General features: G+C 35.7%; 3 protein-coding genes across 3 annotated transcripts; 2 read left to right on the plus strand and 1 right to left on the minus strand.

Annotated features, from left to right (window-relative positions):
* Window positions 1–14179: 14179 nt before the first annotated feature.
* Window positions 14180–25328, minus strand: LOC143622644 (protein HESO1-like). Its single transcript, XM_077093736.1, has 13 exons — window positions 25310–25328; window positions 20828–20849; window positions 20696–20728; window positions 20227–20256; window positions 19654–19842; window positions 19387–19563; window positions 18612–18796; window positions 18429–18524; window positions 18279–18324; window positions 17273–17379; window positions 17092–17193; window positions 14591–15158; window positions 14180–14478 (listed from the first exon to the last, which is right to left on the minus strand). Exons 3-13 carry the CDS (start codon window positions 20712–20714, stop codon window positions 14441–14443), a joined length of 1557 nt encoding a protein of 518 aa, XP_076949851.1. The 5' UTR covers window positions 20715–20728; window positions 20828–20849; window positions 25310–25328; the 3' UTR covers window positions 14180–14440.
* Window positions 25329–42717: 17389 nt separating this feature from the next.
* On the plus strand, window positions 42718–43311 carry LOC143622629 (uncharacterized). Its single transcript, XM_077093719.1, has one exon. The coding sequence runs from the start codon at window positions 42718–42720 to the stop codon at window positions 43309–43311; it is 594 nt and encodes a 197-aa protein (XP_076949834.1).
* A 1549-nt stretch (window positions 43312–44860) lies between these two features.
* LOC143622630 (uncharacterized) lies at window positions 44861–45289 on the plus strand. The gene has a single exon (XM_077093720.1). It carries the CDS (start codon window positions 44861–44863, stop codon window positions 45287–45289), a length of 429 nt encoding a protein of 142 aa, XP_076949835.1.
* Window positions 45290–72089: the final 26800 nt, after the last annotated feature.

Raw genomic sequence — 72089 nt, forward strand, 5'->3', positions numbered from 1 at the left:
GTGCTTGCGCGACTCGTGGCCGAACGTTTTAGTATGGCGCGTAGCCATATGGGTTTATGAGTATTCCACCCTTGGCGCGAGGCCTGTGGGTTTATGAGTATTCCACCCTTGGCGCGAGGCCTGTGGGTCTGAGTATTCCACCCTTGGCGCGAGGCCTGTGGGTTTATGAGTATTCCACCCTTGGCGCGAGGCCTGTGGGTCTGAGTATTCCAAACTTTTAAGTTTGAGCTAAGGCTCATATTTTTGGGCTAAGGCCCTGACGTTTTAGAGTTAAGACTCGTCAACGCGTTTGAGCTTGAAGCTCGCGCATGTATGTTTTACTTCGTTTTATTTTTAGTTTGATGTCAATATAATGTTGTCATATTGCTCAAATTAATAAAAGGAAGTGTGAAACATGTATGCGGTGGCGCGAATGCAAACCGCTGTGGCGAAGAGTGATCGCCGGGAGCGCGCATACGGAATCCGAAGTTGATCCGCGGTAGCGCGCATGATCTAGAGATTTTGAATGCGTGAGCATCTGTGATGTGTGAGCATGCGTGATGCGTGAGCATGCTTGATGTTTGAGCATGCTTGATGTTTGAGCATGCTTGATGCTTGAGCATCGATGCGTGAGGATGCTTGATGCTTGAGCATGCTTGATGCGTGAGCATCGATGCGTGAGCATGCAAATGTTTGAGCATGCTTGATGCTTGAGCATGCTTGAGCATGTGCTATGCGCCATGAGCATGCTTGATGTTTGAGCATCGATGCGAGAGCATGCTTGATGCTTGAGCATCGATGCGTGAGCATCGATGCGTGAGCATGCAAATGTTTGAGCATGCTTGATGCTTGAGCATGCTTGATGCGTGAGCGAACCCAGATCTGATTCAGCACAGATATGAGGGTTTTCCCCAAAATATCGGGTATTTCTTCCTGTGTATTTCCAGATCATTGTTCAGATCCGATAGTATTTCTTCCTGTGTATTTCTTCCAACAGATCTGATAGCATTTCCAGATCTGGAAATATTTTTTAGATCTACGGAAGAACATATCTGAGAGAAGAAATCGTAGATCTGAGATATCGATGAACAGATCTGGAATATTGATGAACAGATCTAAGATATTGATGAACATATCTGGAATATTGATCCGTATATCTGAGATCTTGATGAACAGATCTGTAGATCTTGATGAACAGATCCGTAGATCTGATGAACAGATCCGTAGATCTGAGATGCTGATGGACAGATCGGAGGGCCGAAACGAGAAGCGAAGTGTGGTTCCTTGCCGTCCCACGGATGGCGCCAAATGTAGAAACGTGAAATGAATCTGACCTGACCCATGACGATGTTTCCACGGACTTCGAGATGAACGAACCACGACTTGCTTGCTTCTCCTCCGACCGCTGCTGTGATCTGCCGTGACTTTTGGGGGTGTGGAGGTGACCGCTAAGAAATCCAGGGATCTCTTGTTCACAGACACAAAAATATGGTGGTGGCTCTTATTGAGCTATTTGCCCACCCTTGATAAGGAGGTGGAGACCTCCTTATATAGGGAGCCTCATGGCCACCATCATGGTACCCTAATGGGCCTAGCCCAATTAGGGTTACCTCCACAAAACCCCCTCAGCCCAAAAACAAATGTATTAGCCCATATAATAAAATAAGCCCAAAACACAATAAATTAGGGTTCTTAGTACCATACCCCGACAATCTTGACCCAAAACAATTCATTTGGGTTGGGTTTGCCACCCTTAGGTTGTTTATTTACTTATTGATGAATATGAATCTATTTGGTAAAAATTAAATATTTTAGTAAATTGTAGTTTGCGTCCATGTGGTTTATGACAAGAACCACTTGTGGCCTGTTTCCAAAAATGAGCTTGTTGAGCCCATATGGTTGTCGGACGGGATCAGTTTGCATACATCTGTCATCTTTCCATCTTTGAAAAGAGGGTCATTTTGAAAAGGGGCTCAACGCCTCAACATGCTCAATTTTTGAAAAGTGGGTTGCCAGTGGTTCTCACTTGTAAACCACATCGACGAAAACTGCGATTAATTCTAAATATTTTTGCAATTTATTCTAAATAGTTTTTGGATATTGGTTTTATTGACGTACACTTTTGTCCAAAGAATAATTATTCACGACATATGTGAAACCTCGAATACAAAGTTAATTAATTAATATATTGTTTGAAAAAATAAATAAATGATTCGATTAGCTTGAATAAGTTAACGGCCACGTTACGTTAATATGTTATAATCAATTACGTGGTAGATAAACATTACAAACACCAACTCTATTCACATGACAAGTTGCCCTTTCATTAGACTTTTCATATTGTTATTTTAATAACGCATGGCTTAATTTCTACATTGTTAATTGTGTATATATGACAAATAAAAAAATACACGTGTATATAAATATTTTTTTAACAAAGAAAATCGTAATATTATTGTTTTACCTGTGATATATATGACGTTATATAACCATATAATCTTCTCATTTTTCCTCCTGCTAAATCTAGACAACACTGAATACAAAAGTTTACGTTTTCTTCTGCTTATAGGATGTCCTCAACAAAATAGCACATAAACACTTGTGCGTGTTGTTCGGATTTAGTTAAAAAAAACTATATAGTTACATAACCTTCTTATATATCGTAGTTAAAAATATAAAAATAATATATTTGTGTGGATAATTATTTAAAATTAATAGGAAATTTTGTTCTTTCGACTTATATTCTAAACTAATATTTTAATAGCAATATAACTATTTCATTTACAATTTGTTGTTTTGATTTTGGTTTCTCAAATGAACGAAAGTAATACGTTCATAATAACAAATACAAAGGATTCTTTTGATTTTGTCCAAATTTTATATTAATTTTAAATGTTTTTTTTTGTTGATGATTAAAAGAAGACAAATAGATAAAAATAAAATAACGGAAATTAAGTATGAAGATGAAGATTCAAGAATGAGGTGGATATTTAAATAGCAATAAAACTATTTTATTTTCAATGTGTTGTTTGGTTTCTCAAATAAACTAAAAAGTAGTAAGTTAAAAACAAATACAAATGATTTCTTTTGTTTTTGTCCAAATTTTATATTAATTTCCAAATATGATTTTGTTGATGTCTAAAACGAAGACAAAGAGGAAAATATAAAATAAAGGAAATTAAGTGATGAACATATAAAACGTGTTTAATATAAAATTATTTCCAAACATATAAAAGTAAGAAAAAAACTTATCGTACGCGCACCTTCTATAGCGATACTAAACACGTGGTAGTTCAAACGTCGTGCCATCTATAGTAAAACTAAAAGTGGGGTAGTTATGGCGTCGTGTAACCATATTTATTTATGGGTAAAGTTTAAACATAAATGAACACAAAAATATAAGTCTGAGAAGAATTTGTGTTCACATAAAAACCACAATAAAAAAACAATAAAAAATTATAACTCAAAATATAAATAAAAAACGAAAAAAAAATTAAAAGACCAAAATGTTCCCCCGTCATTCTCGTGAAAAAAACCTGACGAAAATACACAATGTCGAGAAAAAAGACACAATACCCAAAATGAACAAACAACACAATGATATATAAAAAAAGACACAATAGGTCACAAAATTTAACACAATGCCGAACAAAATATAACACAATGTTAAGTAATATTACACAATATCAAGAAAAAATACACAATATCAAGAAAAAAATACACAAGTGACGAAAATAAATTTCACACCCCGACCAAAGGCGGCGAACATGCCGAGGTGTAACGATTGCCCATAAGCACATGACACTATTTAAAGCGACAATATTTAATAAACTCATTTCATTTCACAACATCTAAAATGTCACATAACGAATATTCATAAGACAAATACAACAAAACATAGCAAATAATATATTGTTCATTTTGCTAATATCCTAAAGGTATTTGTGACGTTTTCTCCACAATCTCCAAAATCAACCAAGATGTAAACCTGTAACATTTTATAAAATAAAATTTATCAACACAAAGATTGGTGAGCAATTCATAAGTTTTGAACAATATGTATATAATAAGAAAATCCACAATCTTGTATACAAAACAACAAATAAATAGCAATAATTTGGATAATATGAGTTCACTAATAAGAATACATTAGCGGCACCGTCTATAAGAGAATACCAAATAGATTCGGATTTCATGAGGTCGTTAATAAGAATACATTAACGGCACCGTGCTATAAGAGAATACCAGATAGTTCACGAATTTATGATTCAACCTTCCAAAAGCGATAAAACACATAAGCATATAGACATATAAGCATAGTACACCAAATCGAGCATTTATTTAAGTAAAGTATACAATAACGTTTGTGGTTTAAGACTCAAGTATAAAGCATTTAATTTGAATAAGTATGAAATGTCACCCCCAAAACAAAATATGAAAATGGGGTATGAAAATACTCACGTTCAAGTAATAAACTTGAAAAGTTGATAATTTGAAGATTTGCCGGAACGACGGGTTTAACGTATGAAGCCTAAATAAAAGAAAGTTTTGGATTTAGAAGGGTTGTCTTGAAGATCTTTCAATAAAATAATTGTTGCAAAAAGTAAACAATTAAAATTCAAGGTTTAAAATGTAACTATTTAAGAATTTGTAATAATAACCCTTTAAAAATGTAAGTTTGCTCGAAACCGGGTTAAAGTATCTAACCTTAATATTTACTTAGCCTATGTTAAGTAATAATGTGGGAAAAATGCTAAAGTGCAAGTTCCTTTGGGATAAAGATACTAAAACGGGTCTTTAACGAGTGTTCGGGTTGTTGGTTCGGGTCTTGACAAATGGTCAAACCCAAAGTCAACTTTCCAAAATATCAATTGTTATGAGATAACTCATTAAAATATAATAATACTTAACCAAGTATGTATGTCTATTGTTTTAGAACTAACAACGTACGTTAAGCGAGTGTTCGGTTTTTTCGGTCCAAACTTTGTTATGAGATCAAGTTGGATCCAACATTTCCAAGTACTTAAGAAAATAATTAAAATCAGTTTGTAAACTATTTTTAAAGAAATTAAGTCTTGATAGCTAAAAACACACTTGTGTGTCTTAAGCGAGTAAAAATCGGATCGGATCGGTTCGGTTTCCATCTCACAACAAGTTCATTGATGGATTCCGCATACCCATATATCATAGATCTTGTATAATAATGTACAAATGAAAATATTTAAGTTCTACAACTAAAAAGTCAAAAACAAGTCTTTTTAACAAAAGTTCGGTTTGGTTCGGTTTCCATCTTACAATGAGTTCATAGATGGTCTCCACATACCCAAGACTTGTAAATGTGACTAACAAACTAAAATGAGCAGAAGTTAAGCATAAATAATATGTGCAAACAAGTTATGTGAGTGTATATATATCAAGAACACGAAGTCCTCCATGAAGCATTGCCTTACGAGGTCCAAAACTTAACCAACCGGAGTCGGAGAAGTAACTACCAAAGGTAACAAGGGGTGTGTATTATATATATGTGTTACCACCATAAACAATTATTAAGAAGATTATATAAGCTAATTAGAATGAAAGATTAAACTCGGTTTGACATTTGGAAGTCAAACCTTCAAGAACACATAAATGAACAACCTTTTATCTATGGAGAATTTAGAGAGAATTTGGAGATGTGGCAAGAGTAAAATGAAGAAGATGGGTGTGTGTATATAGGGTAAGGGTCAAAGCTTATTTGCAAGGTTCTCTTTTATGTTTACATGTAAATAGGTTGGTTAAACAAACAAGCATAACACAAAACAACAAGAAAAAACAAAATTATGCACAGACAACCCTAGGCGCCACGCAACCAGCCCTAGCCCTCATGGCCGCGCGGCGCGGCGCCCATGGGGGTGGGTTTTAGTCCAGCTCGTCTAGCATGGTTCGTTACGCGTCTAGAAGTTCGTTTTTGATGTATTTTGATCGTTTTAAAGCCGTTTTCGAATCCATAAAAGGGGTTTTTCAAAATTGAACAAATGAGATTGATTTGGTAACATAAAAATCCAATATTTTATATATCATGAGTTTCGGTTTACAAAACGGGTCGGTTTACAACATAAAACAATACAAATACGAATACAATCGAGACCCAAATTTGACAAATGTCACAATAAGCACAAAACACAATGATAAATAAAAAGACAAAATGGTGTTTTTTCCTCAACATTGTGTCTTTTTCAAGTTTTTTTTTATAGAACGAGGAAGGCGGTGGAAATATTATTGCGTTTTTACATTCTTCATTTTTTTATTAAATTTTAAGTTATGATTTTTTTAATTAATTTTTCATTATTTTTTTAAAGTTTTTTTTTCTAAAAATCATTTCCATCATTCTCATTTCAGTTTCTCTTTATAAAATAACTTGACCATTTATTTATAATACCATGTATATTTATTTTGATTGAACCGCTTAAATTACACAATACTTTAGTTCACTAGAGGATTTGAACCATTTAATTTTATCATGTATGTTTATTTTCTTTGAACTGTTAAATTACACACTGTTTTAGTTAATCAGAGAATTTGAACCATCAGCATAGGGGTGTTCTTTAGGTTTCGGGTCGAGTTTTTCGGTTTCAAAGTTTTAAATTCAGACCCAAAACCCAACTAAAATCTCTCACGTTTTTTTCAGGATCGGGCTTTTCGGGTTTGGTCAACCGAGTTTCGAATATCCTAGAAAAAAAACTACATTGCTAAATTTAAATGAAACATATTCTTCTTTACTAGTAATGTAAATAAATAAACCAATAACAAAACAAAAATAAACCGATAAAACATCACAAAAAGAGTAAAATTTAACAAAGTTCAACCATAATAAATAAGACCGACATAATCTATAACAACACGAATTTTTGTTATTTATATTATATTCATTTACTCGACCCATTTCGATGTTCGGGTTATTTTAACAAATAACAAAAACGCATTTATCAAGTTAAATATTATAATGATTATTATACTTATTTATTAATATTTTTGAAACATATTCAAAAATAACCTTAAATTTATGTTTTAATTAATTATGTGTCCACACTCATAAAATAGGGACCAATATGCAAATAATTTAAAAGATTATAACCATCTTTCAACCCATGACCCAAACCTGTATTTGAACCCAAACTTGTATTTGAACCCAAACCCGTTTACCGGATAATTTTCTTGAGCCATAATCTTCGTCTTAAACTTGTAATTGATTTGTGTTTTATGATTATCTTACCTATTACGGCTTCACCGACGCTAAAAATTTGGAAACCAAGATCAAAGATTATACGGACCATCAATATTAACGAACCCGTCTTATAATAATTATGAATATTCGATCTGTGGATAATAATAACTCAATTTATCTCGTGTATATCTTCTTCTATACCTCGTGAGCAAAACCCGTAGAGAAATTGGTGTAAAACTCTCGCAGTCCATCAAATCGGATCGTTGTTAAGCCGTCATATGCAACTCATTGTTCACCCTCATCACAGATTTCTAACTGGTAACTCATACATGCATCTGGATCGTTTTTATTCGTACTATCAAAGCCCTAACATCAATTAAGCAAATAATGAACGGATTAATCAATTGTTGAATTAGGGTTTTATAATCAATTTGGGGATATTACAGTTTCCATATTTAATGTTTGTTCGGCGACTATAATCACCTGAACGCACCAGCCCCATGGATGCTGGTGTGCGTGTATTTGTTTACGTGAGCCGGCCTCTACCCGGGTTCGAATCCGGGCAGAGGCTGTTTTATTTTATTTTCTTGCTTTTCTTTTTTAATTGTTTTAAATGATTTTAAATTAGTATTGTTAATATTGATAAATGATAAATTACATTTTTAGCTATTAAATATATAGAATTTTATTAAACGACATACTAAAGTTTACGTGTTTGTCATTAAATTTCGTTAAGTTTTTGTGTATATGTATGTATATGTATGTATATCTCTATAGAAAAGGGTTCAAATAAGAATAAAGAGTTTTCTAGGAATGGTAAGAACCAACAAAATTTTGACATTTGGCATTACAAATTATAGTGAAAGAACAATTCTAGGAAACTATGTCGGTTATAAAGATGAAATAGTAATTCTAGGAAACTATGTCGGTTATTGGTAATTTTAGATCTCAACCATTGATTAACATGATCCAATGGTTATGATTTATTCCTAGTCTTCCTAGAAAACTTCTTATTTTTAGGATAACCCTCCCCTATCTCTATAATTGTATGTATGAATATATATTAATAATAAAACACACATTATCTTTATTAAAAATCCGAACATCATTAGTGATGTTTCTTATCATTATTCGTCTTTATAAATTTGTTTATATTAATTATATATATATAAAAATATATATTATATGTATGTAACATTCTTTAAAAATTGTAACAATCGTATTTTAAATGTATTAATTATATTTATAAAATAGATTTTTGTTAAATATTCAAAGATACATATTGTGTAATAAATTTATATAATTTAACATTGGCATTAAGTTATTTAATATACTACAAGTTATGTTTTTATGTACGCATTTATAATTGCTTTATATTTAATTAAATATCATTTAGTTAATTGTAAAATGGCATTATATTCAAAACTAATAATAATTTCACGATAACACTAACTGTAGAGTTCAATCAATCAATCAACATTCTAATCTCAAACCTAACTTAATCACATCGAAATCTTAAATCATTAAATTATGCTATATCATTTATAATTAATTTATATTATTATATTTAACTAGGAATCCTTGTCGGTGTATCCCGAAGGGTTCATCTTTCTCACATTATCCTCACTTATCTTTCGTTCATCTGATCAGGTGAGTAATCACTCCCCCTTTTACTTATTTTTAACCTTTTTGGGGACATATGCGTATCGTATCATATTTATCTCTTATCCAGTATTCAAAATCGCAACTGTTTAATCCTTGTGTGTATATCAGTTTATGCCTAACTTGCTATTTGCTTACTTGCTTTATATGCTTCCGCATTTGGAGAGGTCCAACGTATTCTCAGTCTAGTATGATCATACGACCATCGTAGTGGCCGGCGTCCGACACATTGACAATGGTTTCACCGACACCACATTTTTGGTAACCAATGCTCATTCGCATGGCAACGGTTTAGCCCTTTCTTTATGTTTGATTGTTTGTGTATGTGTTATGGTTTAACTATCTATTTCACATGAACAGTTTGCATCTTTCTTTATATATTATATATACTATCTATTTTGTGTTTTATACTGGTGTTTTACTCACTCAACATGTGTTGTTGACAAAAATATATTTTATACGCATTTGCAGGTTATCAGCTTGGTTGTTTAGCAAGATGAAGATCACGTAGAGATGCTTTTTAGGATGCAAACTTAATTAATCATTGTTGTAACTCCGTTATACTTGATGTACTTAACTGTAATTGTTTTATTTGAAATTATTTAATAGATATTGACACTTTTAATGTTGCATATAGTAACCTTAGAAAAGCTGGGAGCAATCGGTTCGCCCTGGCATTTCCGCCAGTGGTTGGGGGTGTTACATAATCGTCTTCAGTATATCGTGATTAGGTTGTTGGATTAAAGTTGTTTTTAGTCATAAAATAAAACATTAATAACCAATAAACAATCAATTCATGATAGGTGCAATAGGAACAATCGATTTGGAGTTTTGGACTAAATTTTGATAGTTAACGGTTAAGACTTAGCCTATAATACCTAAAAATATATATGGTTTTAAAACTGAAAGTTTATTCGGTTTTTTTGGGTTGACGTGAAAACCTAGAATTCGGATCCAAGAACCAACCCGAATTACTTCAGTTCAGGTTAGCCTTTTCTCAGGTTCGGATATTCTCGTGTTGGTTTCGAGTTTCGAGTAATAGTGACAGACCTATATAAACACATGAACATGAACATGAAAATGAAAATGAAAATGAAAATGAAAATGTAATGTCACCCAACATTTATGCACATACAAAGGCTTTTGGTGTGTGTACTTATTTAATAAGATTCTTATAAGCCTATGTCAAAAGCTATCATGCATTAAATTATGATCATAATTTAATCAATTAGTTTTACATCACCAAATGAGAAAGCGTTGAAATTAGTGTTGGGTTACTATTTTCTTAATTAGGGAAGACATAACATAAAACTTCATCCCATATTTTCTTTTTCTTTTTTTGAACGGCAAATTATTATAAAAATACTTGCGAGGAAACTAGCAAAAAAAATCCCAAGACAAAAACCAAAACGAACAAACAAGACAAACTAAACATCAAATCACCTTTAAGAAACTAATAAGAGTCTACTCGAGACAACCATCAAAGCAAATTGGCCTTGTAAACATAACCTCAACCTAGAGATCTAAACTCTTCTTCTTCTATTCATTCAGAGCTAAAAAATATAAATTCATTTAAACAACTTTTATTTTTCCAAAATCATGAAGAAAAACTTTATTTTCACGTTTGAATTACCTACTTCGACATTATTATTTTAACTACCTTTTTCTTATGAAAAATTGGTTTTAAATAATCTCAACTATGTTTTATTGGCAAATAACAGTCCCAATTTAACATTTGGCTGATGACGGTCCCAACTCAACGACTAACGGATGACTAACTCCGTTAGTCTGTTACTGAGTTGGCACGCCTAGTTGTCAAACTATTGCTTATATGGCAACTTACGTGACATAGTTTTTTTTCTCTCTCTCTCTCTATCTCTTTCTCTCATGGACTAACTTTGTTCATAAAGGCCGACCACCACCATTCCCTGCCACTATTGTTGCCGCTAATCTGTCATCAGTATCACCATGTCTTCATGATGAAGTTCAGGTCAATTTTAGTTCTAGGTTTCCAAAGATGTGGCTTTCCATTAGAACTCTAGAAACAGACTCCAATTCGAAACCAAAATTCGCGTTAGTTGATAGCTTGCAAAGCCTTGTTGGAGTTCAAACAACCAACCGGAGAAACGATTATGATTTGTTGGATTCAAACAGTGGTGGTGATTCGTTTTTTTCTGGAAAATTGTAGGTGCGGGTAGGGATACGCGGTGGAAGGGAGGAGGCGGAACACCTACAAACCCGCAACACCACCACAACCACATCCACCATGTTATCATACTCCAACTTCAAAAACCTACCCCAAACCTTAATTTCTCCACCGGTGAGAAAACTCTAATGCTAGCCACCGGAAAATCGAACAAGCCGGAAACTCGCTATCACCACCCATAATCTTTTCCACAAGTGATCCATTGTTGTCCTAGAGATCAATTTCATTTTCCAATGTTTTCGGTGATGGTTGCAGGTGATGACGATGGCAGTGGCTGCGGTTGTGGCTCTTAAAAAATAAATATGGAGGAGGAAGACAAAACAAATGTACACATACATGCATACATATTATATATTACTTTGATTGCCACATAAACAATATTTTGACAACTAGGTGTGCAAACTCAGCAACAAACTAACGGAGTTAGTCATTCGTTAATCATGGACCGTTAAAAACAAATACATTTTTAGTTGGGATCGCAGCTAAGTGATAAGTTATGAGTTATTGTCAATAGGACACGATTATGATTATTTAAAACCATTTTCCTTTTTCTAAGACCAAGCGTACTCGAGCGTTTTGGGGGCGTTTTGGCTTTAAAAAGTCTCCAGGGTTGTGTGAAAACACCGGTTGAAAGAAATGGTGAGGCCAAGGGAATAAATCATCTAATGAGATGGGAGGTGGTGGCGTTTCCTACTTTATGACTATGGTTGGTCTAAGTATGAATCAAATCACACTTTATGACTACGGTTGGTGTAAGTATGAATCAGATCACACTTTATGATTTGTTATAGAAAAGGTAAATTATTAACAAATAATTCAATGTAAATCCAGTAGACCAAATTTAAATTCCTCTCCACGAGGAGGCAAACAAACATTATATAGTGATTCATGTGAACATAAAGCCGATTTAATTGTTTTTTTTAACGACCAACTAAGTAACGTCGGGTACTCCGTATGCGGCCCCCATAAGCCGATTTAATTGTTTTTTTTTGAACGACCAACTAAGTAACGCCGGGTACTCCGTACGCGGCCCCCATTGGCTAAAGGTAGGCCGAGCCGGCCACTAGTCCGGACGGACGGAGCCCCTAGCGGTCCACCTATTGAGGGATTCACCGATAAAACACGACCCAACGCCCGCCAAATGGCACGACATCGAGGAGCCGGTAAAATCGGGTGAGATCAGGACTCGAACCCTGGCAAACCATGGTCATCCTTCATATAAATTGGTGATAGTGGGGTTTGAACCCCCTACCTCTCACTTATAAAGTGAGTGCTCTACCATTGAGACACATCCAACTTATGATTTAAATTTTTATTAATGGTCATTACTCACCTGATCATCTTCATTTCATTTTAAAAAAAAAAAAAACCATCATTAATGAATTTTTTTTTAGCTAACTTGAAACACCCGGTTTTTTCATTTTCTTTTTTAGAACTTAAAACCAAGATCTTTATATTTTTAAATTGAAGTATTGAGGGTATAAACCCGAGTAAATAATTTACTAATTTTCCTTTATTTTTATCTTTTTGAACTTTCAAAAGTTTTTCATCTTCACGTTGAAAATTGAACTCACAATCTCATATTTATTCCTAATTAGTTTACCTACTCTAAAATGGTATTAATGCTTACAAAAACGTTTAGCTGGATTCTTACAGATATTTTAAAAACAAATAATGCAATCTTTCCTTTTCCTTTTTACAAAATATTGTTGCAACTTTTGTAAACTGGAAGTAGCAGCATACAAACAATTACATTTTATAGTTTTTCTTTTCAACACAACAATTTTACAAATCACAAAACACTAATCACGTAAATCGGACTCTCTTCGATTAAACGATATCTCTCTGATCGTAGCTAAAAGCGGCTTCCACGACAACCCTCTAGTCGATTTTCTCATATTATTTCTCTGCTCACGGTTAAACCCATTATTTGAACCCTCGCTTGACTCGTTGTCTTGTGAAGTAGCCGGTTCAGGGGCTGGCTTAGCCTTAGCCCGAGGGGGCTTGGCTATGTTGCTAAGACTCTTTTTAAGAGTCTTTTTCGTTGACTTATTAACTTGTGGGCTAGCCATAGGGGCTGCCTGGTCCTTGGCTATGTTGGTGTTTGGAACTGAGACCTTGGTCAACACTTTGCCTTGTAGGTGAGCCGAAGGGTTTTGTGTGGGTTTAAGTTGCCGAGTCTTGGCTATGTTGGTGAGCTTCTTTGAAAGACAGGTTAAATCACTCACAGACTCGTTAAACCGGATAAAAGAACATGGTAGTAAAAAGTATATTTTGCCCGCTTCAAGAAGCGTGTCGAGCTTGAGTGGTACCAACCCGATTTGCATAAGTCGGATTGGAGTCGTCATGAAGTGTTTCGGGTAAAAAGTGAGTACCTGGTTAACCGTGGATGGACTTTCGTAGTCTTCTATATAGCCATCAAAGTGAACCACTCTTATGGTACTCAAAGTTGGTCTAGGTGGTCTAGTTGACCTTTGGTTAAAGCAACACACACCCATCGGTTAAACACGCGTGCACCCTCAACACACACACAACCGGATCATGTAATGCTCGGATAGCACTCGACAGTTCACTTTCGTTGGACCGGTGTCCTCCTTAGCTTCTGTCTCTCACTCTCTCTTTCTAAACTTCTTGTTTAGAATATCATTGATCACCTAGGCTAGGTTACTAGGAATCTGAAACCTTTGTACTTACAAATATATATTAACATATAGGCCAACTACTCCTAATATAAATAATGAAACATGGTTACTGATTATAACCTTAATGCTATTTTATTGTTACCTAAAGTATATTACAGTATAAAGATATTATTCTTTTAGAGGGAATTTAACAGCTGTTAGAAATTTAGAATTATTGACCTAGTGGGCCTCTTGGTGTTGCCGCTAAAAGACGGCAAGTTGACCCAAGTCAATTCAAAAATCCAAATCTACAACATTTTTTATATAAACCCTACAACCTTCTAATATTATTTTATTTTAAAAAAAAACGTGTATTGTGGTTTTTAAGTATTATTTAGACCTTTTTTTATTAGGCGAGTATATTCAACTATTAACAAAAAATTAAAACCATTCTCTATGTTAATAATAACTTCAATATAAGGTTATATAATATATAGCACCAATTTCGTACAGAGTTATAAAAACCGCATAAACACTAGCCAGATACAGTGAGAGAAAAAGAGGATAGGTGATACAGTTACATAAATAAAAATATGCACAAAAATTTATATATGATTGACACAATTCTTTACTTTAAATTAGTCCAAGTCAAACAATACGATATTAAACCGGCAAAACAAAACAAAACAGATCGTTTCAACACCAGAGATGTAAACTACATTTATAAACAATCAAACACACGGTAAAAAGAACAAACCTTACCGTGTCTCAGCGAAATGGTGGATTATACGTGTCGGAGAAATTCCCTGTAAACAAAAGATTTGATGTCACATGGGTTAAATTTCGATATGTTTAATTTCAAATGAGTCAAAATAATTAAAACATTAGACATTTGCTGATTTTAAAATAAACAATTACCATAAGGAAACTGTTGCTGCCTTCTTCCCTGAGGGTCAGTTGCAGGCTGCGTCCATCGTATCGAACCATCAAAGTAACCGGTTCCATTGACCGCACCCCCACCACCACTAGATGAACCACCACCCCAGCTTTGTGTCCACACAGGTCCAGCCCAAGAGCTTGCTGACCCACTCTCTGCAAGCCTCATTCCCTGATTGTAAACCGCCTGCTGCGCCCATGGTGTCTCCAACCCTGCATTCACAGGCCTCACGGCTCGATGTTGTGGTGCACCCCGGTTCAAAATAGCTCTCAGATCCATCACACCTTTAGGATTGCTGACCTTGTTCGTGGTCATGTTGGTCTTTATTTCATGATTTTCTTTCGGTACATATAACTTTGGCTCAACGCGAGGATGATAAAAACTATCATTACCAAAAAGTGATTCTTTTAACTTTAATGCGTCATATTTAACGTTCATAAAACGACTGATGTTTTGAATTGTAAAATGAATGCTGTTATGGATTCTATTCACTTCTGCTTTTCCAACTGCTCGTGCTGCATTTTGGGCCCGGTCGAAAAAATCCTCAACCTAGCCAAAAAAACATAGTTCAAGATGTGACAAAAGTGATATACATATATATATAGGAGGAAGTTAACGTGCAAATGAAATTAACGTGCTAAATGTGAGAATCAAGTAGAGTAATTATGTAATCATAGAGTAATTACATAATTACTCTATGATGTGATTACATAGTTACTCTACTTGTGTATATAATTACTCTACTTGATTCAAACGTTTAGCATGTTAATTTCATTTGTATTTGATCCAAACCATTAAATTACGCTCTAGGTCCCTGTAGTTTGGCTTGTTTAACAAAAACTAATATTTAACATATCAGGCCTCAAGTTCAAATTCTATAACCATTCGTTTTTTGTTATTAAATAAAAAGGCAATATAGTCTTCTTTAAACCTAAGAACTATTTATGTAATTTATGAAAACCATTTGATAATTGGACTATGTGTGTAATTTACTTGGCATAGCACATGGTCTTACACTTAATCTTTTACTATCTCTCTTTAATTATTAGATTGTAACCCTTATTTTTTGTTATTATTATTATTAGTAGTAGTATACGATTATTTATTTATATTGTTAATAATATTATTATTCTTACGAATATACTATCAATAATAATAAAAGGATTATAACTTTACTTATACACATATAGCTAAATCCCATGTTAAAAAAGAGCGAGCTTTCCTTTTCTCGTGCTTGTATACAAACTGGACCGAACCGCTTGCTCGTTTACAGCCGAGGCAAAATCGAACCAACCATTCGCTCATATTTCTTTGTATAGACTTATTTTTTACTACTACTACTACTACTATTATTATTATTATTCAAATATTTTAAAACTCATCCAATATTTTTGAATAGTTGTTTTAATTACTTAGCTGAAATTGTTTGGTTTAGTTCCTTTGAAATAAAACTTAGTTTCTTTTTTTATATTAAATTGTTTGTATCTTTGTTTATATTAACTTATTTGTTTCTTTGTTTATATTAAATTGTTTTTTATTTTTTTCTTTTTACCACTTTATTTTCTTTAGCTAATTTCATTTATTTTTTTATATTAAGGTTTATAAAGAAAAATACATAAATAAATTTAAAATCCATCCAATAAAAAAACCAACAATTTGGTATGAATATAAAAAACTTGAATAATAATACTGATTTTAAAGAATAAATCCATATATAAAAAAATGACCGAGTGGTTCGGTTGTAAACAAGCAAGCGGCTCAGTTCGGGTTTGATATGAGCCAAGCACGAGCATTAGAATGCTCACCCAGTTTTTTTAATATTTATAGTTATATATGTTTAATTAAAGTCGTAATGTTTATATTGTTAGTAACAGTGAATAAAATAATAATAATATTAATAACAAAAAATAATTATTATACTACTAATAATAATATAATAACATTAATTACACTAATAATATCAGTAATAAGAATAACAGCAACAATAATAATAATAGTCCTTCAACTACTAAAAGGTCTGCATAAATATGTGATTTGACCTATTTAACCGAAAATTGGATGGTGGGTGGGGTTAGCAACAGGAACTAAAAGCAGTGACTGATCCAGGTTTTTTTTCCAGAGGGTTTACTGTTTTTAGACGCTCCAATTTCATAGGGCCTGGCATAAAAAGTTTCAGGTTGGTTCGATGGTTCGAGTCTGGTAAGACTTTTGTGATTAAACAAACTAAACCATACTTAAAAGTTAAAAACTTTATTTAAAAAAGGTTCTAAAATAATGTGAAGGAAGAGGTTCACTACTGTTTTTTTATATAGCCGTCCTATTAAAATTTCGAAACTCAAGGGTCGGTGAACTTCCACCCTTCTACCTAAATCCGCCCCAGAGGGTTATAAAACTTATAACCTAGGCATGATATGTTAAAAGATTCTTTTTTGGAAAGAAAGGGTCAAATGGGTCAAACCAAAAATTGAGGTGGAATGCTTACACTCATTACGGCTATTTTATCCTCCCATGTTTTAGATGTCCAATGCCCTAGATAAGGACTGGCACACAGACCTTTTTCCCAAAGCTCTTCAACAGATGCTAACTGCAACAACCATTAACAGTATAAACTAAGAAAAATTCCAAAAATTAAATATGTGTAAACTAAAAAATTGGTTGTCTACCTTGAGTAAAAATGACACGAACAATTCAGTTAATGTTTCTGTATTTCTTCTACCATAGTTCAGGAAGCTTCTAACCGAATTCTCCACAGATGCGGGATCTTCTCCATCTACAAAAGTTTCATGGAAAGAAATGAAAAAAAAACAGCTATTTTGGGAATGATCGATTCATATTATACTTTTATCTAGGGATGGAAATGAGCTGAGCCGAGCCCGAGATCGCCTAAGCTTAAGCTTGGCTCGTTTACCTTACTAAACGAGCCGAGCTCAGCTCGTTTCAATCTTTATTTTTAAAGCTCGAGCTCGGCCTGTGAGTAGCTTTATCACGATCGAGCTTGGCTCGTTTAACTTACAATAGCTAAGCTCAACTCGTTTCAAGCTTTATTTCTAAAGCTCGAGCTCACGTCGTGAGTAGCCTCTCAAGTTCAAACTCGTTCATTATTTATTAACCACTTTATATACATTTTTAACTATTTATATATATTTAGAATAAATAATTTTTTATAACATAATATATATACTATTTAGTTATTTTTATTTAAACTTTATAAATAATAATAACTATCATACAGATATATATTAAATATGACAAACTAAAATTATATAAATAATAGGCTCATTTAAGCTCGTGAGCTAACTTAAGTCAGGCAAGTGAAGCTTAGCTCGTTAAAGCTCGGCTTGACTCGTTATCTCACAAGCGGCTTAGCTCGTTATCTCTAGAATGCAAAATGCGTAGAACATAAAAGTTTGGTTGTAAAAGAATCAATTTAAATGGGTTCAAGCCCATGAGTAAATGAAAAACATCTCTTCAAAAGAACTTCCAGCCCTAAATTACATCTATACCCCTTAGTAGTTGGTATGTACTATGTACTATATATCACCCAAGGCTATTTAAAGCAACCAATGTATGATCTCTAGATATCACACGCCACGTTTTTGAAGTATTGTATAAACATGGTTATCAAAATATTTGAATATGTTTACATTATCAACTAAGTCTCAGTATTACCTTTTAGTATAGCAGAAAATGGAGGTAATATAGGAGGATCTCGAGTCTGAAACCACAGATCGATTATAACCAAAATTGCACAATTAGAAAAAAAAACAATAAACTGATTATATGTTTTTAGTGATAACAAACTTTAAGTATATACCGTACCTGTAGATGAAAAGCAACCAATAATACTATGGATAAAGAATTAAGAGTTTGGTCTTTTGAGCTGTTAATATCATGTGCTTTTGCCCACGCTTTCATCTGCATAGATAGATAAAGTTTCAAAATGAAAAACTAATATACATACGATACATGTAGGTCATATGGAAACATATAAAATAAACTTACCAATAAACTTAGTTTCGGAAACCTTTCATCAATTGAAGTAATTAGGCGAATAATTAAGGACTTTGAAATTCCATCACTGTTTTCTACTGAAATGTCACATTCGACATTTGTTGCGGTATCAATAAACTTAAGAATTGGTACCTTAGCCCTCATGACGGGCTGAACGCTGTGTACACGACCTGCATCTAAAACACAAAAGCCCATAAGCAAGCGAAAGGTTTTCGGTCGTTTAACTTTAACCGAACAAACGATTGAACACAAACACTTAAATGAACAAGGTTACCTTGTTTGTGTTCGTTCGTCAAGACAATAAACGTGTTTGTTTATGTTCGTTTGCTGACAGTATAAACATACGGTTCACAAACATGAACAGAAGATCTTAACAAAACATAGATGAATGAACATAAATGAGCTAAAACCAATTAAAAGTAAATGTGAACAGCTATGTGTTGAGGCTAAAAGGGTTACAAAAAACTAGACTAAATTGTAATGAGCCAAAAAAACTTAAATGAGTATATTAATGAATGTAAGCAAACGAGTTTTAAACAAGTGTAAAGTAAAGAACATAAATGAATGTAAACAGACAAACATAAATGAGCAAACAAGACATGTGTTCACATAAAGTTTTGTTCCGTTCCGTTCATTTACTAAATAAACGAACTTTCAGCCAAACAGTTCACTAAACGTTCAGTTCATTTACATGCGTAAATGTTGTTCCTTAAAACTAAAGCTTTAATAATAGAAAATAAAAAGGCTAGCATAGATAGATGTTTACTTTGAAGTGAATAGAGCTTTTTAGCAAACTTCCGAAGCGTTTTCCTTTTCTGTTCATGAGGAAACACTAACAAACCATTTCTGAAGTTAATGGAGACATCAAGATCACTTTCTGAAGTAAAAAGGTCCATCAAAAAGGAACCAAATTCCTCAACAACAGGACAGCTGGAAGAATTACCTGAATTACAAACAAATACATTCACCATTCGTAAAGAGTGAACATAACAAGCAACTGATTACAGACAAGTAACTAAAACATAAACTTTACCATATAAATCTTTTGCTACATCATTAAGAACTTGGATCACTTGTTTGCGATGTTCATACGCACTTGGATTTGGCCTGCGAATTACATATGCATCGGTAAGTAGTTTCTCAAGTACAAGTAGCTGCTCCCAGTTTGCTAAAATCTTCTGTGATTCCATCACTTCAAATGCCTTTGCTTTCTTTATGAGGACTGATATATCAAAAGACAAGTTATCAACTCAATAAGCATGTAACTGATTCATTTGTATGACACAAAAACCACTTACCCATTACATTATGTCTTCAACCAATTTAAAGATATGTTGGTTAACAGTCAGTTTTATTATTCATAACCTTTCAGGATGTGATAGATTAAATATTGAGATCATTTATAACTATCGATTCATTACGAGAATATACGATTGCCACACCATACGTTTATGCATGTTTAGAGATGTTTTAGACTATTTAAACTTTAAAGTGATCTATAACATTTTTTTGGACTACATAGTTATAGGAAATACTTGAAAATACTCCATGTCGTTATAGGAAAACTTGAAAGTGTGAGGCTAAATAATGCATAAAACTCACATACCCTGCCAAACATCTTCCCGTTCATAATATCCTGCAAAACCATATAGGAAAAGGGTCAAGTGTGATCTACTTGAAAATTTAAAAAGTTTGTTGTGAGAAATAAACAAACAACTGAATAAGCTAATCACTGAAAAAACCTCTAATTAATCTAGTACTCGATTTGGACTTAACTCTGCGTCCGCCGGGACCAACGGCAAAAGAAATAGAAAGGGAGCTTTCCTCTTTTCTTTCTTCCTTTGAAAATAGGGGCCGGTGCTTGGCGAACGGAACGGTTCATCAAGCCATTTTTCTAGACACACATGATTACTGGTTTCTAAAACTCTCAAGAGTAAGACTACGTATTATCTCCTACAACTCATTTAACTCATATCTTACTAACGTCATTTCCAGATAACATGGCATGTTTGTCAATTAATGTTGTCAGATAGAAAAGTAGATGAGCATGCAAATGAAAGGTTTTAGTCACTAACCCTTTTCTTGCCAATCCATGATTGTGTCCCAGCCTAAAGAATAACAATTTAACCATTTAAATTAAGAATAACGATAATGATTATAAGCAACTGCAACAATGTAATGTTAATGACAAAAAAATCCAATCCTACCTTGATGTGTGATAGAGAAACCCTGCAAAGAAAGTAAACAGAAAGTGAATCAACCACATTATGTCTAATTAAACTACGATGTAATAAGTGTCTGTATGGCTACAAATGTATGAATAAAACACGAAAGCCCTATGATACACTTTAATACTGTGGCTACAGATAGAGATAAATTTTGTTAAGGACAAAATAACTCATTCCCTTTCATATATAGCACATGACGGATACATGACACTATCGACTCCTAAGAAACAAATGAGGTAGCGTTAGAGCATCTTTATAGTTGAGGGGTTGAAACTGTACTTTTATTTGTTAGATGATGAACGTCACTACGTTAGGGTCTTTGTTTGTACACAGGCAATTAATAGCAAAACTTTTACAGAAAAAAGTAGTACAAATATACGCTAATCATTCTGTTACACAAATCAAAATCTATCTAGATTTCAAATTTAAGTAAACGTGCTAGATCAAAAACTATGAGTGTTGTGATTCAAACATCAATCAATCAATCAATCAAGCCCTGTATATCCCACCGCATAGCACACTATCGGTAGGGTCAGGGGAGGGTGGGATGTAGGCAAGTCTTTCCTCTACCCGTGAGAATAGAGAGGCTGCTTCCAGAGAGACCCCCAGCTTATAAAGCCTTGGTCTAAAAAAGCGTTAGGCGAGGCGTTTGGTTCAAAAATCCAAAGCGCTAAGCGCTAGGCGCGAAGCGAGAGCTTCACGTATGTGAGGCGCTCAATTTAAAAATTACTAAAAATTAATTATACATGACATATTTTACTTAAAAATCAATCATAAAGATAAAACATATTTGTAAAACTAAACATGAATACTTAATACGTAGGTTAAACATTATAAAAACATATTTAGAAGTTGCAAAACACTTAAATTCTTAGAGTAAAAAGTAATAATGAAGAAAAATATTTCTTGAGTCATAAACATATGTGTAATAATTAGGTGAGTTTGAACTGATTTAAAAGATGGTAGTGATAACTGAGGAGAAGATAAACTTGAAACGTCTAGAAGGTTGATATTTGGAGAAGATAAACTTTGAATATGAAAATTAAAGAGTGGCTTGAATTAAATATAGAGTGATAAATATATATAATATGGTTGGGTAATGTTTTATACATGAGCCCCAACGTTATTATTTTGAGTAGATGGCCCAAACATCTACATTTCAATCTAATTTGGACTGAAACACATGAGGCGCTGCCTCAAGCGCCTCACGCCTCGCCAGCAAATGTGCCGCCTCAGGGCGCCTCATGTGTTTTAGCGCCTTACGTAAAATAAGGCGTTTTCAAAAACGCCTCGGGCGCCTCACGCCTGAGGCGCGCCTTTTTAAACCAAGCATAAAGCTACATACATGTAAACAGAGTAAACATACATCCTACAAGCAAAGACATTTAGCAATACATAGGTAGCAAACTACCAAAATAGCAAGAAATCTGTAACATACTAAGAATAGGGCATAAGAAACAAAAAGCAGCATCAAACAAAATATATACATAAATAACAAGGAGCCAGGCTAGCTAACTAGACCCTAGATACAAAGCTAAGCTAACTAGTTACCTTCCCCTATAAGTCGTTAACCTTAATCCTACGTCTTCACGAATCTCTATCCTGGACCATGTCCTCAGAGAGGTGCAACTCTATCAAGTCACGTCTAATCCTCTCATCCCAAGTCAATTTAGGCCTGCCTCTACTCCTCTTTCCTTCCACAATGAAGGTTTCCACTACTCTAACTGGCGCTGTTGTCGGTCTCCACTTCACATGCCCAAACCATCTCAATCTCCCTTCCTTTATTTTCTCTGATATGATAACTATTCCTAACCTTTCCCTAAAGACCTCGTTTCTAATCCTATCTAATCTAGTGTGTTCGCACATCCACCTCAGCATCCTCATCTTTGCTGCCTCCATCTTGCGTGCATGTGTCTGTGTCTTCTTGATGGCCCAACAGTCTGTTCCATACAACATTGCAGGTCTAACTGCGACTCTATAAAATTTCCCCTTTAATTTAGATGGGAACCGTTTGTCGCACAAAACCCCAGTGGCTGCTTTCCACCTACACCAGCCAGCTTGTATGCGGTGGGTTATGTCACTGTCTATCTCTCCATTGCTTTGGAGAAACGATCCTAGATATTTAAATTTCGTTATCTGCAGAACCACCTGGTCCTCAATAGTGATCTGGGTGTCCTCGCTATCACCAACACCACTGAAGTCACAACAAAGGTACTCTGTCTTAGAGCGACTAATTCTTAAACCTTTATCCTCTAAAGCTACACGCCACTCCTCTAGCCTTTCGTTCAAGCTTTGTTTAGTCTCAGCCACTAACACAATATCATCTGCAAAGAGCATGCACCATGGGACAGGCTCCTAAATCGACTTGGACAGCTCATCCATGACTACCATGAAAAGAAACGGGCATAACGCCGATCCTTGGTGGAGTCCCATCTCCACCGGGAAAAAATTAGTATCTCCTACCGACGCACGAACACTAGCTTTAGTCCTATCATACATATATTTAATTAAGTCTATATACTTTCCAGGTACCCCTCTATCTTCTAAACTATCCCAACTATAAGGTAAAAATTTGAATCTCTTTTGATGATATTTCATAAAAATGGTGGTTACAAATTACAATATATAAGAAATCTAAAAATTGTTATATGTTAAGAAATTGAAGAGTTTCATCGCCATGTTTATTATTGACATTTCTTGTTTGTACTTCCTTTTAGTTCTACAAGTCGTGGATATAACACGTAATCTCAACCTTGACTTACTTGACCTCAAATGCCTTCACACCAACATCAAGATTCGAAAACAGAAATCATTAAATTACAAAATAATGAAGATAAACTAAATCCTTCAGCCCTTCATTATTCTTGAAACTTTATAGATAAATTTAACTAATCAGCGAATTCTTGAAACTGTATTTTGTATTAAATTAAGAAATTTGTGATGGATTTTTAAACAGATAATTTTCCTATCAAAATAAAACAAAACAGGAAGTAAAAATGATTGGTTTTACAAGATCACTTGATAGTCTTTACTTTTGATTAGTTGAATTTTTTACTGAACTCTACACAATATAAACTGATTACAAAGCTCTATATATTAATACAATAACAACCTTGATGAGGATAAAAACTTATGTTTATACTAATATTCTAATCTATCCATAGTTGTTAACAGCGCTCATGCAAGCGCTATTGCGAATAGCGTAGTGAAGTGACGATCCAGCGCTATCTGATGTTTAGCGTGAAATAGTGACAGTTAGGGTTTTCTTATACTAAAAACCGAACTTTTAGCCATTTTAATCGACCAAACAGCATCAATCTTCACCAATTGCATCGTAAAAATTTAAATTCGTGAATATAACCCTAATTTCAAAAAAAATAAAAATTCTAATACGTTATCGCTAAACTGATATAGCGCCCAATATTTCATCGCTATTGCTACGTGGTGTATAGGTAGCTTTCCGCTATTGACCGTTATTCGCTATTAACTATGAATCTATCCAAGAAAACTATTCACATAATTTAATATAGTTATTATCAAATATAAATAGATGCTTATCAAAATAAAAACCCAAAATTAACAATTCAAATCAAGCTAACAAACCCTTAGGGTTGACTGATTAGTGACAGTCTACTGTTTGTTGAAATGCCAGTAATAATAATTTACAATTTCAAATTCACCTTAACCAGATTTAGCATCAATCAAACAGAGTTAGTAAATAATAATCTATAACCTAATTTCAAGGCCTGTAAACGAACATGAACAAGGTCATGCCTGTGCTCGTTCATTTAACTTTAAACGAACATGAACACTTAATCGAACAAATATTGTGTGTTTCGCTTAAAACCTAAACAGACAGTTCACAAACATAACCGAACAAATATAAAACCATTACACAGAGATAATACTTAATTAGTTTCTACTACTGTTTTACACGAACATGAATGAACGAACGAAACGAGTTGAGAAAGGCGTATTAGTTAAACCTAGGTTAAATAATAATGTGTCGGGGGAAAACACGCTTGTGTTGACCTCACAGGGGTATCTCCCTTAGCTGGTTTGAGGGATAATGGGTTTGTAGCTGGGCAAACAATGAAAAGGGCTGAAACGAAGAAGGTGGAGAAACATGCTAAAGCCTGCGAAGAGAACCAACATGTTTTTGTCCCTCTGGCTTTTGATACATTTGGCTCCTTGGCACCGGAAGCTATCCGTTTTCTAACCAGGGTCCAACAGGTTGTGCATAGCAATGTGTCGACTCCAAAGGGGCAGGGGTATGTCTTTAGCAGGTTAGGGTTTGCAATTCAGAAATGGGTGGCAGCGCAGCTTGTTAATATCTATGTTTCTACATATTGGAACCCAATTTTTGACACAAATAAAAAAAAATAGTTTTCAATAATGGATGAAACAACAATGCATATTAAGCAAGTGAATTACGAACTCAAAGACCGTAAAACTACTAACCGATTACGAAAGCGATGAGACGGTGGACTGGTAAAGCGGTTGACGGCGGTCCTAGTCAGCAGCGACGGAGATAAAGAAAGAGTCTGACTGACTGCGTAGTGGTCCCGGTGTGGTACAAGAAAGAAGCTGATTAGACTAGACTAGGTAATAATAATAATAATAATAATAATAATAATAATGATATGACTACTGATCTGTTGCAGAAGCTGCTGACCAGATCTTAACCAAAACAAAACAAGGCATATTATCTGACTAGACATTTGGGAATAGGGTTTATATAAGTCATGAAAAGGACTAAAATAGCTATTTTTATATTGTATAATTATTTTTATTAGATATAAGTATATTATATATAGGATTTGAGTAGGTATGAATAAAACATTCGGTAAAGTGTTTGTACGGGAAGTTTGTTTATTTAAATAAACGAATGAACATGAACATAAAATTTGTGTTTCTTTAATTAAACGAACTAACATGAACATATGTTCTGTTCATTCATTTATGTTCGTGAACGTTCGTTTATGTTCGTTTACATATTAATAGAAAATAATTAAATATTATCTTGAAAATCATCTACATAATGGTTTTATATTTGTTTATTTGTGTTCATTTTATGTATGTTCGTTTATGTTTGTTTGTGTTTATTTGCATTTGTTCATTTATGTTTGTTTATTTTTGTTCAAACAAACATGAATATATTTTGTGTTCGTGTTTGTTTAAACTTAATCAAACACATATTTTGTGTTCATGTTTGTTTATTAAAAGAATTTGGTTGAGCTTACAAGAGTTGGGAAGGCTAGCAGATGTCTACTTGGCCAAGAAGAAAAACAAATTTGGGGGCACTTTTGGTTTTGCTAGATTTCCAAATGTCAAGGATCTGTTGTCACTTGAAGAGCAACTCAATGGTGTTTGGCTTGGTAATTTAAGATTAAGGGCAAATATCTCTATGTTCGATCGAAGAAAATACACGGAGGTTAGAAGTTCAGATGCCAACCCTTAATCAGATCGCGTGAAGCCGATTTCAAGTGCACACAATTCTAGAACCACCAATGAAAGATCCTTTGCGGATCTTGCGAGAGGAAGGCGTACGGAGGTTATGGGAGTCGTTTCAATTGGAGTAGATGAGAGGACGGTAACAGATAACACCATCTGCATAACGAATTCTTTATCTCCCAAATCTTCAGTCGTGTTAGATCGGTGACTCGTGGCGGAAGTGAAGAACGTGGATGTTCTTTCTAACTTATTGTCCTTAATGAACATAGACGACTCGTTTAAGTGTCACACCAAATACATCCCGGGGGGGGGGGGGGGGGCTTAACGTTCTAGTGCAATGTCAAAACAAGGAGCAATATGGTAATTTCTTACTTAACTTTTCAGATTGCTGGTCCAAATGGTTCGTTTGGGCAAGGTGGTGGGATAACTCTTTTGTTCAAAAACATAGAATCGCTTGGGTAAAAATTCTTGTGGTTCCTATTCAGTTTAGGGAGAAATTAGTGTTTGATTGTATTCTTGAAATGGTTGGCAGAACTTTATGGCCCTATGGTTGTTCAAGTGAAGATAAAAACATATCGTATGGCAGAGCATGTGTTCTTGTGAATCATCTAAGGTTCATAAATCAGAATTTTGACGTTAGGTGGGGTGGGTCAAGTTTTGAGGTTTGGGTGACGGAGGAGCAACAGGAATGGACACCCATGTTTAAAGAAGGCGAGTCGTCGGTTTCGAATAAAGACGGGTTCGGAGACATTCCGGTAGGAGTTTTCGATGCCAAAGATTCGAATGTTGGTGATGACGCTTCTGCAACGGCGGCTCCCGATACAGTTTTTACTATTGACGGTGCTGACTTACCTGCTACGAATCGTACGGGTAAATCTTCTTGCAGAGATTCTGAGGTGGACAGCTCATTTACTGTGCGGAAGACCGTTGCTCAAGGTGGTGACATTTATGTATCAATTGCACAGTCAAAGAATCTGGAAAGTCTCTTGGTGCAGGGATTGGGTCAGTCGGTCAACCTTGCTCCTTCTACTTTGAATTCTACTTTGAATGATTGGACTACTTTGAATTCTACTTTGAATTCTACCTTGCTCCTTCTGCTTTGAATTCTACTTTTAATGATGGGACTGGTTTAGTTGGGCCGGATAGAATTGGGCTGGGTTCGGGGTCTGAATGCTTATTAAATGGGGGTGAGGTCTTACATGAGTCCAACCCAGGTAGTATCTTAGTTCCCAACGGAATTGCGAGGGGTGCCTTCTCAGAATCTGGAGTCTTTAAGACCTGTTGACTTACTTGACCTGAACGAGAGAGCTAACTCGTTTGTTTCTATGTCTGATGCTAATTTTCGATTCCCTAAACCTATGAAATCAAAGAGGTATACTGTGACCTTACCCGATTCAACGATGAGAGGTAGGCACATTCTAAGAGATAATCTCATCAGAAGGGCCCGCTCTTCATCCGGAATCTATGGCTCCAGAGGCTCTTCATTCATAGCCAGAAACTCCTCGCTGGTTTCCTTTACGGATTTTTTCGGTGACTCCATTGGCGAAACATCATTAAATCATACCAAAATCCTCAAACAAAGAATGCTGATCTACAGGAGTAGGCATAGATCATTCGACACAGACGACTTTGATTCAGGTTGATGGTAGGTTAGAGGAGATACCGAATTCGCTTCCAATTGTTGAAGGTTTTGACTTGGAAGTGGATGCTACGATAAAGGTAGGAGATGACTTAGGGGTTGATTTGGGAAATCACAGAGAGCTAGTCTGACTGGTTATTGCAGGTGAAGGTGGTCTACCAGTTGATCTGTAAGGCCATGTTACCTGTAACATTCGTTACTTTTCATGTAACACCCTTGGCAAACACAACATCGTCCCACTCTTAGGCTATCCCACATCGGCCGTGGACAAGAGAGATCCTAGGTTCATACGTAATGTCCTACCTCTTAACATCACCAACGCGTTTTGGGCAACCAAAAACAAATCCGTGAGCTCTTCATGGGCAGAGCGGACAACATTGGTGGTGCGAGGGGCCGGGGTGTTACAAGTGGTATCAGAGCCACTCTTGTGCCGTTCGGGATGATGGGTCATGCCTCATCGAGGACGATGAGTCCAAAGGGGGGTTGTTTGTAACAACCTTGACAAACACAACATCGTCCCACTCTTAGGCTATCCCACATCGGCCGTGGACAAGAGAGATTCTTGGTTCATAAGTAAATGCCCTTCCTCTTCAATCACCAACGCGTTTTGGGCTTAGTTAGCTGTGGAGCACATGAAAACTCCACGGTTAAGCGTGCTTAGGTGGAAGTAGTACTAGGATGGGTGACCTCCTGGGAAGTCTCCATCTGGGCAACAAAAAACAAATCCGTGAGCTCTTCGTGGGCAGAGCGGACAATATTGGTGGTGCGAGGGGCCGGATGTTACAGACCTCTATCTTTTTATTTCATTTTGTTGTTATTACGCTCGATGGTTAACTTCAACAATTTCGTCATTTTTTTAATTATTTTACTATTTAATTATGTTCATTAATTTTCATTCAATTTTTAGTTCATTGCTCTTTATCAAATGATATCAATTAAAAAAAAACAAAAAGTTTTCTTTTACCCATGTTTTCAAACCTGCACAATGGGACGAACCATGTGCATAATGCGACGATCTAAATAATTATGAGTGCACGCATAATTATCGAAATCCTCGCATGGAACTCATGGTGAATACAGTTGTGTGTCATAAATAGGAACCTAGGGTGATTTTGGGTAACGGTACAAATATCGATGTGATAAGGGCATGGTGGATACGCCGCTTGTCACACCCCGGTTTAGGGCCTAGGCGTATGACAAATAGTTGGTACCTGTTTTGTAAATACATCAGAGTTGTGGTTTATTTTAGCGGAATACTTGGGTTATAATAAAATATTAATTTTTTTGAAAGCTTCTCGGATAATAAATACCCTAGTGTTTGATTTATAAATCATGTTTAAATATTTTTTATAATATTTTGATAATTTAAAACTAAGCCATCTCTACCTTGCGAGTGTCTATCTTCATGAATGACTATATTCCTTGCTACCTGTACTAATCTGGTTCCCTGAAATGTGGGGAAAAATACGTCAGCGATTTGCTGGTGAACACGTATGACTCTATAAAATATTTGAATGACGATTATAATACAAATGTAGTTTTATTGACAAGCTCAGCGGAAGTATGTCTACTTCCGGTATATGTACCACTGCCCTACACACATAACGGTATTCTCCGAGACAAACGGCCCTGAACAGAGAACTGGTTATGACCGTTGCAGCCTGCGGCTTCTTTCCCTTTGATTGATTGATTAGGCTTTAACAGTTATGTTGGATCCAGACACATGCGTATTTGGTCTGAGTTGATTTTATTCTCTACTTTGTATTATAACGTTTTAGAGACCACATAATCTCATGTAGACATTGATTGACTCTTTAAGACAAACACCCGTTCGTCTCATTGAGTATAAATATGTTTTTGACTGATTGAAAAGGTTAACGTATTCACCTGTAATTGTCTGTTCTGAATGATATGGTGATTTTGTTTGAAACATTGACTGTGAATGAATGAGTGATTGACTGACTGATTGATTGAATGATTGACCTATAATAAAATAGGTATATAAATACCCTGATCGTCTCTTGATCCGGCTATAGACCCTTAGTCTGGTTTAAATAGCTTTAAACCTTGATTGATCATTTGTTTGAATAAAATATTTAGACCCGCAGTCTTTCTGTTTATTTACCAAATCATATGATGAGTTTCTTTTTCATGAAGAAACACCTATAATCTGTTTCTTCTTCAATAATAAACATTCATTGACTGCTATGCATGTAAAATCTTATGTTTCTTACATGAAGAAACAATGTTTTAACTATATTATTTGTATACGAATGCTATGTTTCTTAATCGTGAAGAAACTATATTTCCTTATGAATATAAAACTGATGTTTCTTAATTGTAAAGAAACACTATTATAATCCTTTGTATGTTTAAAGCATAAGTAAACATAATTATGATCAATGTTTGGGCTATACCCCTGACTATGGTTTAAGCAATATAATAATAATAAAATAATGACTTAGGTCAGAACCCCTACCTTACACGGGTATTCGAAGTTAGATACCTAAGTTTGTACGAGCATCACTTCTACTCTATGTCGCGTACTGGTGCTTAAATTGTCAGAACTTCGGAGCTTAGCACGAACTTCGAGGTTGGCACACAAAACGAGGCGACATATGGTGGCCGTCATGACGTGCACGTACTTCGAGATAGAATTTTGGGTTATCTTCGGTGGCACACACTTCGAGGTTTCGTCGGTGTATGGCACGGAAACTGAGATAGTGAGAGAGTAAATCTAGAGAGAGGAAGTTTGATGTGAGAGGTGAAGGAGCCGTGAGCCCCCTTTTATAGGCTGATTTGTATCCCATCGCGATACGCGATGGGTCTTGGAAATCCCGTCGCGTATCGCGTCGCCGCAATATTTACGCCGCCATACCACGTGCTGAAACATGTCCTGCTGACTCATCAAGGTCCATCGCGATACGCGATGACCTGTGTTCTGGGCTCATCGCGTAGCGCGATGGGTCCCTGAACTAATTTTTTCACTTTAGTCCCTTGTATTTTGTTAGCATGTCACTTCTGGGTCTAACTCCTATTGTCCAAAAATACTAGGGCGACTCTCAAGCAGCTCGCGGCGATGCGAGCGTGCGAAGTGCAAAGTGCGCCATCAAAGCGCCACATTGCGCCCATCTCCCAACGCCCTTCGCCCGAGCCCGTGCCCGTGCTCGTCGGGTGCTTCGCACCCTCTGCTAGGACCACTGCGTTCATGCTATGCATATAAGAATATTATTATGGAAAACCTCTTCCTTATAAAGAGCTTCAATTTCTTTACCACTTTCCATGTGGGATGAGTTTTAATTTCCTTATTTATACCCATGTGGAATGCTTCCATTGGATGGAATTTCTTTATTCCATATCCTTAACATAAGGTAACTTTATTTATGGGATATTTTTATTTCCTTATAGAATGGTTTTATTGTCTTCATTTAAATTTTCTCATTACTTTGAGAATAATTTTGATCCTTCAACTTTACTAATTTGTTAAATTTGAATCGAAATTTTGGGGATGTTACATCCTCCCCTCCTTGGAATGAATCTCGTCCTTGAGATTCGTTGTGAATGTTTTCTTACATCTTGATTTACGATCAGATTCTATCTAATCTGTTTCTTGAGTTTAACTAAAGTTGTTTGAATGATTAAAAATCCTGATTTGTTTGTTAACTTACATCTTTGGATGATGTATTCAGTTAATAGTTCAGAATGTCATAAGTAATTGTAAATTTCTAAGCACAGTGGCCAGTTGTGTTTAACTATTTACCTTACCTTGTGTATTCTAAACATTTACTGATGTTAACTAGATTGTATATTGAATTTAGTCTACCAAATCCTTTATTCATCTCGATAACTTTCAAGATATTCATTCTTGAATAATGATATCCTTTACTTATGATCTTGACGGATTCCTTCCGTTTATTTCCATTGATTATACCTTTGAACTTTGAAAGGTCTGCTAACTGATTTTCCTTTGAACAGACATACTTTTATGTCTAGTTAAATTCATTATTCTCTTTATTTCATCTTTCTATAGATGATGATTATAAATAACATAGTTTCTTATATTTCGAGAACTTTCGAAATTTAACTATATCTTTTTCTTATAAATATTCTTTATCACGATCTGTATGTTAAGGGGTTTAACTTACCCTTTTATTGTTACAAAACTTCTTGTTTAAACACGAGTTAACGAGTAGTTTATAAGAGTTAACTAACTATGTCTTACGCCTTTGAGTCTTTGACTACTCTTGTTTGTTCTCATTCTTGATTTCCAGATGCTCCTTGTGTTTCCTTCCTTCCTATTGTTGTTGATCCTTTAATTGCGTCTTTGAACATTATCTTTAAAATGTCCTTTTTCTCCAAAAATGAAACACGCAACTGTTGGGATCGATCTGCCCAAGACACATATTAGAGTTGATGTGGCTAGTACGTATTGATCCAAGTCGGGTCATACCCAATAACAAGCTAGACAAACACCACGATAATTATTATTATATGTGATCTAAGTAATGATCAACACTTATAATATTTGGAAAATGGTTTTCTAAATATTTGCATTTGTGTGTTAAATAAATTATATGGATAATTTATATTTTGAGAGATGTTATTTAAATTGTTTAAATAACATATTGCATGTTACTTATGATATGTTTTATAACATAAATATTATAAGTAAATAATTGTAAGTAACTAAAAGTGGATTTGAAATTTGGGTGGGAAAATCTCTCCCTCTTCTCTCTCCTCCTTTTATTTTTTTCAAGACATGCAAGAGTAAGGATTGGAGGATCATAATTCTTGAACCAAGCATTCCACACTTTCTCTCTCACACACAACTCTTCTCTCTTTCTCTCCATTGAGCCGTGAACAAGAGAAGAAGAAGAACAAAGGGTTTGTTCTTGCAAGTGTTAAGGACCCTAGCAACCAAGGTGTTTGTTGGAGCTCGTTGGGTATACAAGATTGAGGTTTCCTCCATTGGAAGCTAGCCGTTCATATCCTTCATCCTCTTTATCTTTGGGACTTGAAGGTATGATTCATGCAACACCCTATGGTTGTTTTGATAGCATGTATTTTGTATATGGATCCGGGCATTGGGTTAATCTATATAAAATTGGTTTTATATTTATCACTAACAAGATTTAAAACTTTATTATCCGCTGCATTTTAACATATAATGGGTTATATGGACTTTGATAATCTTGTTAAAACCCAACATCAACTGCTTTCCTTCTATAGTCATCTTCAGAATGACCAGTTTTGTTATAGATTGTACATGTGACTGATGTATTGTTCTTGTTATGTTTTCGACACTTTCCATCATGTTGTTTATCACAGTTCTGACAGATTGGTCTTTTGAATTTAAATGGTTTATCCTTGTTGATGTTATTCTCTTGTTTGTTTGTTGCCTTTTCCTTTTTTCACACACTATTTTTCTCTTTAACCTCCGTATTTCTTACCATACTATTGATTAAATATCTGGCCAACTCCATGGCCGAGGAGGTAGTTCGTGGCATATAGGTTCTCACTATATCTACTATCTCTTTGGGTAATCTATATATGTACTAAATAACTTTGTTGTATTCTGAGTTGTCTAGACGCGGCATTGATTGATAATATTCAAGAAACTTAGTATTATAATCCATGAGATTTGCAGCATCCATCTTATGGTTTAGAGACTTGGTTTGAATATGATTGTCTTCATGTATGGGGAAAAACTTCTATAATACGAGTTTTTTTAAATACTTCCAATTTTATTTGATACAAGGTTTCTCTGTTCTTTCTCATGATTAGAATATTCCACTATTCTAGAGCTTCACTTTTAAAGTTCAAAGATGTGTACTAAGTCCTTTGAATCTTAGTACATTGACTAATGATAACGATGGACTCAATCTTTTTAAGACATCGTAAAGTTGGTATAATTGCTATAGAATTCCTTTGGTTCGTAGGTTTTAAAGTTCTTTAAAACTACTACCTTAAGTTACTAAATGGTCCTTGAAGTTCTTACTATCCGTATTGAAACTACAATGGTTTTTCCATGATGATAAGGATTTCGGCATGGGTGAGTTCTAATAATCTTATTTGAATGTTTAATTTTGTATATCTCCCATTTCATTATATCGATAAGAGAGATCATTGTGTCATGAATTCTCTCTTGCATTTTGACTAAATATCATTCAGGAATCTCATGGTCAGATTGTGTCATATTCTTGTTGTTTCTTTGGTTGGAAACTTCTGTTGTTTGATTGTTTAAGTTCAACATTCTATGGAATTGCATTAGTATGAAAGAAACTTATATACTGATGATATGTGAACTTAATGCTACAAGAAATCATTTCATAGATTTGTCATATTCTTAGAGGAATTTCCTTTCCAACTTTTCTCGGACTTTGACTAACCTTTCCTTAAGGTTATTTGTTTTGTGTTGGGCACAGTCCATATGTTTTACCCTTTTGACTGAGAAATGATATTAAAGAACTTTTATAAGATGATATATCCATATATCTCTTAATTACCATAGCTTTTTCAGAATATCTTAATGATTGTTGATAGGGTTCTACTTAGATATTACTAGTTTGTCCTTTATTGTATGCTCTTGAAATGACTAGTACATACCTTGTGTACAGACAACCCATGAGAATTTCTAATTCTCTTCCTAGGTTTGTTTATGTCTCTTTTGGTAAATACTTCTTTGGCCTTAATTTGGAGTTATTTATTATCTGAATTTTGTCCACATGGACTTTTCCTTTAAGCTGATATTTTCTTCCAGAATTGCTGAGAGAATTACTCTTAAGAGTTTATGCTTTCTATTTCTTGACATAATTTAAAAATAAGTTTAGTATTCCAAAGAAATTATAACATATCTTATGTTGCAGTAGCAAGAATGCACAAAACTATTATTGCTTTACTGATTACAACTTATTGTCTACTTCTTTCAGTGGATGATTGATTTCTTGACCTTGTTTTTCCTTCTTGATGTTTTTGCTTATTTCCTCTTCTTTTTGTCTTTCCTCGTTTTCCATTTCTTTCTTAAGCATTACTTCTGCTAATTTGATGAAATTGATTTCGTAAAGAATAGAATTATTTTCAATGTCATATATTCCTTCTAAGGAATTCTGATCCTTATTTAAGTGCTCTCCTTGAGTGTAAGCAAAGTAAGGATTTTTGTAATACTGGATAGCTGAAATATTGTGGTTCTTGATAACTTTCTTCTGGATCCTGCTCCTCGTATATTCTGATTCGTACTTATCGGAACTGATGGAGTCTCAGTGTCGAATGAGTCTGAATTTCCTTCCATTGTCATTTGATATGAGTCTTCATTACTGGACATAGGAATTGGGAGTAGAGATGTTCCAATACATCCCTTTCCTTTACCGGATTGAGGTTTGAATGGTATAACTATTGTGATTGGAAATCTGCGTGAGATTTGATTGAAAGTAGGAATGCGTTCCTATCTTATTTGTACATTTTACCTTATCCGTAATATTTGGATGTTTAGATATTTTTCTATTAAATATCTAATTTATTGTGACTGATGATTACGTAATAAGATTGCTCTTTATATTGGAATTTATGAATTGCCAGGAAGATTCTTTGTTTGCCCTCTATATGGCAAATTAGGAACCATTGATTGTTCTTGACTGATAAAGATTGTATAATAGTTGTTATTACTGGCTATATCTGATGGCTCAGATTCGAATGTATTAATTGAATGTCTAGCTACTTGGCGTATATGCCTAAAGTAATTTTGTATAAGACATTGCTACAGATTATGTTTAGGGATATGTAAACTTTCAATCTTTGCTTATCCCTACTTATTCAACAAGAAGTTATAACTTAGGTACAAATATATTAATACCTAATTCGTTGAAACTGATGGCTCTATAATATGATTGATATTTATCTTTGATCAAAGCCTAGGTATAATTTATTACTAATTCGCTAAGATCGATGGCTCTGATACCAACCTGTCACACCCCGGCTTAGGGCATAGGTGTATGACCAATAGTTGGTACTTGTTTTGTAAATACATCAGAGTTGCGGTTTATTTTAGCAGAAGACTTGGGTTATAATAAAATATTAATTTATTTGAAAGCTTCTCGGATAATAAATACCCGAGTGTTTGATTTATAAATCATGTTTAAATATTGTTTATAATATTTTGATAATTTAAAACTGAGCCATCTCTACCTTGCGAGTGTCTATCTTCATGAATGACTATATTCCTTGCTACCTGTGCTAATCTGGTTCCCTGAAATGTGGGGAAAAATACGTCAGCGATATGCTGGTGAACACGTATGACTCTATAAAATATTTGAATGACAATTACAATAGAAATGTAGTTTTCTTGACAATCTCAGCGGAAGTATGTCTACTTCCGGTATATGTATCACTTCCCTACACACATAACGGTATTCTCCGAGCCAAACGGCCCTGAACAGAGAACTGGTTATGACCGTTGCAGCCCGCGGCTTCTTTGCCTTTGATTGATTGATTAGGCTTTAACAGTTATGTTTGGATCCAGACACATGCGTATTTGGTCTGAGTTGATTTTATTCTCTACTTTGTATTATAAAGTTTTAGAGATCACATAATCTCATGTAGACATTGATTGACTCGTTAAGACAAACACCCGTTCGTCTCATTGAGTATAAATATGTTTTTGACTGATTGAAAAGGTTAACGTATTCACCTGTAATTGTCTGTTCTGAATGATATGGTGATTTCGTTTGAAACCTTGACTGTGAATGAATGAGTGATTGACTGACTGATTGATTGAATGATTGACCTATAATAAAATAGGTATATAAATACCCGGATCGTCTCTTGATCCGGCTATAGACCCTTAGTCTGGTTTAAATAGCTTTAAACCTAGATTGATCATTTGTTTGAATAAAATATTTAGACCCGCAGTCTTTCTGTTTATTTACCAAATCATATGATGAGTTTCTTTTTCATGAAGAAACATCTATTATCTGTTTCTTCTTCAAGAATAAACTTTCATTGACTGCTATGCATGTAAAATCTTATGTTTCTTACATGAAGAAACAATGTTTTAACTATATTCTTTGTATACGAATGCTATGTTTTCTTAATCGTGAAGAAACTATATTTCCTTATGAATATAAAACTGATGTTTCTTAATTGTAAAGAAACACTATTATAATCCTTTGTATGTTTAAAGCATAAGTAAACATAATTATGATCAAGGTTTGGGCTATACCCCTGACTATGGTGTAAGTCATATAATAATAATAAAATAATGACTTAGGTCAGAACCCCTACCTTACACGGGTATTCGAAGTTAGATACCTAAGTTTGTACGAGCAACACTTCTACTCTATGTCGCGTACTGGTGCTTAAATTGTCAGAACTTCGAGGCTTAGCATGAACTTCGAGGTTGGCACGCAAAACGAGGTGACATATGGTGGCCGTCATGACGTGCACGTACTTCGAGATAGAATGTTGGGTTATCTTCGGTGGCACGCACTTCGAGGTTTCGTCGGTGTATGGCACGAAAACTGAGGTAGTGTGAGGGTAAATCTAAAGAGAGGAAGTTTGATGTGAGAGGTGAAGGAGCCGTGAGCCCCCTTTTATAGGTTGCTTTGTATCCCATCGCAATACGCGATGGGTCTTGGAAATCCCGTCGCGTATACTTTTAGTCCCTTGTCTTTTGTTAGCTTATCACTTTTGGGTTTAACTCCTATTGTCCAAAAATACTAAGGCGGCTCGCGGCGATGCGAGCGTGCGAAGTGCAAAGTGCTCCATCAAAGCGCCACATTGCGCCCATCGCCCAACGCCCTTCGCTCTAGCCCGTACCCGTGCGCGTCGGGTGCTTCGCACCCTCCGCTATGGCCACTGGGTGCATGCTAGGCATATAAGAATATTATTATGGAAAATCTCTTCCTTATAAAGAGCTTCCATTTCTTTACCACTTTCCATGTGGGATAAGTTTTAATTCCCTTATTTATACCCATGTGGAATGCTTCCATTTTCTTACATCTTTCAATGTGGGATGGAATTTCTTTATTCCATATCCTTAACATACGGTAACTTTATGCGTTCAATCATCATGTAAAATCAGCCGGGAATCAGCCGGGAATCACATAACTGATCATCCTTACGCGTCAATGAACCAATTATGCGTTCAATCGTCATGTAAATATGGAAATTGACAGCCAATGAAAGCTATGACTTGTTAATCACGAACCGCGGACTAGTTTACTCCTAAAACTCTATATAAACTCGATCAGTTTGCAATTAAACTCGTCCACACCATCCTTACTACATGACGACCTAAACCCCTAAGTCAAATAATCCTTAAACAGCTGTTACAGTTGATTTTGCACTCAAGCTAGACCAGCACCTGCTTGTCTTCGTCCCCTGTCAAATCATCACCATAACAGGTAATTAAACAATGCATCGAGATCGGTTTTAACCTAGAAACGATAACCCTAAATCAATTTTAACAAACAATAACATGTAAATCGATTTAAAGATCTAGGGTTTGTTTGTTGAAGATGGGTTCTGTGAGTAATTGTTTAAATTTAAGCAATCTGATACATCTAACAAATCAACACACCAGCCCAAATGGCTGGTGTGTGTGGTGTTAAACCCTGGAACCGGTCCAGGCGCGGGTTCGAGCCCCCTGGACCCGTTTTTTATGTATTTATTTTTTTAATACTTTTAAAACCTTTTCTTTTATATTAATTTATGTTATAACATTTAATAAACTTAAAATTTAATATACCGAACCTATAGACTTGTCGTTTTTCTTCATAAATCTTATATATATATATGTATGAATATAAATATGTAATGATAACTCGTTTAATAACCCAAATTGTATTCATTTTAAAGATTCATGTACGTATTAATTTGCCAACTTTTATATCGCATTATAAGCATCTATTTTATTAACGTAAAGAAAGCAAATATAATAATAATAATAATATTAATAATAATAATAATAATAATTATAATAATAATCATGTTAATGATAATAAACAACCATAATAAAATGTCAATAAGATTAATAACCTCATCGAGATCCAATATCTGTCTTATTATTTTGTCATTTATGTTTAACTCACTTTATCGTTAACAACTAGGATTAATTGTCGGCAAATCTTGGGAAGCTTGATCTTTTTCCATCCTAGCCTTTTCTTTTATTATCTAGTCCTCGTTTATCCTACGCTATAAGGTGAGTTTACATACCCCTTTTTCATCTTTTATATTTTGGGGGTAGCATGTATACCTTATTTAATTTTATTTATTGTTTATTTCTACATCTATTTCAAAACACAATTCGTTATATGTTTATGTGTGATGATTGCAATATCTATGATTATGATCTATGTGCTTAATTGTTTATCTTATGTTTGGTGGTTGGTATCTTATCCTCATCTATCCTCATCTAGTATGATCATACACTTACCTGAGTACTTTGATTTCGTATCAATAGGAACGGGTCCACATCTATTTAGTTGTTTGCAGTTTCATATGAATTGTAATACTCATTATTTACATATGAATTGTGGTTTTCATCTCTATATATAACTACTAAAACTTATGTATTCTCACTAACATTCGTGTTGACAAACTCTATTTTCATATATGTTACAGGTACAAGTAGTTGATATTATTCAAGATTGAAGACAAAAGTTTGACCTTAGGATATTATTCAACATACAAAAATATGATGTAATTGTTATAATTATTGAATTTATGTACGTGTTTAATATTAATGAAATTAAATGTTTATTGTCGCTTTAATTAGTGTCTTTTGAGCTACTGTCCAATCAATACGTTACGCCCTGACATGTTCCGCCGCCTTTGGTCGGGGTGTGACATTACCGGTGCCTCGCATTTGGACGTTGGATTTACTCATCAACATAGTTCTAATCATCAGAGTTAATAAAAACATTTCGCGGAAGTAATAAAACTTAAACCATTTGTTACAAACATCCATATTATGTCTTTTAAAACATAACTTAGATTAAAGAAATAAAACATCATAGCAAAATCCTCAGATCCTAGCTTCGTCCAACTCTGCCATGTGTCCTCCTCAAGCTACCTGCCTCATTCTACTCACCTGCGTGCATACTAAAAGTCAGCTACGCTGAGTGAGTTCTAGTTAATACAATGAACATACAATACGTTCTTATATTACATACTTGTCCTTCTTTACTTTCTTTCATACATACGTAAGTATATAGTTCATTCTTACTTTCATACTTTCTTTCTTTCATACTTCATATTTTATCTTTCTTTACATACATACTTATACATTTTAAAGAGCCTTTCGCCCTATAACCTCACAGATATTATTAGGGTGTGCCACCCTTAAAGAGCCTTTCGCCCTATAACTTCACAGAAATTATTAGGGTCTGCCACCCTTCTTCACAGATATTATTATGGTCTGCCACCCTTCTTCACAAATATTATTAGGATCTGCCACCCTTCTTCACAGATATTATTAGGTTCTGCCACCCTTTACCATCAATTCCTTCATATCATACTTTCCTTTTCATTTATATTTACTTTACATACTTCCTTTCATTCTCATATTCTATAACGTACATACTTCATACATACAACATATATATAAACAATCTCATCATCTAACTATCTTCTGACAATACATGCAATATCCGAAGATCGTTCATGTATCGTCAAGCATTATTTTATAACATACACTCATATCATAATAGGCATGCACTTACCACTTAAGGTAAGTGTATTAACAAATCACATCGAGTATGCACACATCCCCGAAAACATAACAAGGAATGGGGTTCGAAACTCACCTGGATCCTGTTGCGCTCGCCGTTAATCGCAATCCCCTTATTTAATTGAGCACTGCTAACTGTTAAATATATTTTTCTTGTTAATTAACCGTTTACTTGATTAAGTTGGTATTTTAGTTAACCAACACATTTTCTAAGTTGGGCTTGTTTAGTTTAGATGGGTTATGGGCTTAGGTCAGGCCCAACTGTCCATTAAAGCACTTAGGCCCAATTAGGGTCAGGCCCAACCAGAAACTGGGTCAGCCGAGAACTCTTGGCAGAGAACCCCTGTTTGACCGAGAACCTTGTTTTTGACCGAGAACCCCATGGTTGAGAACCCCATGGCCGAGAACTCTCATTGACCGAGATCTCATATTGACCAGGTTCTCGTGTTGACCGAAAACCCAAGGCGGGTCCAGGTCACCGAGAACCCATGTCTGATGCTTTCAGCTCCTGTTTTCTATCTTTAAATCCATTCTAGGCTCATTTAATGGTTAACGATTCGTAACCACACCTTTAATCACCTAAAACTCAACCTCCTTGACCGTTTTACGCTCGTTATCACCCCATCGCCAAGACCCAACCCGTTTCTAGCATAAAGCTTGAACCTTTAAGCATAAAACATCCATTAAGCTAAATCTAGGGTTTCCTTCATGAACCACATCTAACCATGAGTCCATTACGTCCATATTAATCATCAAGTTGTCAACTTTATGTTTTATCTAGACCCGATCTACTCTATGTTCAAGTTTCATGGCTAACCGTTCATAAAGATGTAACCTTTAATCATAGAGAACATACCTTTACGTGTTCTTATGTTACGGCTTGACTTGTTTGTAAATCTTGATCTTGGGTAATCGATAACTATTGTTAGACTTGGATTTGGTCTTGGACCTCTTTCTCCCTCACGGCCGTAAAAGGATAAGATGTGTGTGTGCTTTAAGGTGTGTAGGGAGAATAAGATGGACAAGATGGATACTCCCTTAAGCCCATGGACCTAATGCCCATCTTTCCTTTTTAGTCAATGATTAATCCATCTAATTAGCCTACTTCTCTTTCCCTCTTTATTATTATTTTATTTACTAACTCAAGTAAACTTTTCCATTATAATATATAAAATATTATTATTTGAATTTTGGGATGTTACATGATCAATGAATATTCTCTCATTTAACATAAGGGGAATTGGTGATGTTTTGAAGGCCGAGTGGATTCGGGGGGTTAAAAACAAGTTATGGGATTCACTTTATCGATATCCAGGAAACCTAAGCTGGGGAATTCTGCTTTTTTCAATGCGAACAGGTTTTGGGTTCGCTCATTGTTTGATTATGGTATGGTCGATACCGTTGGTCATTCGGGTGGGATTTTTAGTGTTTGGGATCCTTCATTTTTGTAAAAACTGGTATTTTAAGGAATCGTCAATTCTTGGCAATTAGCGAATTTTAGTTAAGTCGACAAGTTTCTTTTTAACTATTATCAATGTGTATGCTCCGAACGACGTCGTGGAGAGAAAGCGCATTTGGTCGGAAATTTTGAGTGTTAGAAGAATGGTTTCGGGTTTGTGTATGATGGTGAGCGATTTCAATGAAGTCCGGAGGCGTGTGAAAAAAGAAATTATGAATTTAACAGGGTGAATGCACAAGCGTTTAACGACTTTATTGAGGAAGCGGATCTAGTAGAATTTCAAATAGGAGAGATAAAATTTACATACATCTCTGACAAGGGGGGGGGGGTAAGTTTAGCAAACTAGATCGGATTTTGGTTTGTAAATATTACATGGACTCTTAGTCTCTCGCCTCTTTAACTGCATTAACTAAAGAGTGGTCAGATCATGGACCTCTTTTACTTGCCTCTGTTTAAGTGAAATTCGACCACATTCCATTTCGTTTCTTTAACACGTGGTTGGATATCCCGGGGTTCATGGAGTTTATAGAGTCTCAGTGTAGTTCTTTCAGATTTGTGGGACCCACAAATGTGGAGTTAATTACAAAACTGAGATGGTTAAAATTCCGGATCAAGGATTGGGTTGGTATATGGAGACGTCAGAAAGAGGGGGGGGGTATAATTGTAAGAAGGCAAAAATTAAGTCAATTGAAAATGCTGCTCAATTTAGGTCACTGTTGCCAAGCGAGTTAGAGTGTAGGGCAACGTGTCAGAAATTTGTCAAGGAATTTGAAGCTATTAAAGCGCGAGATATTAAACAGAAGGCTCTCATTAGATGGGCTGTTGAGGGAGATGAAAGCTCTGTGTATTTCAACGGTATTCTAAACGCGAATCTGAGTAGTATTCGGTTGCATGGTATTATGGTTGAAGGAGAATGGATTTCAAATCCGACCATGGCAAAGGATCGAGCTTATGATTTTTTTGCAAATAAATTTAAGGAGCCACAGTTATCGAGGCCGAGGTTAGTGTGTTCAGGTATTCGGAAGCTCTCCGGTTCGGAAGCATCTTCTTTAGTTAAACCATTCTCGATCTTGGAATTGAAAGATGCGGTTTGGGAGTGTGAGGGTGACAGGGCGCCCGGTCCGGACGGGTTTAACATTAAATTTCTTAAACACTGTTGCCATTGTTTTCAAGGGGACTTCATGTAGGTGTTTTCTGAATGTTATGTGTCGGGTTCTCTTAGTGAAGGTTGTGCCTCATCTCTCATCGCCTTAATTCCTAAAACTAAGGATCATGTCTCGTTTGGTGACTTTAGGCCTATAAGTTTGATTGATTGTTTAAACAAGGTGATATCAACATTTTTGGTGAATAGGCTGAAAAGGGTGATAAACTTGTTAATATATGTAGAACAACATGCTTTCTTGGTGAAACGAAGCATCCTTGACGGGCCCTTGATTCTAAATGAAGATGTGTCGTGGTTGATGAAGTCGAAGAAAAAAAGTTTTATTTTCAAAGTTGGAATAGATAAGGCATACGATTCTTTAAATTGGACCTTCCTTGACTCGATATTAGATCAAATGAACTTTCCGATCTTGTGGCGGAAGTGGATTTCCACGATATTAGTTTCAGGTCGGGCGTCGGTTCTGGTAAACGGGTCTCATACTCCAGAATTTTAGTGTTTTTGGGGCCTTCGACAAGGGGATCCTCTTTCACCTTTTATGGTCATTATAGCTATGGAGGCTCTTTAAGAGATTATGAGACGGGCCTCAAGCTGTGAATTATTTAAGGGTCTAAAATGTGGGTCGGATGGTCCAACGATTTCATATTTTATTTACGTGGATGATGTGATTTCCTAGGTGAATGGGATTATTCAAATGCTACTAATCTAAGTAGAATGTTAAGGGTTTTCTACATGGCTCAGGTCTTAGAATTAACTTTGCTAAAAGTTGTCTCTCTGGGACTTCTGTGGTAGACGATGAGAAAAATTATGTGGAAGATTTACTTCGTTGTAGAGTAGGTGATTTTCCATTCCAGTATCTCAGGGTTACAAGTTGGAGGTAATATGAGCCTAATACAATATTGGGACCCCATTGTGGAGATGTTTACGAGACAGTTGTCGGTGTGGAAAGTAAAGAATTTAAATATATCCTTTGGTGGTCGTATTACGGTAATTAAGTCGGTTCTCAATACCTTACCAACTTACTATTTCTCTCTTTTCCATGCTTCGATTGGGGTGTTGGAGAAGTTGGAGCGTTTAAGGAGAGTGTTTTTTTGGGGCGGATCGGAAGAGAAAGCTAAGTTAAATTGGGTGGTGTGGCAGAAGGTAGTTGCCCCGTAAAAATATGGCGGGCTCGGGTTCGGATCTCTACGAGATACAAACTTGGAAATGTTAGTTAAGTGGTGGTGGAGATTTAAAGAGGAGAAAGACAGGTTATGGCGGAAGGTTATTTGGTCTCTTCACCACTCATCCAGGTCATGGCAGTCCTGGCTATAGTCTCATTTTCGGGTCCGTGGAAACATATCGTCGGCATTTCACAAAAAATAATAAAGTCAGGTGTGAATTTATGGCGGGCGATAAAAGCCGGGGTCAGTTTCAGAAGTGGAGGAACTCAGACACTTATTATATCTATGTCAATAATTTGTTTTGAACCTGGGAGAAGATACACTGACATGGGCTCTTGATGATGTTGAGGTGTTCTCTGTTAAGAGTTTAAAGAATAGCTTGGCAGCGGCTGTTGGTTCGATCCCCGATTACTCATGCGTGTGGAACAATTGGGTGCCAAAAAGGTTAATGTAGCAGCTTGGCATGCAGAGTTGGAGAGGCTGCCGAATTTTGTGTCTTTAGCGGCCAGAAACTTGGCAGTTTCTTTGATCTTTTGTCCTTTTTGCGGTGAAGCCGAGGAAACCACTGAACACCTTTTCGTTTCTTGTAGACTTGCGCAAGCGCTTTGGCAAGTCATCACCCAATGGTGCAAGCTTTTTGTGTTCTTTGCGTTCATGTTCCGAGATATAGTTGAGATGCATAAATTCCCTGTCTTTCCAAAGAAGAAGGCGAAAGCTCTTCATGTTGTTGTGTTGGTTACGGTTTGGAGGCTGTGGAAGACCCGTAACGCGCTGGTGCATGAAGGGAGTCCAGTTCAGTCAGATAGATTGGTGGATGATATACAAGTTTTGGGTTATCTCTAGGTGAAGAGTAGAGCTAGATTAACTCATGTGGGTTGGGAAAATTGGAAGAGTTTTAGTTTCTGATCTGTACATGTTATGTTATTGGATGTTTGTTTGTTTAGTCATGTCTCTACTTTTGGGTCTAGTCTCTTACTACATTTTTGCCTTTTTATATATTAGTTATATTTGTTGGCCTTTCAAAAAAGAAAAACCATGATACTCGAGGTTTATTTGTATTCTTGGAATGGCGTAGTTGTTGGCCATGGGTGTCGTCGTTCTAGAAGTTGTTGTCTTTTGTCACTTTTGTTTTTTTTAACAAATATGATGCATGCCATTATGGGTATACTTTGTAAGAATAAAATATAATAATATATATTTATATATGGCCATTATAATCATTTATATAATAAGAGATCAAAATATTAAACATACCTTGTTATATATTAGTTTGGTAATTGTTGATGAGCCATATTACCTATAATTAACTAATAAAGGGTTCCCCTTGGGTGTATATATAAAGAGATAAATATTAACATCATAACCTAATGTCACACACATACAATTTTGTGTGTCTCCTCTCTCTTAAACCGGGTTCCTCTCAAGAACCCTAACACCATCCTTAACTATACATCCTAAAGGGGAACTCGACCAAGATGACAAACATGTCGACTATCTCATACTCTGCTGCGATTACTATTCTCCATACTGTAACAGGTTCATAGGTTTAATATTTATCATGTTTTATATTACTCATGAAGAACTAATCAACATGTGGCATTAGAGTGATGTTGATTAATCAGTTCTTCATGTTTTCCCTAAATCTGGAATTGAATCAGAAGACATGGACTAAAACTTGATAAACCCTAATTTTTTCGGTTTCTTTTTCATGTTCTATTACGAAAACAATATATGAAACTGTTTAAAATCGCTAAAATTCATATTTAATAAACCCTAATATTTTCGAAATCTATTACAATCATGTTTAAAGATTTCGATTCCAGTTTTTGTATATGTTTAATAATTAAAATTTTCAACGATGTTCTTTGTGTTCATCATACTTTTTTGAAAATTATAATATATTTTGGTTCAAATCTGGATTAAAATTTGTTAAAGTTAATTTAGGGATATTATTTTTCAAATCTTGAATTAATTAAAAGTTTTTGTATTTTCTTAAAAGATTTGAATCCCATTAAAATAGAAAATAAATATAATTGTTAATCCTTAAAAGATTTGAACCAAATCTTATTATTATCCTTTTAGTTTTCGAAATCTGTTTAGGGATCAACTAGTTTACGGAATTATTTGTATGGGTTTTATTAATTTTTGTGTTTTCAGTTTAATTAGGATAATATTAATTTTTGGATTTTAGAGTTCTCGGATTTTAAATTATATCGCCTTATACAGGTTTTTTTTGGAATGGTTTTCCAATCTTCTTCCCGCAAACACGCTAATTTTCCGAAAACTCATTACTTTACCAAAAACCCATAATACTCGAAAATATTAACCAAGAACCCATGCTATCCGAAAACTATAATTTACCCGAAAACGTTATTTCTCGAAATCCTTAATTTTACCCAGAAAGTTTTTACTATTAACTCATTAAAATGTTTTGTAGATACTTAAATATTATAAAATTTTACAAAACATAAAGGCTTAACTTGAATGAACTTTTGATGTATCACTTCTGCCCAAAGGTGATGAGTTACATTTACCATATCGTTCAAGTCTAACTGAAAGCTTTTGTTAGTTTTTGCCTAACATAATATAAATGTCTCACTTCTGCCCAAAGGGGATGTGTTACATTTTTATTCAGCAAAACTAGCATGTGCATAATTAAAATAATTGTCTCACTTCTGCCCAAAGGTGATATGTTACAATTATTTTGCACACATACTTAAATAAAATTTAATTCTGCCCAAAGGTGATTTATTTTTTATTTAAGTAGAATTTTTAATTATAGTCTATTAGTTTGATGTTAATAATAGACATATCACATCTTTAATAAAATATAATGATCCTCACATTAATGATCCTTCATTAATCTAATGATCATAAATTTTAATATGTATTATCTTAATATCCCATAACATTACTCACTATAATTTTCTTCTATAAATAGCTATCTCATCCAAATCATCCACTCTAATCTCAAAACACAATTGAATTTTGTCTCATAAAGAGTTTTAATAACATTTAGCTCTTCTCAATTTTAATTATCCATTAAGACATGATATGACTATCCTACTGCTCTTTCTAATAATAATTATTCCATTGAAAACTAGAGTCTAACAAATGGAATGAGTCAATCATAATGTCTATTACGATAATGATAATCAAGAACTTATATAAATAAATGCTATCACTAGAGTTATTCTAGATTTAGTTTTTCCTAAGAGTAATCAAAATAACTCCTAATATTCATGCACTCCTTAAAAATTATAACTATAAGGTTAAATGGTATTACTGAATACATCATAATGTACAATCATGACCCATAAAATTAAGGGCTCACACGTGAAATTAAGTACAATATTCTAGTACATTACATACTAAAATTTTCAGTAGTACAATTTGGTGCCTTAAGAATCAACTATAACACTCAGAAGTCCCAAAAGAAAATGAGTGTGTTGATCAGCAACATATGTACAAGAAAAGAAGCATCCGGTACTGAAAAATAAGATGTTATTCAACTCACTAGCACTAAAACAAAAAAAAAGAGGATCATTCTAAGGTTCATAGACAAAATACAAGTATTACTTCCAACTTTAAGTTCTCTAAGGAGAAGTCTCATTGCAAAAATATGCCATTAGATTAGGCATAGGCATTACAAAATTATCTATAATTCGAAAGAACAACTGGCTAAACTTGATAGTTATATATTAATGATATTTAAGTCTGCTAACATAATATTCTCATTAACACATGATTGATTGAGTCTAGTTCTATATGTTTACCCAAAAATCAACAAATAACTAACATGAGGGTTAGTGACAAATTTAAATGTTAAGGTTATTAGAACCATGATAAACTGTCTTCAAATTACGCTTTATGATACCTTGAATATTCTGGAGATTAATAAGAATTTATATCAATACTTAAGCTACATTATGACAATTATAAGGTTTGCATAGTCAACATAAAGTCACTATTACCTTAAACTCTCATATGATTTGTTATCAATATTTGGATTGAAACATTTATAAAATACAACTAGATGATACTATATATTTTCACAACTTTTGTTATCATGCAAATAAATATGTAACAAAAGACAAATGAGACATATAAAATTCATCCATTAAAACCAAAGTTCATGAGAAATCATGACATGGTTAATGAGGGTGATTTTTCATATAATCTCATTCTCAGTTATTTTAAATCATGTGTTAGATGCCCTAAACATTGTTTGGCTTAAGAAATAAGTATGGGTCCACCAGAAGTTATATTTCACTTACATTAGTGGAACTTATTCATACGGAATATTCAGACATAATTATTTTTATCATTTAAAATGTTATTTACTTGTATCTAATCTGTCTTCTATCATTCATGGTCCACGGTCTTAAAGAAATCCATTCATATATATACTTAATACGATTTCTTCTAAATATGTCCCTAAGTTTATTATGACATCTTGTGACACTCGTTAATTTCAGGTTAACTCCGTTAATCCGAACTCCGTTAATTCAAAATTAAGATCACACGAACTGTAACGCATATATCATTACATTTAAACTAGGGTTTAACTGACGTATGACAATCACTACACAAGTAGTCTTTTGGAATTTCACCGAAACACACACGAGTCGACTCAAACCGTTGGTGAACAAACGATAAATATTATAAACAAGTACTTGGTATAATTTCGTGTTACGTTTATATGTGTACATTTGTGCTTGTTTGTATAACATCATATTATGGAGGTAATTGACTAGATATGCTAGGTAAACTAAACTAGAAGTTTATGGTGCAATGTGTAACTTGTAATATATTTAACTAATTATATAAACAACTTATAATCAAACCCTAACCCTTTCTCTCTCCCTCCCTCTTGATCGACGGCTGCCCCCCCCCCCCCTCTCCTCTTGTCGACCGCAAGCACACACCACACACACATACAGGTATTATTCAAGCTTGGATTGCAGGGTTAAAGTGCTAACTAGGTAATTAAACACTTCTTTAATCCATTCTATTAACTTGGTTGCATGGTTTAACATGATAATCATAAACCCTAAGTGTATTATATATGTTGTTTGTTGATGAATTAGGGTTACATGCATGATTGTTAGTCATAGGTTAATTGTATGTTGATTTTTAATGAAAACTGATGCTGGACAGATTCTTGAATTCGTGTTTAAACGGCTGTAACTCGATGTTAATATTGTATTTGGATGCAATTGTTGATTCTATGATGTAGTAGGTCGAGTCTAGTTTCTAAAAAGTCTAAACTTGTAATTTTTGGACGTGTAAAAGTTAGTTTTTATTATTTTACAAATCTGTTATGCAAGTCTGATTCAGGAAGCCTGCTAGTAGGCTGTTTTGCGATTACGATATCTCATAAACGACAAGACCAATAGGGTTGATTCCACTTCTGGAAGTTAATATTTTGAGTTAGAAATATAACCCAATTGGTCTTGCATCAATTGGATTTTCCATGTAACGGGAATAACAAATAACATTATGTTGCGGATGATAATGACTGTTGTGTGTTTACTGTGACGTTTTGATCATTGTGAGAAAACCGTATATGATAAAAATATAATAAAAATAGTTTTAGAAACCTAACTCAAGTGTTATTCTGTGATGATATTTGGTGATTTATTGGATGTGTATTGAATTATTAAATATAGTAATCTTGTCGAGTGAAAATCTGCCTGGATAAAATAGCTGCTAAATTTAATTTAACATGAAAAGTGCATAGTTGATCGATGTTTGCTATGTGTATGACTTAATTGCCCTTGTGGGAGTTAGTTTACTAGTAATGTACAATAGTAACACTTGACACGATATTTGTTCACGAGTCGTAGCTTATCACCAACATGTTAGTCGAGTCGCACTTATTTCACAAACGAAACACGAAACGTATCTCATGCATAAGTTTTATGTGCTGAGTCTAGGGACTCACTCGTAGTATAATTACTTAGAAAATCTCATTTTTGTTTTAGAGCACTAGTGAGTATTTTTTGTGACGCACACCTCTCTCGGATTCTTTTTGTTATCTTCGCAAACAGTGAGTTTCACGACCCCTTTTTACACTTTTTAAACGCTTTTATTAGGGGGAGATAACATACTCCACGCTTTAGATTTTGTTATTCTTTATATATCACTTGTAAGACTAAGTGGCAAACAAACCAACCAAAGTCCTTCATAACATCGAACCGGTTAATATTGGGATAATAACGAGTCACTGTTGAGTAGTACTACTGGGTTTGACAAACCCCACCCAACTCTAAACTCGACCGTAGGCCGAGTGGGTGTAATCTTGGCTAACACATTACCATGGTCGTGGTTGACATGGTGGCAAGGCAATTGATAAACAGTCAGCTTCGGTGTCGAACACTTAGTAATGCATGCTTGATAGGTTAGCTACCTATTGATATATAATTGACTTAACACTATCTGGTAACGCAAACGGAAACGCAAACGCTTTAATTTATTTGTATAAACTTGTGAACTCACTAACCTTTGTGTTGACACTTTTAGTATGTTATTCTCAGGTAGCCGAGACGGGCGCACGGTATAGGACATGCATTCGCTAAACACCATTGCTTTAAAAACTCCTTTAATTTTTATCTTGATAACTTGGGTTTTTAAGTCGTCCTGTGTGGCGCAACTTTTTGGTTTACAATTTACGCTTCCGCATTTCATTTAAGACTTGATGTCTTGTTGGTTTTGAAAACTTTAAATATGATGTTTGATTATAACTAATTATTCCGATCAGGTTAGTTCACACCCTCTGACGGTAAAACTCCGTTAGTGGATTTTGAGGGTGTGACACATCTGGATGCTAATGAAATCAAATCAAGTCTAACATATATATGACAGATTCCCACATCACGTTCATCGTTGAAACTTCTCTTGTATTTTTCCTAGAGATATTAAAAATCAGTGGGAGCCTTAAGTGTCTCAATCATAACTTACAAGGTTTGCAAGAGGTGGAGGAGTGAAAACTTGATATTATCTTAATTACACCTCTCGTACAAGACACTGCTCCATCACAACAGTATTTACAAATGTTTCGATGTTTCTTAAATGTGGGCATACTTCGATTTCTTACTGAAATAATCCTCACAAGAGAAACTACGACGACTTACATCATTAACTCGTTTTTCTATTAGAATCTATTGGTCTTTAAATATTGACCCTAAGCATGCAAATTTTCCTAAAGACTTCTAAGATCAGTGAGAGCAGTAAAAGTCTTTATAATGACTTGTAAGAAGTACAAGAGGAGGGGGAAGAGTCATTAAATTTTACTCCATATTTAAACTCCAATTACACCTCTTGTACACCATAATGCACCAACTCTTATATACTTAGAATCCTAAAACTGATAGCAACCTAACGAAGAGCTAATCCATAAAACCGAGACTTTTAAAATTACCCAATAATCAACTCAGGAGGCCATCTAGGTTTTAAAACCTACTAACACCGATGGTTATGTAACCTCCCTAACTAAAGTTGAAATGTATGTTGGAAAGTTTAATCATCCTACCCCTTATAATTAAACCATTAGCATCAATCATAATTGACTCCATAAGTCAAGATAACGTTTTGAGATTTTGTTGAGTTTCCTTAGAGTGTTCATAACTAAACTAAATCCCAATACGAAACGTTAAGACAATAAGAAGCACGATTGATTGTTAAAGGTTATATTCAAGGATAAACCAATTATCAAAGAATCTTCTTATCTATATTACAAAAGATTTCTTTAATTATCATTATTGTTCTAGTAGCTTATAATAGTTAAGAGCTACATTAGATGAACATTAAAACAACTTTCCCTAACAATTGGCTTACATAACTATTTGTTCATTAAACAACCTAAAAGTTATAAACCGAAGGTCAAAGAACATGTAGTCTATAAGTCAATAAAATCCATATATGGGTTAATGCAAACATCAAAATATGATGAAATATTTATACAATTATCTTCATCAAAAACAAGTGGATTAATGTACCTACCTCAAGATGAGTGGGAGCAACTAAAAACACACTTGTCCTTATATATATGACGTTCTTCTGACAAGTATATGTTACATGAGTCAAAGCATTTTTCACACATACTTTGATATTATAGATCTCAGAGATATTTCTTACACATGTAACAAACAATATTGCTCTACTTTAGAGGATAATAAGATCACATAGATTATTTCCTTATGCTTTATCAAGTAGAAGCCTTATATATGTTCAAGTCTATACTCATTTAGATATTACTCAAAATTGCAACACACTAGATATATCTAGCTTAATGTGAAGCATCTAAAAGAGTACTAAGATATCTTTAAAGGAAACGAAAGACTATAACTTAAAAGAAGAAGTGAGAATTCAAACCGTTAGATTACTCTAAACTTTGTCATATTCAGATATAAGAAAATGTAATTTTCAGGATATATTCTTATGTTAGCAGATAAATCTATCTCATGAGGAGTCATAATGAACTTATAACAACAATCTAAGTTATAATGACATAATGTGTTGATTAATCACAACACAATTAGCAATAAATGTTGTTGTAAATTTATCAGTGGACTCATAAGTTTATTAACTCCATATAAATTATATATTGAAGAATTATTGTGATAAAGTTAGCTACCATGTTTTCTCAAACAGTAACAGTTTGAGAGGTGCCGCATTAAATTTTGATATGAAATTAATTATTCGTTTATGAAAGAATTGAGGAATCTAAATTTTCGTATCGAATACATTCATGTATGCTTAAGGATCCGATAAATAAAAGTCTCACCCATAAATATTATGAAAGCGCTTATAGTAATGACGGGTTATTGATGACTATGCGCAACTGCATATCATACTATGAATGATTAACTATTAAATTTCCTCATCAGTTTTGATTTGTATGTCTCTTAATATGTTCTGCATGCATAATGACATATAGACAAATTATTATACAAATCAAACGTTTGAAGGGCTTACTTGAAAATTTTGATCATAACTACTTAGGTTTTAAATAAGGACTGTAGTATGATTAATGGGGGTATTGAGCTGATGTTCAATTCAATGACTGTATTTCTCTACTCCAGTTTGAGTTTAAAACTAAAATAAGTGTTAACTCCTGATCAGGCTTATCTAATACTCATAATAAATGATTACTCGGCCAAGTGGGAGAATGTAAGAATAAAATATAATAATATATATTTATATATGGCCATTATAATCATTTATATTTTAATAGATCAAAATATTAAATATAACTTATTATATATTAGTTTGGTAATTGTTGATGGGCCATATTACCTATAATTAACTAATAAAGGGTTTCCTCTTGGCTGTATATATAGAGATAAATATTAACATCATAACCTAATGTCACACACATACAATTTTGTGTGTCTCCTCTCTCCTAAACCGGGTTCCTCTCAAGAACCATAACACCATCCTTAACTATACATCTTAAAGGGAAACTCGACCAAGATGACAAACATATCGACTATCTCATACTCTGCTGCGATTACTATTCTCCATGCTGACAGGTTCATAGGTTTAATATTTATAATGTTTTATATTACTTACATGAAGAACTGATCAACATACTTTGCTTAATTTAATTTAATATTTTAATACCTTAGACTCTTAGGTCTCTTAATACATTACATTAAGAATAACTTATGTGAGATGTCACACGATCACACCTGACTTTTGAGGTCTGGACATATAACTATTGTTGGTATCATTTTTGTTTAGAGCATTTTCATCCTATCCTTTAAAATTATGTGAGGAGGGTTTGTAAATAACAGGGTGAAGTTTGAGTGGTTATGAGTGTTAATTATAGTGTAGAGAAAGAAAAAGTAGTGATTTTTTTTATAAATTCAGGGAAACAAAGTTTGCTTTATTTATTTTTTAATATTTGTTGAATAGGTTGTGAGTAGAGGAGAGGGAAAACTGTAATGATAAAATCATAAAAAAATATTATTTAATTGAACATGAGAGAAAAAATGTAGTGTTTTTTAGTGTAGTTATAGAGATGTGGATGGGGGATAGGTTGAGAATGCTCTAAATCTAATGAAGTTTGTTAAGTAGAAAAAAATGATTAATTAAAAATATTAAGTTATACAAATGGATTTAAAAACCCTTAAGGCGTGTTCATTTCACAGAATTCGTGGGAATTTAAAGGAATTGGAATTGAAATCCAATGACATGACGTGTTCGTTTCATTAGAATTGGAATCTTTTTTTCCATTTTGACGTGTTCGGTTCAAAAGATTGGAATTCAATCCCTTCAATTCCTTTAAATAAAGGAATTCCAAATCCTTTCAAAATATAGAGGAATTCAAGAAAATTCATTGAAATCTTTATTTTTTTTAACGAGGACAACAAATAAAAACATTTTAGCTTTTTTTACTTTTTTTTTGTTTTTAATTTATATTTCGAGTTATGAATTTTTTTTATTATTATTATGTTTGGATATTTTTTGATGGGTTTTTGATCTTATCAGAAAACCCATAAAAAATTTTTAAAAAATAATAAAAAAATCATAACACAAAATATAAAAAACTAAAATGTTTTATTCGTTATCCTCTTTAAAAAAATGTTTCTAATTTTTTTGTGGTGATAGGTTACAATTCATTTATCAAACGAACACATTAAAAATGGAATTGGATTTCAAATTCTTTCCACTTCCAATTCCTATTGGAATGTTCAGAAGCTAAATCCAATTCTTTCAAATTTCAAATCCTATAAAAATTCCAATTCCAATTCCATTATGTAAAACAAATGCGCCTTTAGGTCCCGTTCGTTTCACATATTTGGAAGGATTCAAAGGAATGTGATTTTAAATCCCTTGAGTAGGTCTATTCGTTTGAACAAACGTTGGAATTGGAATTGAAACCAATTCCCCTGAAATCCTATCGTAGCTTAAAATCAAGAATCCCACCTATTTTTAAAAAGAAATGTTATAAAAAGGTAAGGAATGTTTTATTTAACCCTAACCGGCCGTTCTCTTCATAGTTCACCCATCACTGCTATCATCGTGCTCCACCACTATTCTCCACCCTGAACCATCGTCGCTGTATCATCTGACATTTTAAGAAAAAAATAATGAAATTAATATTTTATTTTATGGAGTTGGTTTATTAAGATAATTGGCTTTTACAAATAAATTATGGACCTAAAGAAGAAAGTTGGGTTTTGAGCCCAAGAACTAAGGGGTATATAACCCTTAAAGCCTACTTAAACCCCATCCTCATTCATATTTCCCTTTTTACATTTCAAGAACACCAACCCTCTTTTATTCCCTTTGATTTTTTTTTTGTTCAAGAGGAGAACCAAGATCCATCCTTTGCTCAAGATTCAAGCTATATTGTTCTCCACACTTAAGGCAACAAGAGGTATCAAGATCTGAGTCTGGTTGAAGATTCAAGATCAAACGACTTAGTGTAAGGTATGTATCTCATATAAAGGTTACACATTTCTAGTTGAATTGTTTTAACATTTAATTTGGTTATAGATCAGGTCTCAAAAGTTGATAAAAAAAACTAAACTTGGTTGGAATAGTAACCTGGCGAGATGGATCAGTTCAGCCTTTCTTAGAATGAAGCATTTTGAAAAGTTAAGCAAATACACTCCAATCGGACGGCCCGTAGGCCAATGAAAACAAGTTAGGGCTTTAGGCCCACACTTAATTAAGGCCTTCAAGTCCAAAAACATTATATATGGACGTATTATAATACGTAAAGTAAACACAAAGTAATGTAGGCTTGGTTGTTGCCATAGTATAGGTCATTAATTTAAAACTTGTAATAAACAACTTTTTTTCTTAACAATTGTCATAAAAAGATCACAAAATCTTATTTTGTTTTAGACCTACATATTCGATAAATCGACTATGCACCCCAATGTGATGAACTTGGATCTAAATAATTGGTGTTAGATCGAATTGTTTTGTGATGCAAAATAATAAGTTAGATAGTGGGAGCAAGCTAGTATCCACATAAATATCCATACGGATGGATTTGTAAAGAAAATAAATGGATACTTAAATTATAGTTATGGAAATAAAAGAATATATAATGGGAGCATCGGCCAGAGAACACCTGATAGAAGCCGATTCAAGATGGCTAATCTCTCAAGATAGTGACCCTTTGAGCGGGTTAAACTTCAAAAAAATAGAGAGAACAAAACATTTTACTTCATAACTTTTCTTCCATTTTCATTCATAGAACAATACTTAAATACACATAAACTTAACCGTATTAGGATAACTAAAATAGAATGTGCAACTACATGACATAATCATGAACATGGGAACATGCCGACATGGGTAAGTACTATAGTATGCATGCATGCAGAAAAGAAGGATAGTGCAACGTGGGTAGATACGGTGACCGTATCAATACTCCCGCCCTAAAAAAACGTCCTTGTCCTCAAGGGCGGAATGTGCGGTCCATGGCGGACGCCACTTGCGTCTTCCTGTAGCGCTCGGTTCATTCTCAATGGGGCGCCACAGTGGTCTCCATGGTGGTCGCCATTCACGCCGGCCGTTGGTATTAGGTGCTTCATCGTTGTTCAAGTGGCGGTAGAATGTCTCAACAAACCACCACGGCGGGTGCCATTCGGGATACCTGGTTGCCCATTGGATCAAAGTCATATTTTCCTTGGACATCAAGAGAGGTGTCATAGTTGGTACATGAAGAATGAGTGAAGGATGAGTTTGTGACGGTTTCTTGGCCGTTGGTGGTGAAATTTTTGGTGTGAGCATCATTGGTAAGGGCATTGGTTCAAAAGGGCCAGGAGAAGACACCAATTTTGGTTCCGGAACGACTGTAGGGGCTGCTGGTGTTGGTGTGACGGTTACGATTAGGGGTGCGATTATTGGTGTTCGTGTTGGTGGTAGATTGTACGTGCCAATAAGTTTGTGAGAGACTTGGATGACATGGCTAATGAGGCATGTGCTGGTTTCTGTTACAGCATCGATTTTGGTATTAAGGTTTTCTATGGCTTTGATGAGGACGACTAGTTGATTGTTGATGTTTGCTTGCGATGTGAAGGCTGTCGTGGCAGCGGAAATGAGTTGATTAAGCTGGTCGGTGATGGAGGGAGAGGTGCTGTCTTTGAGGGGCGACATGGCGGAGGATTGAGACGAGAATGAAAGCACCATTGATATAAGCCGATTCGAAATGGCTAATCTCCCAAGATAGTGACCATTTGAGCGGGTTTGACTCCAAAGAAATAGAGAGAACAAGACATTTTACTTCATAACTTTTCTTCCATTTTCATTCATAGAACAATACTTAAATACACATAAACTTAACCGTACTAGGATAACTAAAATAGAACGTGCAACTATATGACATAATCATGAACATGGGAACATGCTAACATGGATAAGTACTATAGTATGCATGTATGCAGAAAAGAAGGATAGTGCAACGTGGGTAGATACGGTGACCGTATCAACACCTTTCTTTGATTCGAACAACAATGATGAGTTGATGACCTAATAGACGAACCACGATCAGGTTGGTCTTGTAATAGCGAACAACAAGCCTAGTGTCACACCCCAACCTACGGCGGAAATGCCGGGGAGCGAATTGATTGTCACAACTCTCAAGTTTACTATCATACACAATATAAGTTTCAATATCTATTTAATAATTCCAGTTAATTCGAGTACAAAGTACAACTTATTAAACAAACAACAATTACAAATTAAATTCTTGATCGTATCATTTCTAACTTAAGCTCTTCACTAACTCTTCACCAACCTGCATTAAATTTCTACGATAACCTGCATATGCGTTTAAAATAGAATTTTGTCAACAACACATGTTGAGTGAGCAACACACCAGTTTAGTTGTACATATAGTATATATAACAAAATACGTAGCTGCAACAAGTCATATGAGAAAAACAAAATAACCAAATGAGCAAGTATAACTGAGATGTCGAGAAGCACAAAGGCTAACGACTGGCGTATGATCATACTAGACTGAGATTATGTTGGACCTCTCCGAATGCAGAAGCATACAAAGCAAATAAGCACATAAACAAGTAAGGTATAAGTTGTTAACACATAAGACAAAGTTGCAGTTTTGAGTATAAGTATGTATAAGAAATATTATTTATGCATGTGTCCCCAAAACGTGGAAAACAAGTAAAATAGGGGAATATGGTACTCACCTCAAAGATGAACGGAGATGATCAAGATAATGAGAATGCGGGAAATCACAAGCGAATGTTAAAGCCTAAAAGAACGAGAGTAACGGATACGCTTAAGCAAAGATTTAAGATTGATTACAACAACTAGATAATAATGTAAAATAATATACCGTTATACGTAAAGATTTATAAAATAATTAATTAAATTTATAAAAACCTAATTTAATAAAATTTACTTGATATGTATTATTATTTGTATCTAAGTATCCTTTGTTTATATAAGAATTTATTATATAGAATAATTAGTTACATTAATAAACATATCTTGAAAAATGTTACTTTTAACTTTTATAAATATAAGTAATTGTAGGTTCCCAGCCGGATCTACACGGAAATATCTCGTTCTACGTAGGTGCGGAATCCCTACGTAAGACGATACGAGCGTAAAAGACGATATACGTTAAACCCAAGCAAACATAAACACACGTTACAATACCCAAAAGACACGTTGTATTGAAACTAATAACACGTGATATTCAATCACCAATTACACGTCAAAAATGGACTTCTACAAAATACAAGCCGTAACCCTAGCTTATATGGTTATCGACAACTTCGCCTAACAGACTAGGCGAAGTTGTTGATAACTTCGCTTGTTCCACAAGTTCGCTTATAAGAGGCGAACTTATGAGACAAGTTAACTAAAACACCAATACAAATCAAACTAACACGATTACAGACACTAGATACTGAACTACTGACATCATGCACCAACAGACTCCCCCTTGGCAGTAGCTTCATATCTCAATCTTCAATCACGTGTCTTGTAATCCCAAAACTCGAGTCACCCATCTTCAAGCATGTACTCCTTCTCTGACACAAACCGAAACTACTCTCTGATATTTTTTGGCTTCTTCTTTCCAGGCAGGAATATAAAATATCTTTTTCTCGTTCAGCACCAGCAAATCTGCTTGAGACAAATTCACCAAGTGCATAGGGTCATACACTCTCAGCAACTCTTGTTCATCCTCATCCTTCATCACTGCTTCAGCCGTTTCGCTATCAACATACCACCATTTCAGATCCTTTAGCACATCCTTGGGCATTTGTTTCATCGGCACTTCTTTTAAGCAACGGATCGCCTTATACTTCATTATCATCCAAGGCTTGCCATCAGCTCTCATTCCTCTGTCTTTATCTTCAACGAGCTTTCCTTTCTGCGGTTTCAACAGCTCGAACTTTTTCTCCTTTATGCTTTCTTTCCAGACTATCTTTCCAATAATCCTAGCCATGTTGTCATTACTCCTGTTTATCAACCCCAACTTGGCTAAGTCCTTTACCTCACACTCAGGCAAAGTGTTCAACGACCTCAACAATCTCTTGAAATACTGAACCCCATCATAACGTTTAATCACAAAGAGCCTCAACTGCTCATCATATAACCAACAAATAATCCCCTTTTTCGATTCAGCATACCCTTTGATGTTGTAACTTTTCTTGAACATAGTAGGGACCGCCTGTTTCTTTGTCTTTACGAACCATTGAGCGTAGCCTTCTTTCTATCTTGGCTGCTCTTCCCATTCAGTCTCATCACATTCCGTATCTTGACCCAAACCTGACTTTTCAACAACTGGAATTTCATGCTGAATATTATCCTCCACAATCTCTCCCTCTTCGACTTCACTGTCAATCACAATCTCAGCCCCTATCTTCTCAATCTCTTCCACCGGTAACACATCATCATCACCTATAACATCATCATTTAACATCTACTCATCATCATCCACTACCACCACGTCATCACCCCCTGAACCACCAGTTGCACCCGTTGACTCCCCCTGAGATGTGGAAGTCCCAAGAGCTTGTTCAGTTCTTGGCAACTCACCACCTGCACCTTTTGATACATTGGGATCATCGTCTCAATCATACCTCTTCTTCGTCCTCAGCTCATCACCCTTACAACTCTTCTCCCCCCTAAGATGCCAAGAACTGCTTCAAGGCATCAAAAAGTTTACCATGTTCAACCAGGAGAGACGACTGTATTTGATTCTCTGCAACAAGGCGTTGAATAGCGTGAGTCTGGATCAAATTTATTCTTGACTGTTCTGCCACGATCCTCTCAAGAGCCGCTATTCTTTCCGAGTCAGATAAGGTTGCATCAAAATCAAACCGAAAATGTGAAATGTCTTGAGCATACGGCAGAGGGATTCCCAAGGTAACCGGCACATTAGAAACAGGCGGAAGCGTAACCACAGGTGGTATCGTAACAGACAACCCTGCAGTGGCAACCAGTGTCGACTCAACAAATCTTGCAACGATCTCCGATGGAGTAAGAGTTGGAGGTGGCAAGGACACAATCTCTGGAGCCAAGAGTTGAAATGTAGTGGGTGGTATGCCAAAGGAAGATGAGGTAGTCAACACGGGAACACCCGAGGTGATCGGCCCTGTAACTGTCAACGATGTAGGGACCATAGTCATACCAGACAGTGCGGGTGGAGAAAAACGAACCACCCTCGAGCTCTCACCAGCTCCCGATCCATCACCCGTTCTTGCCCTTCTCGCTCGAAGAACCAACCGATGTAAATCCTCCTCAAAATCTGATTCACTGTCATCTGTGTCTTTCTTTCTCTTTCCATGAATTCTTTCTTGAGTAATCAGAATCTGTCTTGCTTCGGCAACATCATCATCTGAGGAATCAGAATCAGTTCTTTCAGAATCAGCCACAGTCGTAGCTGCCATCAACACATCCACACTTGAAACCTGTGCAGACGAGACATGTACCTCTTCCTCTGGATCAACACGTTCCATATCGAAAAATCCTTGGCCGCCAAAAGCAGCTTCAAGGTCAACGTTTTCCTCCGGTGCCACAACAGGAGCAGCAAGCATAGATTGCTGTATCACAGGTGGTGGTTGAGGTACTCCAGCCTGTTGCGGTGCCGGATCCCGAAACTCGTCCCCACGAGCTGCAACATACTCCGGGTTGATCAAGTACCCAAATAACGGAGTATGTCGAGGACGGAGCTCTGGTTTACTTCTAGCACTTGATGATCTACATTGGGCGAAGATTCTCTTGCTGACACTCTCCACATACCGAATCGGACGGCGCTGAGGTAACGTGGGAGCCACGTGATTCAAGATCATTTGTAGGAATCTTGGATACATCAAGAATCTCTCACGCGCCACCGCTCGTCTCTGACGGTCTATCTCATAGAACACCATCTGACTGAAGCTATAACGCTTATTGTACGTCAGTGCTGTCATTGCCGACTGCTTGGTCGCACCCATTCCATCCATACCAGCCTTTCTACCCGACATGCACACGATCATCACGTGCATGAGAAAGCGCCATTGGTCTAATAAAAATCCCTTGCGTCTCTGAGTATCCCCCAATGGACCAGAATAGCCCATTCTTAAAAAAGCACCATCTCTGAATGGTGCCACGAAGTCTGTAGGATCATCTCTCGTTTCATCCCCAAACTGCAAAGCAACCCGTATCTGTTCTGACGAGAACTGCACTTCCTGATTGTTAACCGTTGCACGCATAACTGGGGGCTCGACTCTGCAATCATACTCAACCGTCTGCCAGAAATCTTCTATGTTTGGTAAAGAGATGGGCAGAGTTGTAGTAATAGCGTGGAAGATATGCGAGCGGATAAAAAAAGAGATGATCTCGCGATAATCATCAACACCGCTCGCATCCGGGTCCAAAGTGATGTACATATTATGCCCCGGGAAAAACTGACGATTGTTATCTCCTCCTTCGTCACCACCAGCACCACCGGCTCCTGCTACAGCTGCCATATCTGCACCACAAACGGTCTAAGTTAGAGAATCGTCAAAGTAAATCACAAGTTCGCCTGTTACCATGAGCGAAGCTATGATTGTTTCTGTATAGGCGAACTTAGGGAAAGGGCGAAGTTGTGAATAACTTCGCCTTAACTATATCTTCGCCTGATAACAGTTAATAATAATAATAATAATAATAATAATAATAATAATAATAATAATAAAATATAAAGGGTCAGGCGAAGTTAATGATAACTTCGCCTAACCACAACTTCGCCCCTTGAACAACTTCGCTCATGATTGGTTAAAAATAAAGGACCAGGCGAAGTTAAACTTTAGGCGAAGTTAAGAATAACTTCGCCTAAACTATAACTTCGCCTAAACTGAAACGGCGACAGGTTAGTAGGCCAAACAAGATGTATTTATGAAAGTTTGATGATTGTGGACTCAAAGAAACATGTTTTTATGGAGATCTGGACAATCAAGTTGATTACGACCACGTTAAAACGAGTTTGAAAAGTGGGTGTTTAAGGTTTGCATGAACGGGGTCTTAAATCGGACCAAAACGGCATCTAAATAACATGATCGAGACGACTTATACATTATCCCGACCCTACACACCTTTTAGACGGATTGAATTTGAGAAAAATAACAAGGGTTGATTCGAGATTTAACTTCGCTGAGGGTTCTGTGAGTATGAAGTTCGCCTGAATTGATGAAAGGTTTTGACTAAGTTGACCTTTATATAGGTCTGTATTATACAGGCGAAGTTAGGGTTAACTTCGCTTACCCCTTAACTTCGCCTGTTAACAAGTTCGCTTAGTATAGAAATTTACACAAAGGTCCTTTATAAATTGAACATTTTGCAATTGTATTTTAAAAACTCCCTTTAAAGATTAAATGTTACGATCAAAAACCAAGTAACCAGGTATTAAACCATAAAATGACATATGTAAAATAAAATTTAGAAATAAAATACACGGGATCAAATTTCAGTCTTGACAGGGACTAGTATGTTTTGGAAAAGATCCGAACATGAATCATACTAATTAAGTGACTGTCACATAGATCCATGTTCAGCGGTATTATGACATAAAGACACAGGTTGTAAGCAGGTAAACAACTTAGTATGGTTTTCATCGCTTCTGTGATACGGATTAGGTTCAATTAAGCTCAAAATATAAATGAACAACACATCAGAGACTGTGATGTCTCCTATCTATTCTCAAAGCGTATTTGGCCTTCCCCAAGTCACCGCGAGTTGACCTCGACCCGTATTGTCTGATTAAACAGTAATTACACTTCGATCTTGAGAATCTTCTTCCCGTTCTCTTTCTTGCCTCTTGATTGATAAGTAGAACATTATAAGCTTTAGAAGGCTCAACAACACATACACACATTTTTTTTAAGATTTACATAGCTTCTAATAGTAAACGACTGCAAGTCCCGAATCTGGATCACTGCAGTTACTTGACACACTATCTTCACAGGAATCAGAACACTCACGGGCTCGTGTATGACTGGGTAATCGCTTTTCTTCCTATCATTCGGAAAGATGTATATGGAGACATGCACAACACTGAATGAGTCACCACTTTAAATCGAGGAGATTTAGTTAGTATCACTTCTACTTTTACGCACCATAAAAAGCTACCATAACATACAATGACTGTTCTAAAGTCTTTTAGGCCTAATAACTTCACTAGTTAAGCACACAGAATTAGTTTGTCTATCATTTTCCAAGGTTGGATCAATTTTCTTTTAAACATAGTAAAGAAACTTCTTACGAAGTTATAGGCTTGAAAAATTATATCATCTCCCTTAAAAATATTTTAAATTCTATCGCCCCGATCAAGTCAAAGTCATCAGGTAAACGGCTATCCTGAAGATCCAATGGATCAGCTGGACCGACCACATACGAATATGTGTCCTTCTACCTAAGTATGAACGACTAAGTTTCAGCGAAAGAATAAAAACACATCATAAACCGCCCCGGTCACTTTCAGTCAGAAGCTTGTTATGGAAGTATACAAAGTGTTGCAAGCATATTGTGGAGAAGAAGAATTCCTTCATAAGTATTATAGAGCAGCAGCAGTATCTACAAAGGATACATCTTTTTCAACATACATAGCAGGCTCATCCTCTGTTGCTATCCCTTTACCTTTTTCTTTTCTCTTTCTCAACTGCTCTTCATCTTCCTATAGTGGAGTAGGAAGGAAGGCCCGTCAATGCATGGATAGATATTTGGTGTTCTTTATCTTCCTCTTCGGTTACCTTCCTATGCCACAATTTAGATTCATTTTCAGTGGCTTTGGAAACAAAACATGCACCACCTCTTGAAATAGCATCTTTCATATTCAACTCATACAAGTTTCCATTTCTTGGTGCCATCATCATAATCATTTCAGGTGGGATCACAAATTCAGGTTTTGAATCGTCGATAATATCCGACCAAACCAAGAAAGGATCAAATTTCCGTGAGAGTCGTTGGATTTTTCCAATCCTTAACGGCCTCAATTTTAGCGGGATCAACATGAACACCTTTGTCGTTTACGATATGTCCTGGCGCGTGTTTGTGTTTGGTTAACCCATAAGGCCATGAATTTACTTATGCTATCAAGTTGGATTTCAAAAGCACTAATAACGAGGCAGAATACGAAGCAAGTTGGTTAAAGGCTATCCTCATAATCTACTGGTAGAAGTGAGGACCAAACACATCCGAAGATATGTCCTTCAAACTGAAGCAACCGACATAATTCTAAGCGATAGTGACGTTTTTTTTAAGTAAAAACGAAAAATACGGTTACTCGGGATTGATCATCCCATTAAGCTCAACAAGGTTTTGAAAACGAGTTCTGTCAAACGCTTTAGTAAACAAATCAGCAAAATTATCTAACGAATCAACCTTTTCGAGCACTATTAATTTCTTCTCAGCACAATCCCGTATAAAATGATGACGAATGTCAATGTGTTTAGTTTTGCTATGCTTTACGGGATTGTTAGTTACTGAGATTGCAGTAGTGTTATCTACACAAATAGGAGTTTGAGTGAAATTCAGACCGTAATCGCGCAATTGCTGTTGTATCCAAAGAACCTGGGAGCAGCAGTTCGATGCTGCCATGTACTCTGCTTCACAGGTAGAAATGGCGACTGAGGTCTGCTTCTTGCACTGCCATGACACTAGTCTGCCTCCAAGAAACTGGCATCCACCTGTTGTCGACTTCCGATTTTGATTGCATCCTCCATAGTCAGAATCCGTGTAAGCGACCAACTCCAAGTCTCCCCCTTTCGTGTACCACAACCCCAGCTTAGGCTTGCCTTTGAGATACCGCAATATCCTCTTCACTCCCTTCATGTGAGATTCCTTTGGGTTTGCCTGAAAACGAGCACAAAGACAAACTACAAACATAATATCAGGTCTAGATGCAGTTAAATACATTAAAGAACCTATTATTGCTCGATATTGGGTGGGGTCCACATCTGCGTCACTGTCTGAATCAGCACCCAGTTTGTGGTTGACGCAAACTGGAGTATCAAATGGAGTGCTGCCCTCCATCTTGAAGCGTTTGAGAACGTCTTGGACATATTTAGTCTGATGGATGAACATCCCATCCTTCTTCTGATCAACCTGCAATTCAAAAAAGAAAGTTAATTCACCCATTGCACTCATTTCAAACCTCTTCTTCATGACTTCTTCAAATTCCTGACACATGGCAAATTTTTGATGCAGCAAAGATGATGTCGTCCACGTAGACTTGAACCAGAAGAAAGTCTCCCCCTTTTCTCTTAACAAACAGTGTGCTGTCGATCTTTCCTCTTTCAAACCCATTCTCAAGCAAGTAATCAGATAAAGTTGCATACCAGGCACGAGGGGCCTGATGTAATCCGTATAGAGCTTTACTTAGTTTGTACACGTGATCGGGAAAATCTGGGTCAGGAAAACCTGGAGGCTGCTCAACGTACACAACCTCATCGACTTTACCATTAAGAAACGCACTTTTTACGTCTAACTGGAACACCTTCATCTCATTGTGTGCAGCAAATGCCAAAAACATTCGAATCGCTTCCAATCTTGCCACAGGAGCAAACACTTCATTGTAGTCGATCCCTTCTTGCTGATTAAAACCTTTTACAACCAGCCTCGCCTTGTTCCTGATGATTATTCCTTTTTCATCTCTCTTGCATTTGAAAACCCATTTTGTGCCAATCGCATGCACATTCTTCGGTTTTGCAACCAATTTCCATACCTCTATCTTCTCGAACTGGGCTAATTCTTCTTGCATGGCTTCGACCCACGAGCTGCCCCTTAGAGCCATTTGATAGTTCTTAGGTTCAATCTGGCTGACGAAGCAGGTGTACAAGCATTCGTTAATGATGCCTGTTTCTTTAATGCTTGTGTAAAGACAAGTGTGCTCATTCAAGCTTCGTCTTGTTTCTACACCGTCGGACAGATCACCTATCACGTTCTCCAAAGGGTGATTTTTGTGAACTCCAGTAGTCGGAACCGAACTGACTTGCAGATTGTCTTCCAGGTTCGAAGATAGTTCATCAATGGGCGATTGTTGTTGAGAGTGAAAAGGATTGAAGAATTCGTCTTCTGTAGAGGCAGCAGGGGTATCAGCAGCACTTGACGAGGAAGGTTGACCTTCGTCATACTGCGGTCGTTGCACTAAATTTTCTTCCTCATCATAAAGAATCTGCGTAGCAATTTTCTCATCAACTTCTGCACAATCCAAGTAAGGCATATTAAAAGATTTAAAAAGCTTATCATAGACGAAAGCCTCAGCGGGTCCCGTGCTTGGTTTTGGTGATTTGTAACTTGTGATGTCAGTGTTACACACCATCTCAACCTTGCTGGTCGATAGATTAAAGACTCGTCTGTTGGGTGTCCCAACAACATATCCGACTAAAATACCTTCGTCGGCTTTCTCACCAAATTTTGAGTTCATCTTTAATATCGAACACGGGGACCCGAATGGTTCGAGACCATTCAAGTTAGGCTTTCTACCATGCATAAGTTCATAACATGTTTTATTCAATCTTTTAACAGTTAAAACTCGATTAAGGATATAACAGGCTGTTGCAACCGCTTCAGCCCAGAACACCACAGGAAGTTTAGCATCAGCCAGTATGGTTCTGGCTCCTTCAATTAGCGTCCTGTTCTTCCTCTCAGCCACCCCATTTTGTTGCGGAGTATACGGGGCGCTGTACTGGTGGTCTATCCCTTTCTGTAAGCAGAACAGCTCCATCTGGTAGTTTTTGAACTCTGTCCCATTATCACTCCTGATGTACTTAACCTTTCTCCCCATAATATTCTCAACCTTGGTAATCAAGTTAATTACCAACTGAACCGTCTCATCCTTTGTCTTCAGAAAATACACCCAAGAGTATCGCGAGTAATCATCAGTTACTACCAAGCAGTATGAAGTTCCACCAAGAGTCTTTACATTCACGGGACCAAAGAGATCCATGTGAAGTAGGTCTAGTGTACTGACAATTGAGTTAACCATTTTGGAGTGATGAGGTTTCTTGTGTTGTTTTCCCTTCTTGCACGATAAGCATTGATCTTCAAAGTTGAAATTCTTTAAGGGAACACCAAGCAACAGCCCATTCTTGACAATGTAGTTCATTTTTCGAAGATGTATATGCCCCATTCTTCGATGCCATAACTCGGACTTAGATTCAGTTGCCTTTGACAGAAGACATGATTCTTCTGATGTCATCTCAGTTGACCTCATATCCATGACGTATGTGTTCTTTTCTCTTGGAGCCTTCATCACCACCCATGCCTCTGGTATCTTGAAACCAGGATACAGAACAATTGATTCATTTTTGGTAAAGTGCACTGTGTACTCTTTGTCACAGATCTGAGACACACTCAGCAAATTATGCTTCAGCTCTTCAACAAAATTCACCTTTTCTAACTTCATTTTACCATTAGTCACCGTCCCAATCCCAGTAATTCTACCACCACTCTCTCCAGCAAAACTTACTCTACCTCCCTGAACAGGTTTCCATTCGTGTAACAAATTCTTGTTACCAGTCATGTGCCGGGAACAGCCGCTATCCACAACCCATAGATTGTTTGCAGCCCTGTTCAACTGTTCCTGCACGATTAAAGAAAAGATTAAAATCTTGGGACCCAAGACCTATTGGTCTTGGGTCGATTAAATCTGTTAAATTGCACACTGTACTTTGGTTGTCCAAAGTCAGTTTGAGGTTGATTCCTGTAAGTCCTGAAAGGGGACCTTCTTGAGGATTGATTATGAGGCCTTCCAAACCTTAGAGAATTAACAAAATTATAACTGTAGGTTTGGTTGTTAACTGGGAAAAACTGAGACTGGTTTCTCTGAAATCTGGGTTTAGTCCAATGTCTGAGCATTGATGAGTTTGCATTCTTACCATTATAACGATTACTGTTAGGTATATTCTCAGTTTTAGGAGGCCTCATACCTCTGAATCTCTGATTTAGAGGACAATCAGCAATCAGGTGTCCTATTTGATTGCATCTGAAACAACTCCTGAGTTCAACTTTCGTCTCAACAGTTGTTTCTGATGTTGAGGTTGCATTACTACCCATTTGTCTAACATATGGTGGGACATACGGGTTTAGAGGGGAATTCTTTTCAGTAGGTTTATATTCCTCCCCACGTCTTAGTAACCCTACCTCTTCTTTTGTCTCACTAGATTTGGATGTCTTGTCTGAATTTGATGAGACAGAACTTGGAACAGAAATCTTAACATTCGAAACAGGCTTACTCGTTTCTTTTTTACTCAATTCAGGTTTTTTAATTGAAACTTTGACAGGAACTGTCTGACTAATCTCAACATCAACAGATTTCTGATTACTAGGATCATATGTATAGTTATGATTATAAGGTAGTGGAACTTCAGAATATCCAATTCCTCCCTTTTTAACTGGGAAACGTTGATCACTTACGAGGTGATCAAGCATTGCAGAGGAATTTCTAAACTACTCAAGTTTTCTGTTTAGTTCCACCACTTTCACCTGGTAGTCAGCTATCTGTTTATCCCTTTCAGCAATTAGTTTGGTTTTCTCTTCTAACACTTCATAGCTAAGATCAATTACTTGTATTTTTTCAGCTAAACTTGCTTTAAGACTTCTGATATCTTTTTCACTAGCCTTAATCTTTACTGAATAACTATTTTCTCTAGTTTTAGTGTAATGATGATCTTCTTTTAACTTTTTAAATTGAGTGTCCAAACTAACAAACTGATCAGTTAATGTTTTCAATTGTTCAGACAGATTTTCACATTGCATACAAGGGAGTTCAGAACTTACCTCAGAGAGCTGATCATTCACCTCTGCCATATAAGCTTGATCTTCTCTTGTCTCTCTGTCGCTTCCTTCAGTTTCGATGTTAACCAGGTTGGCCTGTTCGAACACTTCCTCAACTTGCAGATTCCAATTGTATCCCCCGTTCTGTCTGGATACCATCGCCCTATTCTCATTACTTCCCCCATTCGGTTGTGTTGGCCTGTTTTGACTACGTTCTACTCTTTCATTTGTGCATTCTTTAGCAAAGTGGCCATTCTGTTGACAGTTATAACACCGAACCTTTGACTTATCAAATCCTGGTCTTTCGCCAACGAACTTTCTACCAGTTTTCTTCATAAACCTTTTAACTCTTCTTACTATCATCGCCATCTGCCACTGCAGATCCATTTCTGCCAGATCATCAGCATCGATCTAATCATAGTCTTTGTCTAAAGTTGCAGGGTCGACAATTTTACCTTTGATGTAATTTTCGTAAGAAGCAATGAAAGATGCATAGAGAGCGAACTGCTGTTCAGCAGATTTAACACTCATGGGCATCTAAGAGTTGTTGTTGTTTGGAACATTTGAGGAAAAACTATCAGTTGTTGCTTGAGGTTTAGAAGAATTTGTTCCACCAGCTACGAAACACACATCACCATCCATGTTGAGAGTTACATGACCATCATGAGTTGAGTTAGAGCTCGAGTGTCCCTTTAAGTAGTAAGCAGATGATTCTGACTTTGAACTTGAACTTGAAGTAACTTTCGCACCATACATTCCCGGATCCTGAACCTGATCAGTTGGTGTCTCTTTTCGAACCATGTTAAGTTCAAAAGTTCATAGTTTATTGACTGCTGTTTCCAAGTCGATGTTTGCAAACTCTTTATCTTCTCTCATCAAGACAGTGTACATTTCCCATTTCGGTGGGAGAGCATCAAGAAGTTTTTCTACGATCTCTTCTTCTTTATAGTCAATTGAATAGTTTATGAGTTCGGTCATCAAGTGGTAATACCTAGTGATGATATCATCAAGTGACTCATTCTTCAAATACTTGAACACCGAGAATTGGGTTTTGAGTAGCTTAATCTTGGATGCACGTATCCCCACATTACCTTCATATCGATTTTCAAGCGCTTCCCATAGCTCTCTGGCGGTTTTGTATTTCCTGAAGGTGTGGAGAATCTCTTATGGAAGAGCCATTGTTATCGCAGCATGAGCTTTGCTTTCTGCCTCATACATCTTCTTTTCTTCCTCTTCCATCTTATTGTACTTCTTAATTTGTTCACGACCCTCAAATATAGCCGTTGGTGGAATGTATCCATCTTGAATGCACACCCACATCTTAGCATCTTGATATTTAACATATTGTTCAAACTGATCTTTCCAAGCAACGAAATCGGTACCCTTAAGCATTTTCGGAGCCTTAGTAGCTGAACCTGCTTCCACCTCCATTTTCACCAGTTCCGTAATATTTATAGAAGTCAACTTTGGAAGAAATACGAACGAACACTCAAAGAAACCAAAAATTTTTTTATTATTCTGAACAGTACCAGTAGGCGAAGTTATTCTTAACTTCGCTTAAGAGTAACTTCGCTTGAATACTCAACTTCGCTGAAACTCTTAACTTCGCTTTCTTCTCAACTTCGCCTGATGTTAACTTCGCTTGATGACAACTTCGCTTAAGATAAGCGAACTTGTGAGGTAGGCGAAGTTAATGATAACTTCGCTTAATCTTATATCTTCGACTAAACCCTACAAACAGTGGCGACAACTTCGCCTGATGAACACAACGTTTTTGCAGGTTTGATTTTGACGTATTGCGAGGTATCCGAAGGTGTAATGGGTTGTTTTTGATGGAGGGAGGTGAGTAGGACACAAAAACTCAGTATTTTAACGTAAACTCGTCCCGCGAATAGTCGAACGGAACGATTTCTACACCCGTGTGATAATCCCGAATCACACAATCACGAGCAAATGCTCTGATACCAAATGTAAGTTCCCAGCCGGATCTACATGGAAATATCTCGTTCTACGTAGGTGCGGAATCCCTACGTAAGACGATACGAGCGTAAAAGGCAATATACGTTAAACCCAAGCAAACATAAACACACGTTACAATACCCAAAAGACACGTTGTATTGAAACTAATAACACGTGATATTCAATCACCAATTACACGTCAAAAATGGACTTCTACAAAATACAAGCCGTAACCCTAGCTTATATGGTTATCGACAACTTCGCCTAACAGACTAGGCGAAGTTGTTGATAACTTCGCTTGTTCCACAAGTTAGCTTATAAGAGGCGAACTTGTGAGACAAGTTAACTAAAACACCAATACAAATCAAACTAACACGATTACAGACACTAGATACTGAACTACTGACATCATGCACCAACAGTAATATATAGTTTACTT

Source organism: Bidens hawaiensis, unplaced genomic scaffold, assembly GCF_021521415.1.
Source record: "Bidens hawaiensis isolate Kalapana, Puna unplaced genomic scaffold, B.hawaiensis_p1.1 tig00003237_1, whole genome shotgun sequence".
NCBI lineage: Eukaryota > Viridiplantae > Streptophyta > Magnoliopsida > Asterales > Asteraceae > Bidens > Bidens hawaiensis.

What these genes read in the sequence shown, in the direction of transcription:
- LOC143622644 (XM_077093736.1), bottom strand. An exon ending in TCGTGTCATTTTTACTCAAG is followed by an intron (nt 17,194 to 17,272) that starts GTAGACAACCAA and finishes TGGTTGTTGCAG; the next exon opens with TTAGCATCTGTTGAAGAGCT. An exon ending in ATAAAATAGCCGTAATGAGT is followed by an intron (nt 15,159 to 17,091) that starts GTAAGCATTCCA and finishes TTTTTTGGCTAG; the next exon opens with GTTGAGGATTTTTTCGACCG.
- LOC143622629 (XM_077093719.1), top strand. Translation starts at nt 42,718, where the DNA reads ATGGTTAAAATTCCGGATCAAGGATTGGGTTGGTATATGGAGACGTCA.
- LOC143622630 (XM_077093720.1), top strand. Translation starts at nt 44,861, where the DNA reads ATGCGTGTGGAACAATTGGGTGCCAAAAAGGTTAATGTAGCAGCTTGG.